General features: G+C 47.2%; 1 protein-coding gene across 2 annotated transcripts; it reads right to left on the reverse strand.

The window, feature by feature from the left end:
- Positions 1 to 12,624: 12,624 nt before the first annotated feature.
- Positions 12,625 to 31,957, reverse strand: BCKDK (branched chain keto acid dehydrogenase kinase). 2 transcript variants are annotated; one of them, XM_088463813.1, is made up of 15 exons: positions 31,859 to 31,957; positions 27,130 to 27,183; positions 26,244 to 26,293; positions 25,400 to 25,441; positions 25,111 to 25,327; positions 24,486 to 24,554; positions 22,964 to 23,074; positions 22,786 to 22,833; positions 22,554 to 22,673; positions 21,469 to 21,567; positions 20,959 to 21,032; positions 16,077 to 16,205; positions 15,880 to 15,969; positions 15,059 to 15,220; positions 12,625 to 14,710 (listed from the first exon to the last, which is right to left on the reverse strand). In XM_088463813.1, the coding sequence occupies exons 5-15, from the start codon at positions 25,300 to 25,302 to the stop codon at positions 14,566 to 14,568; spliced, it is 1,239 nt and encodes a 412-aa protein (XP_088319939.1). In that variant the 5' UTR covers positions 25,303 to 25,327; positions 25,400 to 25,441; positions 26,244 to 26,293; positions 27,130 to 27,183; positions 31,859 to 31,957; the 3' UTR covers positions 12,625 to 14,565. The 2 variants fall into 2 exon arrangements, with proteins under 2 accessions (XP_088319939.1, XP_088319940.1); XM_088463814.1 differs by lacking the exon at positions 27,130 to 27,183 and having other exon boundaries at positions 31,859 to 31,953.
- Between the last annotated feature and the right edge of the window lie 24,260 nt (positions 31,958 to 56,217).

The following is a 56,217-nucleotide window of genomic DNA, read 5'->3' on the forward strand; positions in this document are numbered from 1 at the left end:
GGAGTGAACGATGAATGATAATCAGTCATGCGAGTTCCCGTTTGTAGTTCATCGTCTATTCTGACTGTCCAACAGAATGATTTTCATTCAGAAAATTGTTCATGTTGTACCGAATGAACGATGAACGATGTCCATTCACTGTATGCATGTTTAAAAATCGTTCATCATTCATGAAAATCGTTTAAAAAATCGTTAATTAATTTAGTAACCAATGATTTTTCTAAACGATTTTCGTTCACTTTTTCAAGGGAAAATCTGAACGAAAATCGTTGGTTACAAAAATCGTTACGTGTGTATGCAGCTTTTTTATAATATGCAGGAAAAGTTTGTGACCTCTGGGAACAGTTTCCAATTTATTTCACCTCTTGCTATTAGTTTAGGGAGAATCTATGAGCGGGTCAACTCCAAATTAACAGACTTCTAGTGTGTTCTGTCGTGTATATACTCACCATAGTCAGAAGTCATTCTCCTTGGGAACTTCTCTGCCCATAAGCACCATGGAATTTAGGGGTCTATTTACTAAGCCTTGGATGGATAAAGTGCCAACCAATCTGCTCCTAACTGCCATTTTTCAACACAACCTATGACATGGCAGTTAAGAGCTGATTGGCTGGAACTTTATCTCCTTCCAAGGCTTAGTAAATAGACCCCATATTTACATACATACCATAGCCAACAATTATCCCTCTTGGGTACAATCAAGTGTTTTATGCTGCCTGACCAGCGACCACATCACCTAGCGGAGAGCCCGGGTCATCACCTAGCGGAGAGCCCGGGTCAGGCCCAGTGTCTCATCTAAAAGAACACTATACAATCATGCACTAAATTTCTAGAAAGAGAATTAGGTTTGTACCGAAATCTACGTTTAGAGGCTTCAATTGTTCAGAGGCAGCGACCAATTCAAAAACATTTGTCAAACACCTTGAAAAAGAAAGGAAAAAAAATAATATTTAAGTTGAATGGTGCTACAAAATGTCACCAAATGTATATAATTCCAGGTATATGTATATACACATCACACAAGGTGTTGGTTCATACGGTATGTAATAAATTTAATACAAAGCTAATATTTACTTAACAACAAATTTAAATCCTAAAAAAATATAAAAGAAAACACGCATATTATATGTATATATATATATATATATATATATATACATATATAAAATATAAACACAGCTTGTAACATGAGCTGGAGCTGATTGGTTGGTACTTTATCTACAAGCTTTGATAAGCCCCATACGCAAAAATCGTATCAAAAATAGCAATCCAGAAAAAAATATAACTCATTTATACCCCTTTTCTGCGAAACACCCGGCTCCAACCTGGGACACTGAGCACGGGTCGGAGCTGGGTTTTACCCCTTTCACACCATTGACTGTACCCGGGTTATTTCCCACCAGACCCAGGTCTTCCGGCGTCACAATGGACACTTGGAGATGATGTCATCTCTAAGTGCTACTGAAGCCAGCCAATCCACTGGTTTGAGGCGTGACCCGTGACAAGACACTTCCACTGTACTATTACCTGGGTCCTTCCTGGTTAGCGACGAGGGTTGGATTCCCGGGTCACTTAACCCAGGTTATTTTTCCCAAGGACCCTTTGACACCAAGCTCGACCTGGGTACACCTGCCAAAAACCTGGGTTATTGCGGCAGTGGAAATGGGGGGTATACCGTAAGTAACACATATAGGTCCCAAAGTAATAGGCTCCGATTCCATCAAAAATTAATTGCAGCTTTAAATCTAGCGGCTTCTATTGCAGGAATGGCGATGGCACAAGGAAATCGTAGCCCATCACATTGGGCCCATACACTCCTCTCGTGCTTACAGCTTGTAAAGGAAGCTGGAAGTGACCCATACTGTAGCCAAGAGAAAGGCCGGAGCATTCCTGTGATTGGTCACTAGGTGGCGCCCTAATTCTTACCCCTTCTATTCAAGACGTTTGATAGAAATCAGGTGGAGCTTCATATAGGATGTAATCAACATGGTTTATTTATTTGCAGCGTCAGAAATTAGTGATCCCAATGGTCTCCAAATGATTGCTTACTGACACATTTACTGTTTTATTACTTACTGATGCTTTGAGAAAGTCTCACTGATTTATTCATTATGCGGCATTAACCGGCCGCTGCACCCACTCTGTACATATACCTGCAAGTCTGTGCAATTATACTGGAATTTGTGTCTTGTTTCAATATTAAACACATTTTGTTATAGTTGAAATTATATATACTTTTATTTGTATGGATTATTTACATAGGAACCTGTGTGTTATATATATATTCTACCTTGTAGGTTCTCAAACTCGGTCCTCTGGGCCCCAAACAGTGCATGTTTTCCAGGGCTCCTCACAGAATCACAAGGGAAATAATTAGCTCCACCTGTGGATCTTTAAAAATGCGTCAGTGAGTAATGACTACACCTGTGCACCCACTGGGTGACTCGGGAAACACGTCGGTGAGTAATGACTACACCTGTGCACAGGGCAGCCAAGAGCCAAGGCGGGCCCGGGTGACAGGGGGTGTGGCCTAATCAGGGGAGGCGTGGCCACGTCCCCTTAGAAAAAAAAAACACAATAAAAAAAACAATATTTTAGCAGCGCCGCTTCACTGGGAGGGGGGCACTGTGAGCCCCTCAGCCTGGCACACAGCCAATGGGGGTCACGATCAGCATGATCGCTCCCCCCATAGGCATAGGAGACTGCTCCAGCTGCTGTGAGCAGTCTCCCACTGCAGCCCAGCACACAGCAGTGTGTGCTGGGCTGCTGTGATGTAGGAGGGGGGGCGGTGCCAGACCAGGGCCCCCACCGGGCCCCTCCAGCAAGCCTGGGCCCGGGTAATTTGTACCTGCTCCCCCCCCCTCTCGGCACCCCTGCCTGTGCACCCGCTGGGTGACCCGGGAAACGCATCGGTGAGTAATGACTACACCTGTGCACCTGCTGGGTGACCCGGGAAACGCATCGGTGAGTAATGACTAGACCTGTGCACCCACTGGGTGACCCGGGAAACGCATTGGTGAGTAATGACTACACCTGTGCACCTGCTGGGTGACCCAGGAAACGTATCGGTGAGTAATGACTACACCTGTGCACCCGCTGGGTGACCCGGGAAACGCCTCAGTGAGAAATGAATACACCTGTGCATCTGCTGGGTGAACAGGGAAACGTGACCTGTGTGGGGTCCTGAGGATCATCATTATATCATATACAGTCAGGTGCATAAATATTGGGACATTGACAGAATTTTCATATTTTGGCCTCTGTTCACCACCACAATGGCTTTGAAATTAAACAAACAAGATGTGATTTACCTGCAGACTTTCAGATTTAATTTGAGGGTAATTACATCCAAATCAGGTGAACGGTGTAGGAATTACAATGGTTTCTATATGTGCCTCCCACTTTTTAAGGGGCCAAAAGTAATGGGACAAACTAAACAATCCTAAATCTAACTTTCACTTTTTAATACTTTGTTGCAAATCCTTTGCAGGCAATTACAGCCTGAAGTCTGGAACGCATAGACATCACCAGACGCTGGGTTTCATCCCTGGTGATGCTCTGCCAGGCCTCTACTGCAAATGTCTTCAGTTCCTGCTTGTTCTTGGGGCATTTTCCCTTCAGTTTTGTCTTCATCAAGTGAAATGCATGCTCAATCAGATTCAGGTCAGGGGATTGACTTGGCCATTGCATAACATTCCACTTTTTAGCCTTAAAAAACTCTTTGGTTGCTTTTGCAGTATGCTTCGGGTCATTGTCCATCTGCACTGTGAAGCGCTGTCCAATGAGTTCTGAAGCATTTGACTGAATATGAGCATATAATATTGCCCGAAACACTTCAGAATTCATTCTGCTGCTTTGTCAGCAGTCACATCATCAATAAATACAAGGGAACCAGTTCCATTGGCAGCCATACATGCCCACGCCATGACACTACCACCACCATGCTTCACTGATGAGGTGGTATGTTTTGGATCATAAGCAGTTCCTTTCCTTCTCCATACTCTTCTCTTCCCATCACTCTGGTACAAGTTGATCTTTGTCTCATCTGTCCATAGGATGTTGTTCCAGAACTGTAAATGGCTTTTTTAGATGTTGTTTGGCAAACTCTAATCTGGTCTTCCTGTTTTTGTGGCTCACTTATGGTTTACATCTTGTGGTGAACCCTCTATATTCACTCTTGTGAAGTCTTCTCTTGATTGTTGACTTTGACACATATACACCTACCTCCTGGAGAGTGTTCTTGATTTGGCCAACTGTTGTGAAGGGGTTTTTCTTCACCAGGGAAATAATTCTTCTGTCATCCACCACAGTTGTTTTCCGTGGTCTTCCGGGTCTTTTGGTGTTGCTGAGCTCTCCGGTGAGTTCTTTCTTGTTAAGAATGTTCCAAACAGTTGATTTGGCCACACCTAATGTTTTTGTTATCTCTCTGATGGGTTTGTTTTTGATTTTTCAGCCTAATGATGGCTTGCTTCACTGATAGTGACAGCTCTTTGGATCTCATATTGAGAGTCGACAGCAACTGATTCCAAATGCAAATGTCACACCTAGAATCAACTCCAGACCTATTACCTGCTTAATTGATAATGAAATAACAAGGGAATAGCCCACACCTGTCCATGAAATAGCTTTTTAGTTGATAGTCCCATTACTTTTGGACCCTTAAAAAGTGGGAGGCACATATAGAAACCATTGTAATTCCTACACCGCTCACCTGATTTGGATGTAATTAGCCTCAAATTAAATCTGAAAGTCTGCAGGTAAATCACATCTTGTTTGTTTCATTTCAAAGCCATTGTGGTGGTGAATAGAGGCCAAAATATGAAAATTCTGTCAATGTCCCAATATTTATGCACCTGACTGTACATGTGCTTACACCCTGATGCGCCTTCGCAATTGAGTACAGTGTCTAATATGGGTTATATCGGGCCCCCAGCTATCCTAAATCCCAAACCTGCTCTTTCCACAGTGATCTAGGTCAGAGCAGAGGTTCCCAAACTCCGCCATTACAGTCCACGTTTTAAGGATATCCATGCTTGAGCACAGGTGACTTAATTAGTACCTCAGCCAATTTTATATAACCATCTGGATATCCCTAAACCTTGGACTGTAATGACAGAGGGTTACTCAGATGTCCAATGGTAACGCAATTGATCCGATGGCTGCGTCACCAGCCGCAGAATCAGAACAGAGAAGCCGACGGGAGGTGTCTATTTTCACAAGACACCTCCCGCGCCACTTGCTTATCGCACAGCCTCTGTGCACATAGACGTTCATCCATGAATTGAACAATAGTAATTACCAACTCTCTCACACATCCGGTCTCCCAAGATAACAGGGAGGCGAGCAGCGAGATCATTACCCCACACCCGATGTGACCCCTCTACAAGTGACTTTATACAACATGCACAGATGCTATTTATCACCATTGTACAGAGGGATTTATTAAACCTTCTAACAAGGAAACATGGAGGCGTTGCTCAGTACAACCAATCACGATCTTGCTGTCATTTCCTTAAATGTACTCTATGAATAACTAGTCAGTGATTGGTTGCAATAGACACCACCTCCCCATCTCCTATGTAGAGTCACTTATACATTAAGGGTTCTTTTTTATCATAATCCACCCCGCACAATCATCACCACTGGTACCACCACCACGAGATCGTGACATAAAGCAGCTGACCTGGGTCACAGCAGGATGCCGGAGACCCACTAACTGGAGTCCCAGAGGACCTCACTGGAGCACCAGTCACCGCTCTGGGGGCAAGTTTTTTTTTTTTTTTTTCGCACTGTGATCAGCGCTGTGGTCTATCAGACACACAGGCTGATCACAGGCACCTACTCTGGGCTGTCCTGGGAAGGCCGAATAAAGGTGCCCATACACGGTACGTTTTTTGTGTACGATTTTGATCGCAACGATCAATCGTGCACATTGGGGGGTTGTTTATGTAAGTTTACGATGTGCGTCTCTGCCGCCGTAGAGCTGGATCGTAGATCTTACGGCAAAACCGTAAGATTGCGATCTATCATGTACAATGTGATACATATGCAAATGGGGATCGTATGATTGCAACGATCAATCGTACACCATTTTTGACCACATCGTACATAGAATTTCAAGGGAAGAATCTCAAGGGAAATCGTACTACACATCGTGACGTTTCTTAATCGTACCGTGTATGGCCGACTTTAGAGTAGGTGAGACAGAGGGAACCGGTTTAACGCCATCTCCAGGTAGTGTCATCACAGGGCTCCCTACCTAAAACAGTGCAATATGATTGGCTCGATTTCTTCCGTCAGGAATCCATTGAGGCGACTTGCAATCTACTCTGCTTTATATAGCCTAGCCCGGCCCCCCACAACTGCAGGATATATAGCCCGATTACAATGGGGGGCAGAACCCGATACTAATGTAAAACCATCTTATCCTGATTTTATAAAACATTAGTCACTCTAGAATGCGGGGAGGTAAGAAGCCGAACTGTGAAGCTTAATGATAATTCCAAGCCAGGATCCAGCGTTTCAGCTCTCTTCTGTGCTGGCTCACTCACCAGTCTCCTCACTACCAGCTAATTCCATAGATCAACAGTCACCTGCGTACAGTCCAAACAAAACCTGCTCCTGCAGACATGGAAGTAGGTGCGGAAGGTAGAGGTGACACTTTCCCATCTCCGGTCATTACTCACTGAGCAGGATCCCTCAGGCATAAAAGCATAGTTGAAGCTATAAGCCAGACATCTCGTAACTGCAGACAGAAGTTTTGCAGGCTACGGATAGACTCGCGGACGTGGAAGAAAAGAGTAAGCCCAGAGGCGCTACAATGACACCGTGACCCTGCCTGTGCGCTTAAAGTAACGATGTCACCTTGATGACCTGGATAACAGAGGGTATAGTAACCTGCAGGGACACAGCGTCTCTGAGGACGGTCACGGTTAATGTTGGAGCTTTAACAAAAAATTTCAACGAGATCATGAAAAACAGGACCTGACGCTGTTGTGATCTGTGATGGAGCACACAGGGGACTGCGACAAAGAGGCCTATACACAGTGACGCCACACCAGACCGGATCTGCCGCTTACATTATTGTAGGGTTGGGGAAGACGTTCTAAAGAAGGTATAAAAACTAAAAGGCAGTAATATCCAAATTATTTAAAGCTGGGTACACACTATACAATGTGTGTGCCTAGCGATGGCGCGGTCACGATATATTGTGCGTTGTACACACTACACGATCCGGTGTATCACCACGCGATATCTTGTTATATGCTACGCTTAGCTGCATGGCGTCATTCATTGCATCGTCCCACCTGCTGTGCAGCACAGCGCATGGGATGATGTGATTTTTTCTTTTGAGTAGTCAGGCCCCCTGCGATGAGTAAGTCAGGCCCCCCTGCGATGAGTAAGTCAGGCCCCCTTGCGATGAGTAAGTCAGGCCCCCCTGCGATGAGTAAGTCAGGCCCCCCTGCGATGAGTAAGTCAGGCCCCCCTGCGATGAGTAAGTCAGGCCCCCCTGCGATGAGTAAGTCAGGCCCCCCTGCGATGAGTAAGTCAGGCCCCCCTGCGATGAGTAAGTCAGGCCCCCCTGCGATGAGTAAGTCAGGCCCCCTTGCGATGAGTAAGTCAGGCCCCCTTGCGATGAGTAAGTCAGGCCCCCCTGCGATGAGTAAGTCAGGCCCCCCTTGCGATGAGTAAGTCAGGCCCCCCTGCGATGAGTAAATCAGGCCCCCCTTGCGATGAGTAAGTCAGGCCCCCCTTGCGATGAGTAAGTCAGGCCCCCCTGCGATGAGTAAATCAGGCCCCCCTGCGATGAGTAAGTCAGGCCCCCTTGCGATGAGTAAGTCAGGCCCCCTTGCGATGAGTAAGTCAGGCCCCCTGCGATGAGCAGGGGGGCCTGACTTAGGCCCCCCTGCGATGAGTAAGTCAGGCCCCCTTGCGATGAGTAAGTCAGGCCCCCTTGCGATGAGTAAGTCAGGCCCCCTTGCGATGAGTAAGTCAGGCCCCCTTGCGATGAGTAAGTCAGGCCCCCTTGCGATGAGTAAGTCAGGCCCCCTTGCGATGAGTAAGTCAGGCCCCCTTGCGATGAGTAAGTCAGGCCCCCCTGCGATGAGTAAGTCAGGCCCCCCTGCGATGAGTAAGTCAGGCCCCCCCGGCGATGAGTAAGTCAGGCCCCCCCGGCGATGAGTAAGTCAGGCCCCCCTGCGATGAGTAAGTCAGGCCCCCCTGCGATGAGTAAGTCAGGCCCCCCTGCGATGAGTAAGTCAGGCCCCCCTGCGATGAGTAAGTCAGGCCACCTTGCGATGAGTAAGTCAGGCCACCTTGCGATGAGTAAGTCAGGCCCCCTGCGATGAGTAAGTCAGGCCCCCCTGCGATGAGTAAGTCAGGCCCCCCTGCGATGAGTAAGTCAGGCCCCCCTGCGATGAGTAAGTCAGGCCCCCCTGCGATGAGTAAGTCAGGCCCCCCTGCGATGAGTAAGTCAGGCCCCCTGCGATGAGTAAGTCAGGCCCCCGCGATTAGCAGGGGGGCCTGACTTAGGTCCCCCTGCGATGAGTAAGTCAGGCCCCCTTGCGATGAGTAAGTCAGGCCCCCTTGCGATGAGTAAGTCAGGCCCCCTTGCGATGAGTAAGTCAGGCCCCCTTGCGATGAGTAAGTCAGGCCCCCCTGCGATGAGTAAGTCAGGCCCCCCTGCGATGAGTAAGTCAGGCCCCCCTGCGATGAGTAAGTCAGGCCCCCCTGCGATGAGTAAGTCAGGCCCCCCTGCGATGAGTAAGTCAGGCCCCCCTGCGATGAGTAAGTCAGGCCCCCCTGCGATGAGTAAGTCAGGCCCCCCTGCGATGAGTAAGTCAGGCCCCCCTGCGATGAGTAAGTCAGGCCCCCCTGCGATGAGTAAGTCAGGCCCCCCTGCGATGAGTAAGTCAGGCCCCCTGCGATGAGTAAGTCAGGCCTCTTGCGATGAGCAGGGGGGCCTGACTTAGGTCCCCCTGCGATGAGTAAGTCAGGCCCCCCTGCGATGAGTAAGTCAGGCCCCCCTGCGATGAGTAAGTCAGGCCCCCCTGCGATGAGTAAGTCAGGCCCCCCTGCGATGAGTAAGTCAGGCCCCCCTGCGATGAGTAAGTCAGGCCCCCCTGCGATGAGTAAGTCAGGCCTCTTGCGATGAGCAGGGGGGCCTGACTTAGGTCCCCCTGCGATGAGTAAGTCAGGCCCCCTGCGATGCGTTGAGTAAGTCAGGCCCCCTGCGATGAGTAAGTCAGGCCCCCCTGCGATGAGTAAGTCAGGCCCCCCTGCGATGAGTAAGTCAGGCCCCCCTGCGATGAGTAAGTCAGGCCCCCCTGCGATGAGTAAGTCAGGCCCCCCTGCGATGAGTAAGTCAGGCCCCCCTGCGATGAGTAAGTCAGGCCCCCCTGCGATGAGTAAGTCAGGCCCCCCTGCGATGAGTAAGTCAGGCCCCCCTGCGATGAGTAAGTCAGGCCCCCCTGCGATGAGTAAGTCAGGCCCCCCTGCGATGAGTAAGTCAGGCCCCCCTGCGATGAGTAAGTCAGGCCCCCCTGCGATGAGTAAGTCAGGCCCCCCTGCGATGAGTAAGTCAGGCCCCCCTGCGATGAGTAAGTCAGGCCCCCCTGCGATGAGTAAGTCAGGCCCCCCTGCGATGAGCAGGGGGGCCTGACTTAGGTCCCCCTGCGATGAGTAAGTCAGGCCCCCTGCGATGCGTTGAGTAAGTCAGGCCCCCTTGCGATGAGTAAGTCAGGCCCCCTTGCGATGAGTAAGTCAGGCCCCCTGCGATGAGTAAGTCAGGCCCCCTTGCTATGAGTAAGTCAGGCCCCCCCTGCGATGAGTAAGTCAGGCCCCCTTGCGATGAGTAAGTCAGGCCCCCTTGCGATGAGTAAGTCAGGCCCCCTTGCGATGAGTAAGTCAGGCCCCCTTGCGATGAGTAAGTCAGGCCCCCTGCGATGAGTAAGTCAGGCCCCCTTGCGATGAGTAAGTCAGGCCCCTTACAGTGGGGATAAAAGGCTATCTGCAAGTAGCAGAAGATTTTGGCCAGTTCTGCAAAACCCTCGGAATCCAGAAAATACAATTACTCGGCTGACATCAGTTAAAGGTGCAAATGTCTCCCTACCCTTCCCTAAACCCCCCATCACTTCCTACCCTTCCCTATACACCCATCAATATATACCCCCTTAGGGACATTGGGCCTGATTCAGAGCCGGACGCAATTAGCGCTCGCTCGTCCAGAAAATAGGGGTGGCTATTCAAATCAACCGTTCGCTCTTTGCGGTCTGTTCACGCCTCTAGGTCTGGACGAGCGAACAAAACTTGCGGTCGTTTTTTGAAAAAATACGCCCCCTGCCGGTCGCATCATACGTCATGTCCGCTATTTATTAGATTAATCGAGTACATCGACCAGGGTATGAGCTGCTCGCTATTCTTGGGGTTGGTTTTTGCTACCACAATTTTGCGAGCAGTTCTGGCTATAAAATAACCCAGTGACGTGGTCAATGACGCTGCTGTTTTAATTATGCACACCCATAAAACGCCCGTTTTGACCTTTAAGCACGCCCGCGTACGGATCTCCACTCCCCGTTTTCAAGCACCTTCCCCTGTTACCACCCACATACGCTTACTCCTGTCACTCAAATTATCAGGCATTCGCTATTTTGCGAGCACATGAATTTCGACCGCACTGACTGGTTCGCGCATGCGTATAACGATCCGTACGCATGCGCAGTTGGGCAAACATCGCTCGGAGCGAACGAGCGGCCGCTTACGAGCGGCTCTGAATCAGGCACATAGCCAATTGCGGGCGGGGTTTTGCTATTCAATAAGGTGACTGAAAATGGGACGCGGTGATCTTTATAGAAAATTGGAAGTTTCCAGTTAGGTTAATTAGACCTTAATTCCAAAGTGGTGTCTTCTGCATCAGGGAGAGTATGTGAGTGTTTGTAAGTGTGCATTAGTGACATGCCCCCCCCATAACAGGAGCTTGGAGAACTACATCTCCCAGCAGCCCCCTCCCCAGTTAAAAGATGGAGGAGAGACCACCGGTAGCCGCGGAGACCCCCCCGTCATGTCAGTACATTTCTTTTCAATTTTTTTTTTCCATGTTCCGCAGGGTTTTCAGCTATGAAAGCCCAGTGACCACTTTTTTCGATTGGATACCGTGGTTATCGGTAGTGCGCATACCCGCAGTAATACAAAGTTGGGAGCAAGGTTTTTTGTGCTATACATACACAATTCCCAGTTCCCACTGAGGAAAAAAAAAAGAAAACATTTTTTGCCAAGATTAAATTTTTCTGTTATAATTTATAAAATGTTATGGATGTTAGGAATATCTTATACTTACTTCTATTTTTCTATTTTTATTAATTTCTGAAACTGTTTCACCAATTTCTTCTAAAATTCAAAACTAAACAAAGAAAAATTTTCAAAAACATTTGCCGGTACAGCGCACCCTTGGGTGCTACCTGGAAAGAAAGGCACCTGGTTATACTGCAGCATCGGATCATCTGCGTGGACACCGCTCATCTGAGTAACCTCCCGGGCCAGTGAAGCTATGTCCAAGGATGCAGCCACTGGCCTCGGCACGCCCATAAAATGGGTCCGACATGCCTCAGTTTTCTGCAACGTGTTGGTAATAATGAAGCTAGTGGGAGGTGATAAGAGACCATTCACAATACAGGAAGTTACATCAATGCTACTTCCTGTCTAAGAGCAGGCCTTGGGTGGTGGAGGTTGGATGATCTACTTTCAAATATAACCTTTGTCCCAGACTAGGTCCGAAGCATCTCCAGAGGCCTGTGTATGGGCTCTATCCCCCTGGCAGTTGTTTACAATTAGCAATAGTAAATAATCTATATAATAATTCTGTAAGGACTGTCCCATCTCCAGCGTGCATGCGCAGTGCCGGGCACCGTCCAGCCTACAGCTCCCACTGCCAGAGAGATGGACCTGTGCTAGACAGAGAGGAGGAACGGGCATGGGGTAAGTTTGGGAGTGGGATGAAGTGTTTGGGGGCAGGGGGTGCAGGATGGGATTTATTGGAGGTGGAGGGGACAGGGCTGCAGGAGAATCTCATCTGAGCCTCCTACATGACCCATCCCACAGGGAAAATCAGTTCTAGAGCATTTTGGATAGTTTCCTACAGATGTGTCCTCGCACTTCTTTGCTGCAGTCGCGCCAAACAGCCGCCCTCTCGGCGGGCCAAGTCCCGTGACACTCCGCTAGTGCCGGGCTACTTTTCCGCATTTTTTTTTTTTTGCTGAAAATGTGTCATAGTCGCACTAGGAGACTGATTTATTTGATATGTGACACTTGTATATCTGAGAGCGGAGTGCTACGATGCAGCAGCAATTTTTTCCATGCCAAGTTCCATCTGCGGTTGCACACAGATATACAAGTGTCACATATCAAATTAACCAGCAGAGTCTCCTGGTGCATCCTGGATGCATTTTCGGCAAAACAAATAGGCGCTAGATGCTAGCAGAGTTGCACAGGACCTGGCGACTCACTCACGTCAGGCATGTCGCGCTGCGAGGCGTATTGAGGATAGATGTAGGAGGACACATTTACACGGTATGATGGTTATACAACCTCTCATTAATTCAGAACAGGCTACAGAAATGGGAATGTAAGTTGGACAATTAGAAATAGAGCACTTTATTTCAGTATAAATAGGGCACGTTAGAGGCTTAAGGGGACCATACGTTCCTATTCTCCTGCAGAACAGCCACTTATGGTGCAATTAGGACAACTTGAAAAGCTTTAATAGTAGCTGCTAGATTTCTCTAGGAACATTTCATGATTATCACATGAAAATGTGCCACAGTCTACAGTGAGAAAACAATCCCAGCAAGAGATCCCCCATAACACACACAGAACAAAGGAAAGACAACTCAACGTGGCCGAACAGGCTGGTCTTTCTTCTTCTCTCTCCAATATCGCCAAATATAGGGTTGTTTTTGCAGGTCACTGAAAATACACGTCAAGCAGGGATTTCCCAGACACAGGCAATAAGGCCTCCAAACGGAAATTAAGGAACTGGGCATAGAGGCAAAAACTATACTAACACTGAAATTTTGGCCTTGATTCCTGCTCCTCGGAAGTAACTTAAACATAAACATCCCAGCTTATTGTGTAGTCACAATTACTAGTGCTTCAGCTATAGTGTGGATGCCCCCAGGGAAGAGTATGAGTTCCCGAGATGCCCAGCAGATGACTGTTGGTGTTAGAAGTGGGATTCACATGTGAGGCCATTGCACAACTAGTATTAAATCTCACATCAACAGAAACAAAGTTTGGAACACCACCAGTCAGCAATAATATTTCTGACTTACTCGCCTGCTGTGTTTGTAATGAGCGCACCACAGGGTGAGAAGAAGTGTATGCTACACAATGAGGATATGTTGATTATTATTTAAACAGAATCAAGGGCCACTTTATACTGTGAATCACAAAACCAGTAACATTGAACTATGAACACTTACACCTTCTCTCCATGATTTGTACATTACAAGGAGGCTATGCTCAACCACACTAGAGGTCACGTTACAGGTGAGGCTGTAGTCTCCAGTGCATACAAGGTGCTAGTCAGCAGTGACGTCCAGTGTAGAAAGTCCTTCAAGAACTGAAAAATCTGGACAACTGGCTTAATAAAGGAACTAAGTGCTATGTCAATCTACCACCATTTAGGACAGGTAACATCAACTGTCAATACCCCCAAATAGTTCTGGGAGGTGTGCTATCTCCAGGTGGCAAGGAGGAATTGGTCTTCTTTCCTTTTTTGGCTTCACAGGCAGTAAAAAGAGCAAAGTAATCTTAAATTCTTGTGAACAGAATCCAGAGGACAACCTGACACATGATGAGGTCTCCTCAGATAAATCTCTCTAGGCTTATGAACGGTGACGCTTGTTGTCCAAATATTAGGACACATCAAGACATCTGGTAGCAGTTTCCATGGAACCAAATATTGGCCATCAATCCAATGCAATAAATCTGTGTGTGAAAAGCCTCTGGTCCCCTTAGTTTTTCTTTTCAAATCTCATTATCAAGACTCAACCAGAGCCTTTAATCTCATTAATCAGAAGCCCATAAAACTATTCTCACAATTTAGCATTAATGATCATCACCTGCACTGGTAAAAAGTACATGTTTGAATCAACATGAGTTTAGCTTTGGCTTTTCTAGATCTGTGACTCTCAAATCTGGAACTCCAGGAGCACCAACGCCATTTTTCTACACCTCAAAGCAAGAGCAAGCAGACGGACCGACACCCTAAGACACCCGTAGTTGATGCCAATCATTTCTCTTGATATTCAGCAGGGAGACCTGGAACAGATGTGGTTAGCAGTCCTTGAGGACCAGATTTGGGAAACACTATTCCAGAGCACATGCAGTTTGAGTTGAGCAGACTGCAGGATAGGGTCTCATTGAAGACCATCTCCATTTATAACCGTCCCGAAGATGATCAATCAAGGAAGAGTCCCATTAGCTTGTCGGCAGACATTATAACATAATCAACCCAATCTTCTGTGGTAAGAAGCTGTGGAAAGTCTGATCTGTTCCATAATCCTATCCTTATATACGGAAGCTCTCCTCTTTCCCATCGATGTGTTTAACGCGCAGGTAGACATCTGTCCCGATACCCTGAAGGGACTGGATGGACAGCGAGCCGCCCAGGTACTCTGCGTAAGCACGGGAGGTGGGCAGACCAAAGCCAAAGCTGAAAGAAAAGAATTTTATGAATCTTAATTTATAAATGAAGAGTTTACCAATGGTCTGTGCTACTAAGACTAACATAATAGATCAGGCATTATGTTACGAAGGACAGGTCACACATACACTAGGAGGACTGGATCATACTTGCTGCAACAGTCCCTCACCCATGTTTCTAGGAACAGATTACACACGGGAACATCCCTTCTCGCTCAGGTAACTAGAACCGGTTCACATGTTCTAGAGGAGTCCCTCTCCTCCGTGTTTCTAGGACTGCGTTACATACATTCGGCTTGCCCTTCTCCCCCATGCTACTAGCACCGGATCACACGCACAACTCGGACAACCCCCTCACCCATGCATGGTTTCAGATGGGCTGCTGTTGACCATGTCCATCATGTTTCCAAAAACTGGGTTGATGTTCGAATCCTGAGTGTTGCGCTCCACGGTGGTAAAGTGGTAATCCATCACGCTCTCCAGGCAGTCGTGGGGAATGCCACCACCTCGGTCGGAGATCCTGTGATGAACACAATGAGTGACATGTGGAGGCTATGTGACCGAGTGATTACTCGTACACTCTAGTGCAATGGGGGAACAAAGCGACTTTAAAAAGTGACCAAATTAATACATAGGACTACTGTAGATTCAAGGTCAACACAAAGATTTTCCAAACAACTTTTTCATACCAAGACCATACAGAAGACCAGAGGTCATCAGCCAGACAGAAGAAAAAGGTGGCTTCACCATGAGCCCAGGGGTAAAGCGGTTCTTTGCTCTAAAGCAGTAGAATGCCTTACTGCGTGTTGTGGTCTTGGCAAATTCACCAACTAAATGCAAAGATGGACTGGATGCTCTGATAAAACAAATTATCATTAGCTATAATTAGTGGAGGTCATTATGGGGGGTGATTCATTTTGGGAATTTCAGATTGGCATTACCAGGGTCAGGAAGGATTCTTTCACCTCCTGCCGGTTGGGCAACTGGTGCACAGTTTAGTTTCATCGTCCGCTTTGATCCACACAATACAAATTTATGAAGGCTTGAAAAGCAATTATTTTATGCCCAGTTTTCCTTATAGAATAATCATAAGATACCGCTATGCTATAAGTGAGATCGTATACAACCACCAGTAACAATGAACGCTACGTCTGTGTAATATGGACTCTACCGTCTTACCGAATTATCAAGTCAATATCGTTATTCGCAATGGTGACGGAAATGTCTGGGACATTGTAAGGACTTTCGATGTGGCTCTCCATGGTGGCCCTAACAGAAAGGGAGAAAAAAATAAATAAAAAATTCTAAATATAATAAAAGCGGACATTTTCCCGCAATAATGAGCAAACTCTGCCTACAGCGCAAGACAGACTTACCGCATGGAGTTTTTCAGCAGCTCTGGGAGGATATAATCCAGAGGCATCGGGATGAAGGGGAAGCGCGCTGCCACGTGGCCGTTAATCCTCACGCGAGGGGCGTTCCCGTACTTAATTTCACAGAGACGCCTGGAATGAGAGAAGCAGCCTCTGCAGTGACTCCGGCAGCATTCAGAGGCCGCACAGAACCCAAACCGCTAAGAGACGTTTATATCCCAAACTACAAGGAAACGGGGATCATGTGATCTGTGGCATGCAGACAGACGTGCAGCGACCTAGCTCCACTTACAGCCTATCGCCCCATACATATATGTACTGTACATCTACTTCACTAGGAACAGTCCTATCTCGTTAATCCTCCCAGCACCTATTACAAGTCTCTATAAATATAAACGCTGGAAAGATTTCTCTGTGACAGCACATGCCTGCGCAGAGGCCATAGTGGCGAGCACTACAGCGGGATGGGGCGCTCCCAACTGCTAAAGCCAGTGGTGGAAAATACATATTTCTACTACTGCCCAAACATAACCCTACATCCGATCGTCTTTCTCGTCCTGTTATTGGGATGCTCTTATCTGGCTCCCTGCAAACTAAACTTAACCTCCCCCAAGTGCCTAACCCTCCCCCTCCCTGCTACCTAAACCTAACCTCCCCTTAGTGCCTAAACCTAACCCTCCCCGCTACCTAAACTTAGCCTCCCCTTAGTGCCTAAACCTAACCCTCCCTGCTACCTAAACTTAGCCTCCCCTTAGTGCCTAAACCTAACCCTCCCCGCTACCTAAACTTAACCTTCTCCCTAGTGCCTAAACCTAACCCTCCCTGCAATCTAAACTTAACCTCCCGTTAGTGCCTAAACCTAACCCTCCCCGCTACCTAAACTTAACCTCCCCTTAGTGCCTAAACCTAACCGTCCCTGCTACCTAAACTTAGCCTCCCCTTAGTGCCTAAACCTAACCCTCCCCGCTACCTAAACTTAACCTCCCCTTAGTGCCTAAACCTAACCCTCCCCTTAGTGCCTAAACCTAACCCTCCCCGCTACCTAAACTTAACCTCCCCTTAGTGCCTAAACCTAACCGTCCCTGCTACCTAAACTTAGCCTCCCCTTAGTGCCTAAACCTAACCCTCCCCGCTACCTAAACTTAACCTCGCCCCTAGTGCCTAAACCTAACCCTCCCCGCTACCTAAACTTAACCTTCCCCCTAGTGCCTAAACCTAACCCTCCCTGCTACCTAAACTTAACCTCCCCTTAGTGCCTAAACCTAACCGTCCCTGCTACCTAAACTTAGCCTCCCCTTAGTGCCTAAACCTAACCCTCCCCCTCCCTGCAAACTAAACCTACCCCCCCCTACCTTAGTTCCTAATGCTAACCCTCACCCTAAACCTGCCACCTTCAGGATGCTGGTGTTCGGGATGCCAATGCCGGGATTCTGACAGGTGTTGGGATCCCGGTGCCGGTACTCTAAGTGCCAGCATCCCGCATGCTTATTACACTGTGAATCACGATGGATACACCGGCTGGGTACGCCCACTCCCAAGGGTCTCAATGTCCATTTTAGTCTAAATTGCTTTATTATTTAAATTAATCTATGGGTCGTATTCAATTCGTTTCGCCTCGGCAACAAAGTTCCGCCTGCCTGACTTTTCGCCTACATCACGTGTTTTGGTCGCGTAAACTTATCCTGCGCATCTCCGCTTTTCGCCCTATTCAATTACTAACCAGGCGAAAACGGCAAGCGGCGAATGTAAAACAGGCGAAAAGTACTTTCAGAATAGGGGAAATCAGTCTGAACCTCCCCAAAAAGACGCACTAACATTGGGGATCAATGTAGAAGTGTACCAATAGCCCTAATAAAACTAATTGGGGTACTGAAGTTGTTTAAAATCCTTGTTATTAGTGTCCTTGTAAGTGTGAAGAATGGCATTAAGCAGTATTTTTTGCTCTAAATAAGTAGTCATGCCAAATTGGGGATACTTGAAAATGGGTGCTAGCATATTTTAAATTTCTCTAAAGTGAAGTTTAAAAAACCGTGAAAAAACGCACCTGCAATCCTAAAAACACCTGACCCCCTCCTTGCAGACCCATTATGTTGCCCATCCACTAGAAGACAGGCAAAAGACTGCACGATTATAGACATTGTAATCGTGTAGTCGTTTGTCTGTTTATTATGTGATCTGCCTACACTGAGCGAGCAGTCGTTCAGTGTAGGAACATCAATCATCTGCTAACATGCTGTCGTCAGGTTGACCATCATGTTTGCACGATGATAGATGGTCTAAAACGACCAGTGGGCGCGCGCATCGCTGGTCGTTTTAGAAAGTTTAGTGAACGATCTTCAAATGATTCATGAACAATTGAACGAGAACGACGTAGTTATCGTTCAATCGCTCAATCTAATCGCCTAGTGGATGGGCACCTTAAGAAGGCTATTTCGCTAGTTTTTAAGCTTGTCCCCCCACTTGGTACTTTTTCACCCCCAAAATGAAAGTACTTTTTTGGGGTGTTATGTTTACCCCCCAGATTTTTGGACACAATTGTCCTTTGGGGGCTGTCCCAAGGGTTCTGAGTGGTTTCCCCACATTTGTACCCCAAAATAAAAAACTGTTGCACTTCTTTTCTCCTGCTATTTTTAGGCAAATCTTTTGTGCCTATTACATTGCATTGACTTTCCGCGTAGGCGAAAACCGTCTGGAATTGAATTTGGAGATAAGTTTCAGACTTGCGAAAAGCCACGATCGGCGATACTTTTCTGCGGAAAACGGCTTTACGCTTCTAATTGAATACGGCCCTATGTATTTAATAGTGCCCATATATTAATGTGACATCACTTTTTATTGCTACAGTCTTATATTTATATTGATATAGTGACCAACTTATCCTTCTTTATGCAGTAGTAGGTACACTTATATTTTCCTGGATATGGATGACCCTCTAGCCTCATCTGGTAATTGATATATTTCACAATATTTTTTGTTTACTACCGTTTTTGCCATTTTAAATTGGGTTCATAGTATTGGAATGTAACACAATATGCTTGCCGATATACATTGTCCTGTTATTGCGATATTGTAGCCATTGATTGTTTATTTACTATATTGCCATCCTTGTGCTATTTACATATATATTATATACATATTAAGCATTCATATATCATGTAATTGATCGAATGACGAGCATCACAGACCAGGTAATGAGGTCATTCAGCTGCGTCGCTGGCCGGATGATAGCGTCCACGTTGTGATAGTGAAGATGTAAAGTGAGTCGTGTTCATTTGTATGTTTTGTATCCCCAGATGACAGTGTCAGCACATTAACGACACTGAAAAATATACGCTGCATCTGCGATTCATTATTTATGTTGCAAGAGCCGCACCTAAGCTGCTGTGTAAGGCAACAATAGGGATTTTTAATTTTTTTTTCGCCTGGTCTGGAGAAAAATTTTCTCCAGTTTTTTTTTTTTGCCGGTTGCCATTTTCGCCTGTTTTTTGGCTAAACTCAGCGTGCATATTCCAGACTCACGTGCTATATGCAGAGCCTGCAGATTACTGACATATGGTCGTCAGCCGTCTGAAAAATATCTTATACGGCTACGTCTGAGGCTGTCTGCAGCACAAACCTGACAATTACTTCCATTGGCCTAACGCCATATATAGTCTCCTGACTTTCTGCCAAAATGTATTTCTGCTCCTACCCTCCCCCTCTCAGGGCTGCATTAACCCCTTCAAGGTAGTGAACGCCTTGCAGAACACTGCAGACGAATGAAAATACTCTCACCCACACAAGCATAAAATAGCGGGAGGGGTCGGGGTGGGGGGCAATAAACACTTAAGGGAAATAAATGGATGCAGATAACAGATTATTACAAGACCTAGTTCTAGATAACATATTTATACTATTTACGCAGCTAGAAAATAACCAAAACATCTGCAGACGTGTCCATCACTGCACCTTCCACCAAGAGACCCCAAGAAACTAGCAAGTGGTCATGAGCTGGGTCTGCACCTCCCCTGATGCCAGCGTATAAAAGCTGTCTGGCCAAAACTAACCGATTAGACTCAACCCTCCCCTCTATTCATTTACATAGGACTGTCACCAATTATACATACGGGCCATATGGAACTCTCTAAACTAAGACAAATTCCTGCTCCTTCCCCCTAATATAGACATTATGAGGCTGTGGACAAAATGTCCTGGAGGTCTAATGGCGACTAGTTATCCAGGAAGCTTTGGATCAGTTTCTCCGACAGGGAGGGTGGCCCTGGTGAAGAAGTACCGTTAACCTATAACCCTCTCCTAGTGCTTAGTCCTAAGGCTCCGCTGCCGCCGCCTGACCCTCCCGCACCCTAACCCTCCGCTGCCTCAGCCTAACGCTATCCCTCCGCTGACTCAGCCTAATGCTAGCCCTCCAGTACCGCTGCCTAACCCTCCTTCACCCTAACCCTCCACTGCCGCCACCTAACCATCCGCTGCCGCCGCCTTACCCTCCCACACCCTAACCCTCCGCTGACTCAGCCTAATGCTAGCCCTCCGCTACCACAGCCTAACCCTGCGGTCCGTGTACAGTGTAGATATTGTGTGCATCTTGACATTCTGCAGATGCCGACATGATCAACAATGTCGACATAACGACTGCACCCCCCCCCCCCATTATTATACCCATGGGTGCATGAAACGGGGGCACAGTGTTTCCTCTAGTAATGCACACGACTAGATAAAACGGGAAGTAGAAAAGCTTTTTTTTTTTTTTTATATAAACACAACAAAAAAAATACAGAACATACGAAAAATAAAAACCCAAAACGATTTATATTAAAAAAAGGAAGGAAAACAAAAAACAACAAAAAAAAAAAAAAAAAAAACATAAAACAAAAAACATGTGCATTACCTGGCAAAATCCACCCACACCTCAATTATCTTCTTGGGTGAAAGACGGGTACAGATAATACCGACAAAATCAGGCTGCAGAAAAAACACACAAGACTTAGTATAGGTGCTCAGCAGGATATAGATGGAGACACAACGATGCCAGGCTACATCTGACATGACGGAACACACTCAGGAGTAAGGATGGCCATCGGTATGGGTGGCCATCAGTGGTTACCATCGATGACACACAAACCATCTATGGCAAATCATCGATGGCTTGCACCCCTCAATGGCCACCACTATGGGGGAGAAAGGCGGGCAGTGGGCCAATCTAAAAGCACGGGTGGGGCTTAGCACCGTCCCATCTGGGGAAAAGAAAACACATCGGCTCCCACCCGTTCATCACTGGCTCGTAGCCATGGATGGTAAAAAATATTCAACATCGGCCATAAACCATCGATGATTTAGAATAATCGATGGTTGATGGCCATCCCTACTCAGGAGGTGGCAGGGGGCAGCAGGAACTCGCCTTCTCCTCGTGCAGGAACAGGTGGTGCGTTGCCAGCATGCGTATCCCCAGGCGCGATGTCAGGGTTTTATCCAGGAAGCTGCGGATCAGTTTCTCATCCTGGCAGGGAAGGAGGAGGGGTGAGGGTTACGCTGATATGTAAGAAACCATCACTGCACTGATACACACTGTACATGTCCTGCTGCTGTGTGATGCTCTGATCACCATTACTGTGTACCACTCTGTGCCGCTCATCTCCTCTGTGCCGCCCTGTGTGCTCCAATCCCTGGCTACGCTACCCTGCCACATTCACCTGCAGTGCTCAGACCCCTCAGCACCCTGCCCCCTTCCTTCTCTGCACTGTTCTGCCCTCCACTTACCTGCACTGCCCACCCCTCTCCATTTCAATTTACCACCCTGCCCCCTCCCTCCACTCCTATACATCAGCGTGCCTCTGTCCCTAAATCCACTATTAGGACCCTCCTCCCATCTGTCCTTCCCAAAATTATACGCACAGCAAAGCCCACCTGCAGCTGGCCTACCCGGTGTAATATGCAGATCAGGAAAATCCCCCAACTGTGCTCCCCTGTGTAATGTGCAGATAAAGGACATCCCCCAGCTGTCCTTCCCTGCGTTATATGCAGGTCAGGGACCTTGCCTATGTAATACACAGATCAGTGCCCGCCCCCAGCTGTCCTTCCCTGTTTTATATGCAGGTCAGGGACCTCCACTGTGTAATACACAGATCAGTGCCCGCCCCCAGCTGTCCTTCCCTGTTTTATATGCAGGTCAGGGACCTCCACTGTGTAATACACAGATCAGTGCCCGCCCTGAGCTGTCCTTCCCTGTGTTATATGCAGATCAGGAAAATCCCCCAACTGTGCTCCCCTGTGTAATGTGCAGATAAAGGACCTCCCCCAGCTGTCCTTCCCTGTTTTATATGCAGGTCAGGGACCTCGCCTATGTAATACACAGATCAGTGCCCGGCCCCAGCTGTCCTTCCCTGTGTAATCACAGCATAGGGCCCCATTGGCTGCCATTCCCTGTGTAATAAGAGTACGGGGCCCCTCAGCGATGGTGCAGCTATACGTAGGTCTCAGTGGCACCTGGATGTGTTTCCGGCATTCCTTCAGACCCTCTGCCAGCTGAGTCACCACATCCTTGTGGTCATCCAGCAGCTGGCGCAGAAGCTTGCAGTACTGGCTCTCTATCTCATGGTCTGTGATCTGGGGAGGGGGGAGAAAGGGGGAGATCAGGAACAGGGGCAGCCAATACATAGCTACAAGGTCCTCATAGCGATAGGCAGTGATCATTACAGCCAGGGGCCACACAACTCACCGGGGGGAACTCACTTAGTTTCTGGAAGGCGCGTATGTAGAGCTCATGCTGTAAGAGACAGAGAGAGTAATCAGATCAGGAATCCTAGCAGCCGCCCGCACGCCTGCTCCACGCTGGGACGCAGCTGGGAGGCCTAAGGCTGATAATACACAGTAACGCCAGCAGGACGGGTACTTACTACATGTAATATTGTCGGGTTACAGCCAATGATGAACGGAAGACTGCGGAAACCTTTAACCCGATGAGCGATACGGACTGGGAGCTCCTTGTGCAGGTATCTAGCGCTTTTCTGCAAAGAGTACACAAAGTAAGACAGCGTGCAGGATAACGGTGCTTTATCTAACGCCGTGCGCGCTGCTATTACACCGGACAACAGCTTGTCTTCATGAATAGTGCATACAGTGCTCAGATCATTTCCTCTGATAAAACATAGGCGGCTGTACCCATCGCTCCAGTCTTAGCAGAGGCCATAACTGGCGTCATTCCGAGGAAGGAGTTATAGATTAATGAGAGCAGCGGGCAAAGTTACACATCAGCTGCAATCAACAGGGGTGTAAAGGACCAAGTTCATATTTTGTAACAACTCCCCCTTCATAACACACCGGTCTCTGCTTCCACCGAATGTGCAAAACTTACCTGAGAACACAGGGCCGGCTTCAGATTTGGGAATAGAGTAAGAGCAGGTAACTGTGCCCCTTGGTAACACCATGCTGCACTGCAGGTGGGGGCAGATGTAACATGTGCAGAGAGTTAGATTTGGGAGGGACGTGTCCAAACTGAAATCTAAGTTGCAGTGTAAGAATAAAGCTGCATAATTTGTGGCTACATGCAAAAGCAGCCGGTATTTACCGCACATGCAAAATAAGGAACCAGTATGATTTACCGCCGGCCAGCAGGGGTGAAAATCCTGATTGTCAAAAGGTACGTATTCACTAACCTAATTCTACCCCCTAACCCTCCCTTACGGGTGCCTAACCCTAACCTCCCCCCAAGTGCCTAACCCTAATCCCCCCCCTAAGTGCCTAAACCTGACATCCCCTTCCCCGCAGCCTAAACCTAAGTCCCTCAGGGGGGTGCCTAACCCTAACCTCCCGGTGGGGTGCCTAAACCCTAAATCCCCCTTGGGAGCCCTTAACCTAACCCTCATCTCCGCGGCTGTCCGCCCCCGGCACCCGGCTTACCTTCGATCAGTAAGCTTGGTGTCGGGCTCCCGGCGTAGGTCTAATGACGGGGATCTCGACGCCGGTCATTAGTGCCTTGCCAGTATTAGACAGTCGGGATTGCGTCCATCGGCTTCCCACAAAATAATGTATGTATTTGCCCCCCTTACATTGCAGCATGGTTTGTCCAGGTGCCCAGTTACTGGCTCTATCTTACTCTATTCCCAAGTCTGAATCAGGCCCATTTATTAGGAGGCTAAGGTCCCGGAGGTTACTGGTTGTACCTTTGCCGACCCTCTGTGGTACTCCGAGACAATAGAGGATGATCTACAAATGGCATAAGGAGCATTGTGCGCCATGGTACTTAAGATAGGCCGTCTCTTTAGTGGTTCGGGGAAATAACGGGGTACGGGGGTGGGGGGCTTGCCATTTTTTTTTTAAATAAGGAAATAGAGGCTAGGAACACAACAGAAATGTCTGCAAACAACCAGTCAGTACCCGCACAACCTGCACAAAAACACCCGGCCGCCAGTCCCTTACCAGAATGTGGCTGCCATCTTGAGACCGTCCGGAATACAGCATAGTGGTGGGAGTGAGACGTACAGAAGCCTAAACACAAAAGTGCAGATAAGTGATATTACGTAGCAGACATTAAATTATACACACGGCAGCCTGGTTCTAGGAATACTGACATTCGCTTCAGTAGGAGAAGCCATCTTACTTGCTCTGCAGCGATTTACAATTCATGTTCCAACAGGACAGCGCCCCCTAGCAGCCAAGTGGTAGAATACGTCACCATGCAGCTATGGGTCACTACAGAAACTAATATACTAATTTATGATTTAGTGTTTAAGGCCATAAACCGTGCATCAAAATGTCTGCAATAGTTCCTGTCTCTGTTCCCATCTAAACGCAAAGGGCCCCTAGGGAACAGTCCTACGGGGACATCGCCCTTTATACATTAATTGGGGATGATTCCCCGCAAGCTGCACGCTTCTCCTTTGCGCGGTGCGTAAATGCTGATTGAAGATAAATGTACAGATTCATTGGCCACGTCCATTCCCATACTGCACCCCCCCATTTCTGTTAAACAGGTGCAATAGAAGAGCATGAATACACGTTAAGTGAAACCTATAACAGCGCACGGGAATGGTAGTCTCCATACCTTCTCTGCCGCCTTGTCGATGTTGGCCTGGTTGTAGAACGAGGTGACGGTATTGGACTTGTCCCTGGACAGTACCACATGGTGGCGGTTTGTGGTGGAGGCGACGCGAGACTTCAGCAACATAGAAAACAGGCGCAGAGGGGGATACAGGGCCCCATGAGCCCCCAGCTCCAACATGGTTTTCCGCAGCATCTCCCGCACGCGGGGGGCTAGGTTCCTGTGGAAGAGGCTGGGGTCAGCGGCGCGGGAATAGTCTGGGACACAGGACTGACACAGGGATAAAACTCACCTGGACCCCGGGGCTCCCTGCAGACGGAGATCAGCCCAGTAACTTCACAACCAGCGGGAACAGGAGAGAGGCCAGAGGTCGGCCGGAGGGGGGGTTACAAGCGAGAGAGGAAATTAAAATGCATTCATCACAAATATAAGCGCAGTTATCAACTCTCCAAGGTGGAGAATAATTCAGTGCTCAATAAGCTCAACTGGAGGTGGACATTGCTCCATATCACTTGTGCCCTCCCAGGGGTATGTAGTCATAATCCCGGCCGTCAGCATCCCGATGGTAAGTAGTGGGGTTAGGGATAGGCACTAGGGGAGGGTTAGGCTGCTTTAGGTTTAAGCACGGGGGGGGGGGAGAATTAGGGGCAGCGGAAAGGGAAGGGTGTCTGTATCCTAACCCTGTCAGGACGGCACTGTCGGGATTCTGACTGTTCGGATCTCGATCGCTGACATCCCGTTCCCAAGCCCTGCCAGGGATGAGACCCCTGTGAAGGGCTCTTAAAAATGAATAAACGCATAATAAAATTAGGCTCCCTAATTGTAAATTATCAGCAACGAAATCACAGCTGAAATTTGTTTTGAAAAAAATATATAAATTTATTTAAGTTTAACATGTCTGTCTTTCTTAATATCATTTATTGAAATCACTGTGTCACAGATACGAATGCTGTGTCCTGTGTGACTGGCTATTTCATTTAGCTGTCTAGTCACATTCTGTATTCTCCATTAGTGTATATAGGAAGCGTTATGGCTCTCTCCGTACTCTATGGTCACAGAGTCACAATCTGAGCTACAAGGTTACCCAGGAAAGGAGAGGAAACTTTTCACCCTGCCGCCCCCCTCACCCACATTACCCAGTGCCAGTTTAGGTCGCAGGAAGAGAGGACAGCGGACCATTAACCATCTGTAAAGGAAGAGGAGAGACACAAGGTCATTTACATCAGGCATTTGGGCAGGGAAGGGGAGAACACTGTGATAGGAACAGCTGGAGGACAGTGGGGGGACCTGTGAGCTTCTAGAAAATGGAGGCTGCAGTTAAAAAGGTAGAGGGGCAGTGTTATTAGGTACAAGAAAGGCTTTCATGCCGGGATGGAGTGAAAGAGTTAAACAACTTCCCTACCTTACATATATCATCACCCTCACTCACAGAGTACCTTCGTTTAGTCATGAGCACTGGTCACTCTGTAATGCTCACGAACATTTTAATAATTGATTAAAGAGTTCCTGTGACAATCTGACACGATCATTATATGAACATAATAATAGCACTTTATAATGACCAACCGGGGAGCCTGGAAACTCCAACAAACGCTGCAGAATAAGCCTAAAAGACTAACACAAGGGCGAATAAGATCTGTGCTAAATATTAAACAAAGTGCTCTATAAAGTATGGGTGTTGTAGAACTACACATCCCAGCATGCCCTGACACAGTTTTGCCATTTGGCCATGCTAAAACTGCAGTAAGGAATGCTGGGATATGCAGTTCAACAAACAGCTGGAGCAACGCTTACTGCCCTCCAGCTGTTCCCGAGTGAGCGGCCATGATGTTGGTGACTGAACCTTGCACCCTGGCTGGGGCCCTCGCTGCCACATTTCTGCTTCCAGCTCAAGGTTATGGAAAACCGTCAGTAAATGTAAACTGCTCTAACTGGTTTCCGCCCTGGCAGGGAATGCCTGCACCAGCTCAGAGAGAGAGAGAGACTGGGGAACGCAAAGCACAAGCCTCCAGGAACACTCACCGCTCCGCTGCGATAATCCCATAAGAGTGAGGGCTGCGGGTATCTCCGGGTCACCTGTGAGAGAGCGCCAGCGTCAGAGACAGAGCTACCCATGTGTAACACACGACACGCTGACAGGAGACCGAAACACACTGACCGAGTCACCTGCCTGATAACACTGCGCTTTACCTGCACACTAACACAAGGGCACGGCGGGGACAACCTGTACACACGTAGGAAGGGGCTGGGTGTACACAGCTGTTACCTTCGCCCACTTCTAGCACCTGGAACAAACCGTCCCTGTCTGAACCCTGAGGTAACAGAGGGGAGGGAAGCTTGGCTGGGAACACGGCACCAGACCCGGCTGCATTGCAGCACACAAGGCAGAAGCAGTGACAACAACGGTCGGCTGCCTGTCACACGTGTAAGCACGAATCTCATTTACTGATTTATGCTTTTAGGCCCTGACATGATGAGCCGGCTGGAGGCTATGGTAGAACTGCAAGTACAAGCTTGCCCCGGCAGCTTTTCATGCAGGGAACTGTAGTCTCACAAACTTCACACATTGCTGCTTTCAGCATCATGCTTGTACGTCTACATATTCGGGGCTGGGGGAACATTGATTCGCCTCCCCAGAGTAAAGACTAGGGCCTATGCATCAAAGCTTGATGAGAGACAAAATTGTGAGATATAAATCACCAACCAATCAGCTTCTAACTTACATTTTACAGGCTGTGTTTGAAAAATGAGTTAGGAGCTGATTGGTTAACACTTTTTCTCTCACAATTTGATCTCTCACCAAGCTTTGATACATAGGCCCCAAGTGTACAGCTGGGGTAATCAGCATGCGGCACTCCACATCCCAGCATGCCCTGCCACACTTGTGCTATTAGGGCATGTTCAAACTGTGGCAGGGCATGCTGGGACGTGTAGTTCCACTGCAGCTGATGCACTGTATGTTGAATACCTTTGGTGTACAGTGTAATCTCGTCCTGCTCCACAATAACATCCCTATAAAACGTACTGGCCAATCAGACAGCAGCTCCCTCGCATGTACGCAACTAAACAGATTTACAAGATTTTTTTGCTATAAATGAAAAGCCGCACCCAACACGTATTCTCCATGAGGGACGTGCGGAATGGGTGATGGAGACAGGGGCCGGACCCTCCCCCACACAGAAGCGCAGGTGATTTTTCCCATAAACTGGAAAAGTCATGGAAAAGAACCTCTGGAATCTTCTTCTAGTATAAAATCCCTCAGTCACCCGCCATTAAGCCGTTACCTGAATTACTGTGACAAGAGACAGTCTCCTGGCACTGAGGGAAATTGCCCTCAGATTTGCATCAGCTTTCTCTCTGGTTTTATGCCATCGGAAAATGCGCCCAAATATCAGAGTGAGCAAGCCCCACGCGTGTGACATGCAGTCTGTGATCAGGGCCCAGCGAGGTCTGAACACGAGCCACGCGTGTGACAGGCAGTCTGTGATCAGGGCCCAGCGAGGTCTGAACACGAGCCACGCGTGTGACACGCAGTCTGTGATCAGGGCCCAGCGAGGTCTGAACACGAGCCACGGGTGTGACATGCAGTCTGTGATCGGGGCACAGCGAGGTCTGAACACGAGCCACGCGTGTGACACGCAGTCTGTGATCAGGGCCCAGCGAGGTCTGAACACGAGCCACGCGTGTGACATGCAGTCTGTGATCAGGGCACAGCGAGGTCTGAACACGAGCCGCGGGTGTGACATGCAGTCTGTGATCAGCGCCCAGGGACGCAAGGTCAGAACAGGAGCCATGCGGATTCAGTAAGATTGACTGCCGGCCGGCGGTTCAAATCCCACAGCGGCATCCCGGCAGCAGTGAAACACCCTATAGACACATATACAGTGATCTCTGCACACATCAGGCACCCTATAGACACAAATACAGTGATCTATGCACACAGTAGGCACCCTATAGGCATATACAGTGATCTGTGCACACATCAGGCTCCCTATAGACACATATACAGTGATCTCTGCACACAGCAGGCACCCTATAGCCACATATAGGGATCTCTGCACACATCAGGCACCCTATAGACACATATACAGTGATCTCTGCACACATCAGGCACCCTATAGCCACATATACAGTGATCTCTGCACACATCAGGCTCCCTATAGACACATATACAGTGATCTCTGCACACAGCAGGCACCCTATAGCCACATATAGTGATCTCTGCACACAGCAGGCACCCTATAGCCACATATAGTGATCTGTGCACACAGCAGGCACCCTATAGCCACATATAGTGATCTGTGCACACAGCAGGCACCCTATAGCCACATATAGTGATCTGTGCACACAGCAGGCACCCTATAGACACATATACAGTGATCTCTGCACACATCAGGCACCCTATAGACACATATACAGTGATCTCTGCACACATCAGGCTCCCTATAGACACATATACAGTGATCTCTGCACACAGCAGGCACCCTATAGCAACATATAGTGATCTCTGCACACAGCAGGCACCCTATAGACACATATACAGTGATCTCTGCACACAGCAGGCACCCTATAGACACATATACAGTGATCTGTGCACACATCAGGCACCCTATAGCCACATATAGTGATCTGTGCAGACAGCAGGCACCCTATAGACACATATACAGTGATCTCTGCACACAGCAGGCACCCTATAGCCACATATACAGTGATCTCTGCACACAGCAGGAACCCTATAGCCACATATAGTGATCTCTGCACACATCAGGCACCCTATAGCCACATATAGTGATCTGTGCACACAGCAGGCACCCTATAGACACATATAGTGATCTGTGCACACAGCAGGCACCCTATAGCCACATATAGTGATCTGTGCACAGAGCAGGCACCCTATAGACACATATACAGTGATCTCTGCACACAGCAGGCACCCTATAGCCACATATAGTGATCTGTGCACACAGCAGGCACCCTATAGACACATATACAGTGATCTCTGCACACATCAGGCACCCTATAGCCACATATACAGTGATCTGTGCACACATCAGGCACCCTATAGAAACATATAGCGATCTGTGCACACATCAGGCACCCTATAGCCACATATAGTGATCTCTGCACACATCAGGCACCCTATAGCCACATATAGTGATCTCTGCACACATCAGGCACCCTATAGCCACATATAGTGATCTGTGCACACATCAGGCACCCTATAGCCACATATAGTGATCTGTGCACACATCAGGCACCCTATAGCCACATATAGTGATCTGTGCACACATCAGGCACCCTATAGCCACATATAGTGATCTGTGCACACATCAGGCACCCTATAGCCACATATAGTGATCTGTGCACACATCAGGCACCCTATAGCCACATATAGTGATCTGTGCACACATCAGGCACCCTATAGCCACATATAGTGATCTGTGCACACATCAGGCACCCTATAGACACATATAGTGATCTGTGCACACAGCAGGCACCCTATAGACACATATAGTGATCTGTGCACACAGCAGGCACCCTATAGACACATATAGTGATCTGTGCACACATCAGGCACCCTATAGCCACATATAGTGATCTGTGCACACATCAGGCACCCTATAGCCACATATAGTGATCTGTGCACACATCAGGCACCCTATAGCCACATATAGTGATCTGTGCACACATCAGGCACCCTATAGCCACATATAGTGATCTGTGCACACATCAGGCACCCTATAGCCACATATAGTGATCTGTGCACACATCAGGCACCCTATAGCCACATATAGTGATCTCTGCACACAGCAGGCACCCTATAGCCACATATAGTGATCTCTGCACACAGCAGGCACCCTATAGCCACATATACAGTGATCTGTGCACACAGCAGGCACCCTATAGACACATATACAGTGATCTCTGCACACATCAGGCACCCTATAGACACATATACAGTGATCTGTGCACACATCAGGCACCCTATAGAAACATATAGCGATCTGTGCACACATCAGGCACCCTATAGAAACATATAGCGATCTGTGCACACATCAGGCACCCTATAGAAACATATAGCGATCTGTGCACACATCAGGCACCCTATAGAAACATATAGCGATCTGTGCACACATCAGGCACCCTATAGCCACATATAGCGATCTGTGCACACATCAGGCACCCTATAGCCACATATAGCGATCTGTGCACACATCAGGCACCCTATAGCCACATATAGTGATCTGTGCACACATCAGGCACCCTATAGCCACATATAGTGATCTGTGCACACATCAGGCACCCTATAGCCACATATACAGTGATCTCTGCACACATCAGGCACCCTATAGCCACATATAGTGATCTGTGCACACATCAGGCACCCTATAGCCACATATAGTGATCTGTGCACACATCAGGCACCCTATAGCCACATATAGTGATCTGTGCACACATCAGGCACCCTATAGCCACATATAGTGATCTGTGCACACATCAGGCACCCTATAGCCACATATAGTGATCTGTGCACACATCAGGCACCCTATAGCCACATATAGTGATCTGTGCACACATCAGGCACCCTATAGCCACATATAGTGAACTGTGCACACATCAGGCACCCTATAGACACATATGCACAGATCTCTGCCTATAGATACATCATACACAGAAGCAGTATAGTATATAAACCTTTGCAGGCAGATATTGCCGGGCCATAGAGACCACACAGACAGGACATACACACCAGCAGCATCGGTCCTGCCTTCCAGCACCAGCAACCCCCGGCATCAGGCCTCCAGCAGTATTCACTAATATCCCTGGGAGCGCGGACGCGGTCACAACAACAGCACCGCACACACAAAGACTACAAGTCCCGACATGCCCTGCGCCCAGAATCCTGCCTGCGGAGGGGGGCGGCGGCTCTGCAAGGCATCTTGGGAATTGGAGTCAATCAGATTCACACACTGAAGCTGGCTGAGAGCGTACGCGGCGGCCATTTTGTCGGAGACCTATATCTGGAAATGACCTCTAGAGTAGAGGATTGTCTCGAGTTTGATAGGTGCAGTGAGACCATGGATGTGTTATCCTCAATACCTTAATAACATTAATACCACCTCTACCCTTATAAGAATGCTATTAGCATCACAGAAACTGTGCATCATTGATCTATAGCATACTTGCTGACCTTTGTGCTGCCCCTCCGGGAGGGGTCAGCCAGGTTGGCACTGCAATCGCGCTATCTGGGCCTCGCCCCCCCCGCTAGACAGTGCTGAGATTACCAGCATTGTAAAGCGATGGACGAGGCATCAAAATCCCAATTGCCGAGACAACACCGGCACCGAAATCCCGACATGACTCGGGATTTCGGCAGACGGCATCCCGATTGTAAGGACACCGGGGAAAGGTAATTATCATCCGCTAGGGGGAGGGGGACTTAGGTTTGGGGTAATTAGTGTTAGGCTCCAGGCAGGGGGAGTTAGGTTCATACACTTCCAGGGAGGGTAAGTGTTAGAGTGCGGGGTAGGGAGGGTTAGTTTAAGGGTGCAGGAAAGGAGGGTTAGGGGGTAAATAGGACAGGGGAACATTACTTACCGTTCCCTTGTCAGGATTTGAACCATAGGGATGCAGCTGTGTACTGACAGCCGGCACCCCGTCCATCGGTATTTCATACCGATTTCAATAGATAGATCGACAGATATCGCCAACTCTCCCTGATTGTCAGGGAGACTCCCTGAAATAGTAGCAATCTTCCTGAAGAGTCTAGCAATCTCCCTGATTACACCTTACCCACATTATGTAGCTGTTATATCTACTTCAGGGTCCATAGGCTCCACAGGGAGACCTTGGGGAATAGGTATGGCAGACTCATCCGGGCGCCACGCAGTTAAATTTTTTCTCCCAGGATGCACTGGGTCCTCCCCTATACCCCGCCCCCGGGCCAGAGGCACATCAGTTTGTTAGGTGCCCGGCCGGAGTCTGGTCACTGGGAATGCAGCAGGGCTATTCAGCCCCAGAAGAGAGAATTCTTCATTTATTCTTCAGAGCAGACAGTCCAGTGGACGTCCGCGCTGCCGCTCTGTCACCCTGCCGGCGCCGAGATGCCGGTTCTTACCCGGGGATCTTGGCAGGGACTGCGGGGTCTTGGCTAACAGGGACCCTGCGGGATCCCTGGACTGCGGCCGAACTTCACGGGGACTAGGTAAGCGGCGGGCCACTGTGTGCGGTGACCAGCTGGGGAGCAGTCCTTTCCCCCGGGGGTTGGGGATTCCCCGGGGATGACGGCATGTGGAGCCAGGCCCTAATACCCTGCGCTTTCCACTAGACAACCAGGGACACACGCGGAAATAATTCCAGCGTCCCGGGGGTTATTTGCCACCCATGGGAGGCAGCCTTCCCTGTTTAAGAGTCGGCTCCTCCCCGCTGCTCAACACACCTTCTCACTGCGGTCTGGCTGGGCTGAGGCAGCTTTCCTTCTCTGGGAACGCCCCTTTTGAGGTCTCTGGCGGCCATTTTCTTCAGGCTAAGTCGCAGATCTTCCAGGGAGTGCGGAGCCTGGATCCCCCTACAAACCTCTCCTCTGTTGGTCAGCGTGTGTAGCACTATATCCTACCAGACACTCAGTCTGTGTAGTGGACTAGTAGTGCCATTGTGCAGGTGTTTTCTGCATTGTATGTGACTTTATGCTAGCGCTGTCTAAAACTTTTCTTTCTAAGACTGTCAGCCATTTTACTTTCCCGTTTCTATCTCTGAGCCCTTACAGTACAAGTATTGTCAGGGTGTATTTTTATTCCTCACATTTTGTATATTTGTGGGGTTTTGTCACATACTAAGTGCACCATTATATTCATCATGTCAGGCAGTGACATTGATAATGGGCAAAAGGAGGTTGCTACCCTACTGTCATGCGGAGCTTGTGCAACAGTGTTAGGGGAGGGAGACGTGCTACAGGGGAGATTGTGTGGAAAATGCTGTACCCCACCTGGTGCATCTACTGTCTCAGTTACCTCACAAGAGCCTCCGTGGGCGTGCTTTGCTCAGGCATTGACGACCATTGCGGGACGTTTGGCAGCACCTCCTGTGCTTCCCCAGATGGGGTTCCCACAACAGGTGATTGTGCACTCCGAGAACCTGCCTCAGCATGTTGCACCTGTGCAGGTTCAATCGGACCCTCCATGGGTTAGTACTCTGTCTACCACGGTGCAGAGCCTACAGACTATGCTGCAGGGGGAAACACCCCTTAGACCAGCTAAAAGTCATTTGCTGTCGTCTCAGTCAACTCAATATGATGAGGATGATATGACGGGGAGATTCCAGAATTATCAGACTCCGATCCCTCTACACGAGAGGTGGAGCCTAAGTCTAAGATATACATCCCGGATCTGATTCAGGCAGTCCGTTCGGCCTTAGTCATGCCTATTTTAAGGAAATAAAGGTTACAGCTGCTATATTTCCTTTGTCTGATCAGTTGATTGACCATTTGGAGGTGGCCTGGAAGACACCTGGAAAGCGTTACAACCTCAAATACGCCTGACTTACTCCTATCCTTTTGCTGAGGATTACTTTTCAAAATGGGAATCATCCCCCGTGGTTGATTCTCATGTGACGCGCTTGGTAAAAAGTGCGACTCTACCTATGCCATCGATGTCTTCTTTAAAGGATGCTATGGATAGGAAGGTGGAGATTTGTTTAAAATCCATGTATTCAGTTTCAGGGGCAGCTTCCAGAATGGCCACGGCTATATGCTGGGTTGCTAGAGCTATGGAATGCTGGGCGGATTCTTTAGAGGGGTCCTTGTCTGCTGATGCTACTGCGGAGCAAGTGATTCTGGTGGGCAACCTTCGGGATTCAGCTATTAATGAGGCGGCTTTGGATACTGGCCTCTTAACTTCCAGGATCTCGGCGGCTGCGGTATCAACTTGCTGTTCCCTGTGGCTATGTTCTTGGAGAGCCGATGCGGACTCTAAGAAAGGTTTAGAGTGTTTACCTTATAATGGTCAGGTCCTGTTTGGTCCTGACTTGGACAAGATTGTGGATACGTTGGCAGCAGCTAAGTCTGCATGTCTGCCTTCTGCACCTGCTCCCTCTGGGTCCAGGACCTCGTCCTTATGGCCCTATCGGCCCCAAGGTAAGCCTAAGGGTCAGTCCTTTCCTAGGCCGTCAGCTGTTAAAAAGACTGCCAAGCTCAAGAAGCAAGCCTGGAGTACGAGAAGTCCAGCTGCCAAGTCTGACGACAAGTCTTCAGCCTGAAGGGACAGGCCTCCCCTTGGGGGAACCCAGGGTGGTAGGCTGACTTCTTCAATTCACCCAGTGCTGGTGCCAGACCACCACAGACACTTGGGTAAGAGAAGTGGTCTCTCATGGGTACGCCCTCTCCTGCCGTAGGAGATCTCCCCATCAGTTTTTCTGCACAGGCCCTCTGTCAGACAAGGACAAGGCCTTACAAATCCAGAAAGCTGTGCAATCCGTGCTTCAAGCAGTAGTTGTAATACCTGTCCCGTTGCCCCAGAGGGGAACAGGTTATTATTCCAATCTCTTTCTGGTTCAAAATCTCAAGGCCCTGAACAAATTTCTCAGGGTACCTCAGTTCGGGATGAAAACCCTATGCTCATATTGGCTATGGAACCTGGGGATTTTATGGTGTCACTGGATATTCAGGATGCATACCTGTATATTCTGATTGCTCCCTCTCACCAACGGTTTCTCAGGTTTGCTGTAGAGCAACAACATTTCCAGCTTCGAGCTCTGCCGTTTGGCCTCTCTACTGCACCTCGAGTGTTTACCAAAATTATGGCAGTAATGGCAGCCCATCTGCGCCTGCAGGGTGTCCGTCTGTTACCGCACCTGGACGACCTTTTACTGTTGGCAGGATCTCCAGAGGTACTTCACCGCCATCTACAACTCACGGTGTCTGTGCTTCAGTCTCATGAGTGGTTGATCAATTCGAATAAGTCCTCCTTGACTCCATCCCAAAAGATGCTCCATCTGGGAACACTGTTGGATTCACAGCAGCAAAGGATCTTTCTGATGTCAGAAAAGATCTTCACTTTGCAGACGCGAGTACGCAGATGTCTCCACAGTCACCGAGTGTCCATTCACTCAGCAATGCAGCTACTGGGATCCATGGCGTCGACCTTCGACATAGTGGAATATGCACAGTTTAATTCCCGGCCTCTGCAGAAAATGATCTTCTCCAGGTGGGACGGATTACCCCATAGGATAAAGGCACAAACAATGGTGTTCTCTCCAGAGGTACGTCTGTCTCTGACTTGGTGGCTGCAGACAGGTCACCTCTCCAAAGGGCGCCCCTTTTGGATTCTGGTCTGTATCCTCCTGACAACAGACACCTGTCCCAGGGATTGGGGCGGAGTGACAGGTCCACACATGTTTCAAGGATGGTGGACAGCACAGGAGTCTGCTCTACCAATCAACATATTGGAGCTTCGGGTGGTCTTCAGTTCCCTTTAACAAGCAAGACTCATACTTCACGGAAAGCCTGTGCAAGTTCAGTCAGGCAACGCCACGACTGTGGCTTACATCAATCATCAAGGAGAAACTCGAAGTCAGGCGGCAATGACAGAGGTGTCATGCATTCTGACATGGGCGGAAGGCAATCTCCCAGCCATATCAGCAGTGTTCATACCAGGAGTGCTCAACTGGGAAGCAGACTTCCTCAGCCATCATGACGTGCATCCCAGGGAATGGTCTCTTCACCAGGAGGTGTTTCAGCTCCTAGTGGACAATTGGGGCCTTCCAGAAGTGGACCTTATGGCCTCCCGACACAATCACAAGCTGTCGGTGTACGGGTCCAGGACAAGAGACGGCAGGGCTCTCCTAGTAGACGGTCTGTCCGTAAAGTGGACCTTCCGGTTTGTGTACCTGTTTCTTCCAGTCTCCCTTTTTCCTCGAGTACTTTGAAAATTCAAACAAGAAGGGGGCACAGCCCCAGCTGGTGGCTCCAGCTTGGCCCTGACGTCATTGGTTCTCAGATCTACAGAGTCAATCGACACTCCCGTGGCTGTTGCCTCAATGTCCGGACCGGTTGTCTCAGGGTCCTTGTCTTTATCCGGACCTGGGTCATCTGTCTTTGATGACGTGGCTCTTGAGACTTCCCTCCTAAGGTCCAAGGGTTTCTCTAGCTCGGTGGTGAACACTATGCTTAGAGCACATAAACCAGCCTCGGCCAGGATTTTATCACAGGATGTTGCACACCTACTTTTATTGGTGTAGTCCCAAAGGTTATGTTCCCCAGGTGTTTCGGATATCCAGAGTTTTGGCTATCCTGCAGGCGGGCTTGGATCTTGGTCTTCGCCTTGCCTCACTGAAGGTGCATGTCTCTGCTCTGTCAGTTTGGTTCCAGCGACAGATTGCTCCTCTTCCGGATATTTGCACCTTTCTACAGGGGGTCCTTCGCATTCAGCCTCTCTTTGTCCCTCCTGTGGCACCTTGGGATTTGGCTGTTGTTCATAGGACCCTCCATTTGAGCCCCTGGACTCAATGGATCTCAAATGACTTACAGCTGAGACTGTTTTTCTTCTGGCTATAGCATTCAGCCAGAAGAGTGTCAGATTTGGGGGCTCTCTCTTGTCGCTTCCCCTTTCTGTTTTTTCATCAGGACAGGGCTGTGCTTCGTACTCGCACTGGGTTCCTTCCTAAGGTGGTCACTAGTTGCAACCACATTAATGAGAAAATTGTTGTACTGGCCTTTAACTCCCCAGACCTTTCGGCAGGTGAGGCCTCATTGGATGTGGTACGCGCCCTCAGGATTTATGTGGACCGTACCAGTTTACTTCGGAAGTCAGACTCCTTGTTTGTCCCATATGGATTCCACAAGAAGGGATAGCCAGCCAATAAACAGACTTTGGCTAGCTGGCTTCACATGACGATCTCTGAGGCTTACACTTCGGAGGGCCTTCCAGTTCCGCCCACTGTTACTGCTCATTCAATCAGGATGCTTCCTTCGGGCAGCAGATTCTCCTCTCTGCACAGGAGCGTCCCCACCCTTGAAGGTACTGCTTTGGGACATCCCCAAGGTCTCCTTGTGGAGCTTATGGACCCTGAAGTAGAAAATGAGCGATATGGTAAGAATTCACATTTGTTATCTCTCTTTCTACGAAGTCCATAAAGTCCACAGGGCACCCACCCTGACGCACCTGTGCTTCAGTTGGGATACGCTCTGGTCACCGGTTTTCTGTCTCCTTCTATGTGAGAATGTGATTCTTGAGTGTTTCAGGCTTTCTTCTCTCTCTTTTAGACAAAAACAAAAATCTGCGCTGTCACTATATATGTCAATGAGATCAATAAGGAGTAGAGTGGTAAAATAAAAATTATTTCATTAAACAAGCTAAAATAAATAGCACACATTAATACATACAATAAAACACAGTTGTACAAACAAAATAATTTTCCTTGCATATAAAAGTGACAATGTCACTAAAAATCAATATTGATACACAAGTTGCATAAAATAGGAATAGGAAGTGATTATTTTAGTCATATTACAGGAGTGTGACTCCAGTATAACAAGGAGCACTATCAGAATAAACATTCCATTTATTGTGCTTACAGTTGCTCTTCCATCTCTATTTGTGGAAACATTCTATCACCTGGTCTACAACAACGGTGAATTACTCTCACTACCACAAAGATACACCTTTATTATCCAACTTGTGTATCAATATTGCTTTTTAGTGACATAGGCCCTCATTCAGAGCCGTACGCTCTGAGCAGAGCGCACGCTTTGAATGAGGGCCGGCCTCCATGAAAATGGAGCGTCCTCCTGGACGCTCGTATAGCTGTGGGTCACCACCCACAGGCTATACGAGCGTGCATTTTGATGGCCGTGACCATCGCGACCATCGAAACTGCGAGCCGGAGCCTGCGGTTGAGGTTTTCAACCGCAAGCTCCGGAGTGATTTTGGCTCTATCAGAGCCAAAATCACTCCCACTGACATCACTAGTGATGTCAGTGGGCCGGCTTCTGACGGGAGGCGTTCCCTTGGGAACGCCCCCGTCAGGGAGGCACGCCCCCGGCACGCCTACCAAAGGGGGCGTGCTGTCAATCAACATCGACAGCACGCCCCCTTTGATCAGACACAACGAGCGAAGGACTTTCCTTCGCTCGTCGCGTCTGGCGCATGCGCACGACGGAGCTCCCTCCATCGTGCGCATGCTCAGTCCAGAACATCGACCCACTTGCGAGCGGACAGCCGCTCGCGAGTGTGTCTGAATCAGGCCCCTTGTCACTTTTATATGCAAGGAAAATTATTTTGTTTGTACAACTGTTTTATTGTATGTATTAATGTGTGCTATTTATTTTAGCTTGTTTAATGAAATTATTTTTATTTTACCACTCTACTCCTTATTGATCTCATTGACATATATAGTGACAGCGCAGATTTTTGTATTTTGTCTGTTCTTCCTAAATTCAAATGTACACAGAGTTTGATATCCGCTGCAGTCCTATATCTTGTCTTATATGTATATGTTATTTGTGTATTAGTGTTTAGCGCCAGAATTTATCTTGTTGTCTGTCTATATTGCTTTTCTCTCTCTCTTATCCTCCTCTGGCCTTTGGCTTGTTACGAACTGACATGCCTCTGGCCCGGCTGGCGGGGTATAGGGGAGGACCCAGTGCATCCTGGGAGGAAAAATGTATCTGCATGGTGCCCGGATGACTCTGCCATACCTATACCCCAAGGTCTCCCTGTGGACCCTATGGATTTCGTAGAAAGAGAGATAACAAAGGTAAGTTCTTGCCATTATTAAAAAAAGAACAGAGATGTATTTATTCAATTTGGATCATTAGTATCATTTCCCTGCATTTTGGTATAAGGCACAATGATCCCTATGGCTACATGCATTCTCTGAAAAGTATCAGTGTGTTTTCAACTAGTAGAACCTACTAACTGCTCTGGGGCTTATTGAAATTTGGATGTAAATCAATTTTATGTCACGCCTCTCAGATGTAGACATTCACTTTAACGCTGCACTCATAGGTGGTGCTTCACAATCTCCCTAAAATGTTTTTTTCAAAAGTAGACAAAGTCTGATATCAGATAGATAGATGGATAGATATGAGATAGATAGGTAGATAGCTATGAGAGCTAGATATGGGATAAATAGATCTGAGATAGATAAATAGGAAAAAGACATAATGCTCCGTTGCCATTCTCAATAGTAATGTAGCAGCAAGATCCCCCAAAAGGAAGTGGGCGGCACTCAGTTTTCTTAAAACGTTGACCTCTATTAACCTTGCAGTTAACTTAATAGGCTACAATATAGCTGTTCTCACCATAGACATCAATGGATGTTTCCCACCATTGAAGTCTATGGGGGAAAGTCTGAGTACAGCCTGACCGCTTAGAGCCAATCAGCGGACAGCTCCTACAATGACAGGAGTCATGCGGAGCCCTGTCAATCGAACTGGATTCCGGTGGCGGTTTTTTATTTTTTTTACCCCCATGGATGCCTACATGGACCAAAGAGGATGTGATCTTTGCTAGGAATAGGCGAGTATGGTATTTTTTTTACAGGTGTCATGGATTCTACTGGAGAAGGGGACGTGAATGGCTACAAGGATTATAGGTGAGTATGCGTGAATATGAGTGTGCATATATGCTTTAATTAAACCTTACTGTCACAGTGTGCGAGTCTTGTCGTTATTTTAATAATTCTTTTGCAGGTAAACTACAGGTACCAGCGTGTCCTTAATGCCCTGCATGCTGGTACTTGTGGTTCTCTAAGTACCAGCATGTGGGGGAGGATTGCTGGGACCTGTAGTTTTCCAGCAAAAGAAAATATTACTTCATCTATTTTTTACACCACACTATTCACAATCAACCGCGGACTAACAGCCCAGGCCTGGAGTGCCCTGGACAGGGGGACCCCCTCCCCAGGGCCCCCCCGGCTTGGGCTGACTAGAGGTCAGGTGTAATGCTTCGGCTGGGAGACTCGGTGAAAGGTTTCCCCTGGCTGTGGCATTACACCCCCGCTAGAAAGAGTCCGATGCTGGTTATGGAAAATACAGGGGATCCCTACTCGTTTTGTCCCCTGTATTTCCACAACCAGGACCGGCTCAGCTGAGCTCTGTGATGGTTCTTAAAATAAAGAGGACTCCTATGCATTTTGTCCCCTGTATTTTAAGAACCAGGACAGGCTCTACAGAGCCCGGGGCTGGTTATGCTTGTGGGGGGACGATGTCATTTTTTTCTTTAATAAAGTTTTTTTTTCTAACACAAAGAAACATGCACGTATCTCATGGATATGTGCATGTTCCTGAGTCACTCGCACCTGCTTAGGCTAGACTCGCTAGCCTGAAGCGTGTTTATTGTTTTTCAAAACTTTCAGGCAGTATAGTGTGCGAGTGAAACACTCGCACTCTATTACATTGCCTGAGTTCTGTCTTCTGAATTGGATAACATCTGGATGCGAGATTGTTTTCCGTAACAGTAAAGCAAGAAATATGAGAGTTTATCTGTAGTCGCTCCCTATTAAATTTGCGAGTGTGTAAAAAATGCTAGTTTAGCGATAAACTCAGATTTTCTACAAAATCGCATCCCATTACATCTGGCCCCATAAGTTCAAAACAAACAAAGGTCCCACTCAACAACAATAGAACGTCATCGATATAGCGGGAATAAAAAAGAATCTTTACTCTTCGCTCATGGGTGAAAAAAAAATCTTGATTAATGTTAAATTTGGAACAGATATGTATTAGTGTATTAGTGTATGAGGGTGTGACGTGCGAACCCACCTCATACCCCATATGCTGTAATTAGAAATCTCCGTTAAAATAAAATAAATTGCTTTTTTTAATTTTTCCAATAAATTTTATTAGGGAAAGCACCAAAAGTGTCAATGATAAATACGATTCAATATACAATATAAATGTTACAATTGCATGGCATTGAATAAACAATCAAAGAATAATAATAAACAAGAGAAAAATAGCAAAACTTACATATACTGTATATGGATAGTGACCATCTATCAATGGCCATAATGATTACAAAAGTAAATGGTGAATTAATACAGTAAGTTAGCACAGAGTAACATTTGATATGGTTACCCATAGTGCCCATCCCTAAACCTAACCCTCCCCATAATACGTACCGTCGGGATTCTGGTGCCGGGATTCCAACTGCTGTTGGTATTCTGAACGCCGGCATGATAACTACATTTTGTTCTAATAAGTGGAGAAAATGTCCGGCAGTTCAAATCCTGACACCGCAAGCCCGGCACCAGTGAAGATCCCGATTGGTCTAAAGGTAAGTATTTACTAATCTAACCCCTCCCAACCCTCCTTTAAGGGTGCCTAAACCTAACCCCCCTCTAAGTGCCTAACCCTAACCCCCCTCTAAGTGCCTAAACCTAACCCCCCTTCCCCACTGCCTAAACCTAACCCTCACAGGGGGGTGCCTAACCCTAACCTCCCCCTGGGTGTGCCTAACCCTAAGTCCCCCTCAGGAGCCCCTAATCTAACCCTCTCCCCCCCGCGCAGCTGTCTGCGCCTGCCGCCCGGCTTGCCTTCGATCGATATGCCGGACATCGGGCTCCCGGCGTAGGTAAAATGACAGGTGTCGGGTTCTCAATGCCTGTCATTAGACCCCTGCCGGGATTAGACAGTTGGGAAGCCGGTCGTCGACATTATGACCGTCGGCTTCCTGACTGCATGCCGTATAAAGACTGGTCGTGTCCAGTGTGCAGTGACAAGTGTTTTCAGGTATGTCCCCAAGTTGTTCCAGCTTTTTCAAAAAGGATGTCGTATCTTTCAATTAGGCAGATTCTAAGTATTTGGAGACATTGTTATAAAGAGACTCGCAGGCAGATATAATCGGCCATCCTGGCGGGGCTTCCAGGTTTTTATGAATCTTTGGCAAACTATATAGAAGAACTCTGGGGAAGCCTGGTAAGTATGTGTCTCTTCATTAATAATCTTGGTGTAGAGGGTCTGATTCATTACAGATCGCAACTGCAACAGCGCACGCAGATCGGCCGATGGTGCGTACTGCTAGCATTGCAATCACTCTGTGATCACTCACGCAGAATGAAAGCCATCGCAGAGTGAGTGACGGGGAGGTCAGCGTTTGGGGGTGGTGATGGGGGAGTGGTTAGAGAAACGCAGGGGTGCCAGTCTGTCTGAACGCCGTTGCATGGGCGTGCATAAATCAGCCACCGCGATAGCATGCGCAGCCTGAGTGCTCGCTGCGTGTGACAATGTTATGAATTTCTGAGTATCTGTAATTGTGCGTGGGGGGGGCCGATGTTACTCGATGTATACGCAGGTTGCAGGGTATTACGGATGCGAGATAGCGGTAGTGAGAGGTTGTGGGCTTCTCTATGCTGGCTGTGCGACGGCTTTGAGATTGCACTCATTGGCATGCGTGCGTGCGAAATCGCAGCTGCGATCGCAATAGAGATCCGTAGTGAATCCGTCCCACAGACAGGACAAGTAGTGTCTCCTACTCACACTTACATTCACTTGTCAGATTATAGTTCAACTCAGCATAAACTTCCCCTATCAACAATTGTGACATAGGCTTCTTAGGGGTATATTTACTAAAGTGAGAGTTTTTAGAAGAGGAGATGTTGCCCATAGCAACCAATCAGATTCTAGCTATTATCTTCTAGAAGGTGCTAGTTAGATGTTAAGTAGAATCTGAGTGGTTGCTATGGGCAACATCTCCATTTCTAAAAACTCCCACTTTAGTACATAATGGGGGACAAGGACTTCCGGTGGGCGGAGCATCGTGATGGCCGCATTTTATCTTCACCTCAGTCTCCCCTTCATCACATCTCTATCCATCCCCAGCTAAAACTGTTTTTCGGCGCCAGCAGTTATAGATCTATGAGGAGGAAGACCAGTGCTTCTTAATAATCTGGTCATAGGGCTGATCGGAAAAATATTTCCACCGGAACCCGCCCTGCAAAATCTGAGGCCTACCAACACACTGGCAGCCAACGCCGCTTACACGTTGACTGTCCGTATAGGAGACCCAGCTCTCCCTGCCTACATCAGGCGATCGTCTGTGCTCCCTAGAGAAGCCTGTGGAAGCAGATCCCGGCCGGCGTTTGTGCTGCTATATTCCGGGCTGTGCGCGTGCTGGGAACCTTGTGGTGCCTTCAGACAACCAGCGGAGCATAGATCTCTCCCCCCTCACTGACCTCTTCAGCCGGTTTCCTGGCCTGGAGCGCTGCACTGCGGGACTGTCACCTCTGGTCTCCGGTATGCGACTGGCCGCCTGAAGTGGAGAAGACTCGGCTGCTGGGCGTCATCAAGGTGGGTCTCTGGGACTGCTGTCCGTGACCGGATCCACTGCACATTGCCTGAACCGGCTTCTGTCCCTGTGACTCCTCCGGTGACCGCGGAGCCTGCTGGATCGGAGCTACTCTCAGTGGAGCTGCATAATCATCACCCTGCCGCTGGCTTGATCACTTGGATCTCAGCGGTAGAAGACATGCGCAGCTAGCTGGACAGCCCTGCGGTGAAGTCATCTGGACTAACACGGCTCCCCTCTCTCTATAAGGAACTCCTGCAGCACTGCACGATCTGGGTGACAGTGAGCTCTCCTCCGGGCAGGGCCGCAACTAGGGGGGCGCGCTAGAGGTGCACGCGCACCAGGTGCCGGATTGCAGGGGGTGAAAAAAGCTGACTCGAGGTGGCTTGGGGGCTGCAGACTCAGAAAACGGCCATCCAAAAATGGCCGCCGCCAAAGAGGAGACAAATGCTAGAGGTCCTTACTGGCCCTCTAGTGTCTGTCTCCTCCTTGGCGGCGGCCATTTTTGGATGGCCCTTTCAGCAAATTCCATGCGGACTAGCCGTCCGCATGGACTCTGCTGAAAACAGCCATCCAAAAATGGCCGCCGCCTAGGAGGAGACAGATGCTAGAGGTCCTACTGGACCTCTAGTGTCTGTTAGGCCAGCACAATGCACACAGCGTTCCCGGCTGCTTGGGAGAAGATGCTGAAAGCTGCATCTTCTCCCGTGAAACCCCCTGGCAACGAGCATAAACCTCCTGGCAACGAGCATAAACCCCCCTGGCAATGAGCATGAGACCCAATGGCAAGAAGCATAAACCTCATGGCAACGAGCATGTAACCCCTGGCAACGAGCATAAACCCCCTGGCAACGTGCATAAACCCCATGGCAACAAGCATGAAAACCCCTGGCAACAAGCATAACCCCATGGCAACGAGCATGTAACCCCCGACGAGCAGGTAATTTTAAAGTAATTAGAAGCCTTACTGTGGGGTATAAAATGGTGTTGGGCAAATATGTAAGTGGCACTTTGGTAATAGGCATTACAGTGTGTGGCATAATGTGTAATAGGCATTATGGTGTGTGGAATAATGTAAGTCACTATACCAGGGATGTCTGAGTAGTGCACTGCCTTACGGAGGAGCAAGGACAAACTTCAGGTACAGGAAAGGAGGGGGGCGCAAAATTGCTGCCTTGCACCGGGTGACAGATATCCTAGTTTCGTCCCTGCTCCGGGTGACAGCGGGTCTCATACCCTCCTAATCTGGTACCCACCATACATGCGCTGCCAATCTTCCCTTTTCAATCCACTATATTGATATCTGCAATTTAACCCCACCCATCCCATTTCTATCTCTTAAAATTCATTACCTTTTTATATGCTAATATAAAACCCATGCAAGTGTCTTGCTTCTAATATATGTGTGCCTTTAGGTAGATTTATTCTAACCTATAACATAGGAGTCTATTTACTAAGCAGTGTTAGGAGACAGAGTGAAAAGTGATAAGCTGCCAGCCAATCAGCTCCCAACTGTCATCTCACAGGCTGTGTTTGAAAAATGACAGTTAGGAGCTGATTGGCTGGTACCTTATCACTTTGCACTCTGTCTCCTAACACTGCTTAGTAAATAGACCCCATACTCTCTTATCACTGTATATAATTGTTCTCAATAACACCGTTTGTCATTCACAGTATATAACCTGTACAACAGCACCACCTAGTGGTGTTGGTGAAACAACTCTCTACTGTATATATTTTTCTGAGTTAATTGTCTGTACCTTGGTCATAGTAAGCAATATAAGACTTGTCTGCCAGACCGGGGTGTGAACACATCTTGCCTCGTATTACTGATAATAGATTAGATCTAAAGGTGAAACATACTTTCCCTTTGCCTTGGATCTCGGATCAAAGTATAGGCGACACTGCCATATGTTACCTTACTCAAAGATACTATGTGATATCTTTACATACACACAATGTAACAGTTATGTAAATAACTCATTCAAACGTCTTGACTTAATGTAACCGCATTGCCTAGGAGGGGCTCTTGATTACAGGCTTGACCAGGTACAACTGTTTTCATACTAATTTTTTTCCTGCATGGTATGGAAAAATTTCTAAAACAGGCTACACCGTTACCCCAGAGAATGGCGAAACATACCAAAGGTGGAAATAAATCTCACCAATTTATAACCTCCCTGGTACACAACATGGAATCATCAAATGACTCCCAATCTCCTTTAATACAGGGTAACCCCTCTTCCCCCAAATCAGATGCTTCTCAAGAAGTCACGCCGATTTTCCACCAGATGGACAAAAAACTGGATAATATCCAGACGTCCATGGATAAAAAACTTGACACCATTCAGCTATCTATCAATACAATTCTCAATAGATTAGAATCTAACACTAAAAGGATAACTGACCTCGAACAACGCACTAGTGATAACGAGGACGCCTTACCTTAACAGATAAACTAGACGATCAGGAAAACCACAATAGGCGCAACAACTTAAGATTTTTAGGTATTCCTGAATCCATTAAAGGCTCTGACCTCAATAATCTCCTCAGCAGTTGATCTCATTAATGTACTCCAGGTTCCTACAAATGCAGGGTACTGTTGCAATTGAGCGTTTCCATCGTATTGGTCCAGAACATAACTCAAAAAACGGTGCCCCCAGACAGGTGATAGCCAGATTTTTAGATTTTCGTGACAAGGAAAATATTTTGAGGGCATATCGCAAAACCAATACCCTTCGAATTCGCGACTTTACTGTTCTAATCTTCCAAGATTTCTCAGTTGTGATCACTCACAAAAGAAGGGAATTCAGGGTCTGATTCAGAGCCGCTCGCTCTGACAGAGTGCTCGCTCTGAATCAGGGCCGGGCTTTTTTTTTTTTTTAGAACGGCCTCCTGGCCGCTCGCATAGCTGTGGGTGACCACCCACAGCTATAGCGAGCAGCCATGATGAGGGTCACAACCATCGGGCTTGCGACGAGACCCTTGTGGTAGGGTCTCATGGCCGCAAGCTCCAGAGAGATTTCGGCTCTAACAGAGCCGGAATCTCTCCACTGACATCACTTGTGATGTCAGTGGGGCTGGCCCCAAACGGTAGGCGTTCTCATGGGAACGCCTCCGTTTGGGCAGCCAACCCCCGGCCCACCCACCAAAGGGGGTGTGCTGTCACTCAACATGGACAGCACGCTCCCTTTGGTGTGAGACCCGGAGCGACAGATTGCCTGTCGCTATCCAGGATGTCGCTATCCGGGACGGAGCCGGCTATCCGGGACGGGGCGGGCTATCCAGCTCTGTCGAGCGCATGCACTCTGGGCCACCATTGACCCGGTTGCGAGCGTTCAGCGCTTGCGACCGGGTCTGAATCAGGCCCTCAGTCCTGTATGCAAATTTCTCTTTGAAAACAAAATCAAGTTTGCCTTACTATACCCAGCAAAACTAAGGGTTATACTAGATGGTAAACCAACCATCTTTGACTCTCCACAGGCAGCTAGATCTCATTTTGATATAAACCCACACGCTACTGGTAGGGTAAATCAGTCCCCTCCTAACGGTTGAATACATTACCTCCTCCTGAGGTGATATGCTTTATACTTCTACAATACATTGAGTCTAAGGGGTAAATTTACTAAAGTGAGAGTTTTTAGAAGAGAGTTTTAAAAGTGATGTTGCCCATAGCAACCAATCAGATTCTACTTAACATTTTTAAATAGCACCTTCTTGAAGATAATAGCCTGAATCTGATTGGTTGCTATGGGCAACATCACTTTTAAAACTCACTTCTAAAAACTCTCACTTTAGTAAATTTACCCCTAAGACTCCGGTTGAGATACGTCTAACATATTAGAAAAAGAAAAAAAAAGCGCCAGACTTTGATCTCTGTTGGTTTATCGTTGGTAAAAAAGTGTATGCTATGTTATTGTTTTTCTCTTTTCTGTTCTATACTTGCCCCTTCTTTCTCCTTCCCCCCCTCCTCTTCCCATGCGGTGGACACGGGACATCGGGGTTCCTAACCACACCCATATCAACACTCGCTTCTATTTGTAGTATTTATATATCCAAGAGCTTAATCGTCCAGCTAACTGGGACAGGACGATAGTTCCAACATTTTTTTTAAAGTTCTTACTAAATGTGGAATTGGCTGATAGCCATTTCTCACCATTACTACTGTATTCACAATGAGTACGAAGACACATATGCGCTTCCTCTCCTGGAATGTGGCTGGTGTAAACTCGGCCATAAAAAGAAAAAAAGTAATTACACACATCAAATCCTTCCATCCTGATATAGTGTTGCTGCAGGAGACTCACTGGGTTGAGGGACCTTATGCCAAATTATCAGCTCCCTGGATTGGTGACTGTATTGCAGCTCCCTCCACTCGTAGACAAAGAGGAGTAGCCATCCTTCTTAATAAACAACTTCAATATAACATTTTAAATTCAACTCTTGACCCAGAAGGTCGTTTTATCATATTAAAAATAAAAATTTCCGGAGAACTCTTTACTATACTAAACATTTACGCTCCCAATGTCTCTAACTTTGACTTTTATACCAAAATCTGGAACCTATTAATGAAAATGGCCACTCCAAACCTCATCGTTGGTGGAGATTTAAACTTGACCATTGATGCATCTCTCGACAAAGCTCCCACTCTCATGACACGCACATCAAGCCAACGGGACGGAATACGTTTACTACTCTCACATCATAATCTAATAGACCCCTGGAAATTATTAAACCACAATAGCAGAGAGTTCACTTTTTTCTCTCACGTACATACACCACACCTTTACTAGGATTGACCACATTCTCACTGCAGATTTACTAATCCCTAGGCTACATAAAGCATATATTAGCAATATCCTCATTTCTGATCATGCCCCCATATACCTAGATATAGAACTTCATACTCCTCACAATGAAAATGTTACGTGGTGTTTCCCGTCATACGTATATTCCAAAGACGACTTCAAAAGCTACCTAAGATGTAAATGGGAAGATTATGCCGTCACTAATCAAACACATCAAAATAATCCTGTTTTGCTTTGGGCCGCCTCAAAGGCTGTTATGCGTGGCCATATCATCGCGTACATATCTCGGAAACAAATAGAGATCGAAGAGAAAAAATGCAAATACTAAGTAAGGCCTATCACACCTACTTACAGGACCCGAACAAAACCCTATATATCCAACATAAACAACTATTGGAGACCTTTGTCTCTAATGAGGCCCAAATGAAAGTGTCTTATACCAACAACAGATACTTCAGATGGGGAGGTAAAGCGAGCAAATTATTGTCATACATGGTTCGCCAACAAGCCAAAAGACGGTTTATCCCAAGAATAAAACACTCAGCAACTTATATCACTTCTCAGTCAGATATAATCTCTCAATTCCACTCATATTTCTCTACACTCTATAAAGCCACCCCAGTTTCTCCTCAATTAATTAATTAATCTTCCTAAATTATAAACTTCACAGAGAGACCTAATGGAAGCTGATATAACAGCGGTAGAAATTCGCCAAGCCGTTGGGGCCCTAAAGCTTAACAAATCTCCAGGTCCAGATGGCTTCAGTGGCGAATATTATAAACTCCTTCGTGAAGAATTAACTCCAACCCTTGCCTCTCTTTTTCAACTTATTCTAAATGGACAGGCACAGTACCCAAATTTTAATGAAGCCCACATCATATTATTACCCAAACCTAATAAAGACGAGGAACTAGTGGAATCATACCGCCCTGTCACACTCTTAAATCAAGACTTTAAACTTCTAGCAATAATCACTGCCTCCCGCTTACAAACATTGATGCCCAATCTCCTGACTCATCACCAGTTAGGTGTCACCAGCACACGTCACTCAGTATCAGGCATTAGGTCGGCCATCTCCGCTATCATTGCTTCTAAAAACTCTAAAGCTACACAAAACGTACCACTGAGCCTTCACGCGGAGAAGGCATTTGACAAAATAGCTTGGTCACATCATTACCGTGTACTAGAAGAAAGAGAATTTGGTCCCTACTTTATTAACCTCATCCGTTTACACCAACCCCAAAACCAAACTAACTATTGATGACTCGATAAGTACACCGGTTGGGTTGGCTAGGGGTACACGGCAGGGATGTCCCACTTCTATTCAACCTAGCCTTAGATCCTTTAATACGCATACTACAATCTTTAAATAGTTTCACGGGTATCTCTATAACTCTATAGGCCCCAGTTCTCTTTAGATCTTAGCCTTTGCGGATGACCTATTGCTTTTCTTTTCCAATCCCCAAGAAAGCATGCAGGAAGTACTTTCTAACATTTCTCAGTTTGGGTTAATTTCAGGTTTCACAATCAATGTTCAAAAATCGCTAGCTATGACACTTTCTCAAGAACTATGTCCCCGTTGGGCTAATAATCTCAACCTTACATGGACCCCCTTTTGTATCCCTTATCTAGGGATTCAACTACCAAAAAACATATCCCTTTTATATTCACTTAACATTACTAAGATAATATCTAAAATCACTCTAGAACTAAAAAACTGGCAAAACCTACAACTCTCTTTTCTGGTCGAGCCCAGCTCATAAAAATGATAACTTTTTTTAATGATAACTTTTCCAAAACTTCTCTATCCCCTACAAGTCCTGCCCCTAGTAATATCCAATTAAGATGAACAAATTTTAAATGCAGCTTTTCGTAGATTCATATGGAATGGTAATAAACCAAGAATTAGTCTTAAAAGTCTCCAAAAAAAATAAAAAAGGAGGTATAAATTTTCCACATATTGTCTTCTGTAACCAGGCAGCCATATGCCGTTACATTAAAGATTGGATCAACTCTACCAATCATTATGCTAACTCAGAGCTAGAACAACAGCTCATACCTGATACACATCTAGTGACATTTCTACATTTGGCAAAAAAAAACATTCCTCCTGCAGCACGGGACAACCCATCCAGAAGATCAATATGGTTTAAATTGAGAAAATCCTGGAATCTAAGGACCTCATTCAGAGTCTCTCGCTAGATGTGATCGCTCGCCCCCAGCGTATGCAAATTTGTCAAAGTGATGCCACGGGAAGCGATCGCTCGCCAAGGCATAAGCACGCCCACCATGTCTTATCGAGCGGCCAGCGTACGCCCAATCGCACAGGCAGAGCCGCCCACCAGTACACTTCTCCAGGAAGTGTATGAAAACATTGGTACATCGAGGACAATCGGAAGCAATCGCAGCGCTTGTGGTTGCCTTACCCTACCGGAAGCACTGCGAGGACTTCAGTGTAAAAAACAGGCATGTGACGTATACTATGACGCTGCGTGTTATTTATGCATGCCTATAAAAACACTCAGGCACGCCTGCGTTCGTACCGCCACTTCCCCATTATTAGTGTCCTGCCCCTGGTACCACCCACAAACTGCCTCTCCTGTCACTCATTTCACTGGGCTGTCTCTGCTGGGCGAGCGAGCGGCCTGCGATCGCACAGAGTAGTTTGCGCACACGCAGAATGAAGCGTGTGCATGCACGTACGCAAACCATCGGCCCGCTTGCAAGTGCACAGCGCTAGCGAGAGACTCTGAATGAGGTCCTAAATCCGTATTTGTCTCTCTTTCTCCCACTATGGGGCAACCCAGCCTTTCAAAAAGGTCAAGCCAATTACCCCTTCCGCTCTTGGTCAAAAGCAGGACTCTCCTCAATTAGAGACATAGTAAATGCCTCTCTGCACACATCATTAAATTTTTCACAAGCTGTAGATAAATGTGACTTCCTAAAACTCCAAACCTTCGCCTTTTTTCAGTCTAAACATTATGTTGGCAAAGTTCTCCACAATCTCTCACCAAATGACTGGAACAACTTACTAGATTCGGCCTTTACCCGACCTAACCACGTCCCCAGATCGATTTCTTCTTTTTATTCTCTTGTACGTGCACCCTCTCTCTCTCGTGAACATCGCACAGGTATAACGTTATGGCAGGAACAGTTCCCCCATCTCCAAATATCCCACATATTAACACTCTCTCATACTCACTAAATACCTTATCAGCGACCAGATACTGAGAAATGATATATAAAATATTTTATAGAGGCTACTTATCCCCATCTCGTGCACATACAATTGGTCTGTCTAACTCTTCTTCCTGTCCCAAATGCAACACCTCTCCTGCCACTTTATTTCACTCTGTCTGGGGCTGTGATCAGATGAAACAATTCTGGGTACAAATTGAGCACTTGGTATCTTCAAATATCATTCAAACATTTACATTGACCCCAGAATGGGCTGTACTGGGGTTTCTTGATCCTTGTGCTCGCTTAACACTGGGTAGACGAAAGGTCATTGCCATAATATCCAACGTAGCCCGAAAGAGTATCCTGCAGCAGTGGCTCTCTCCTCATCCTCCTTCTCTTAATATGTTTAAAGACAAACTGTTCTTTATATTTAAAATGGACTGGGTGGAAGCCTCCCTCCAAAAGGAACTTCGCGTGAAGTTCTTTGAAACCTGGGAACAATATATCTATTCACAACCTAATGACATCAAGAACCTCATACTCACCTGCTTCCAACCCACCAAATGACTACAATCTCAATTAGCTTCCGATAACCACACACCCCAATCGTGAAGTACGACATGTGATTCATGACTTCATATTATCATACACCATAGATGGTCCCTTGTCCTGGGCCCACCGCATCACTTTGACCTGCTCCCCGTCCTTCCCCTTATACCCTCCTGGATATTTCTCCTACCCTCCCTTAATCTCTCCTTTTTCCTATCTTCCCTATCTTCAAATAAGACACAAATAGTTGACTCTTTAAGCTTATTCCTCTCTTTAATGGTGAATCTTTGTGTTTTTGTTATGGTTATCAACGAAAATGACAAAATTGAAGACACAGATTAAAAATCTTTCATCTTAAATATATTCATGAGGAATCTGTATAACGTCATGGACTTTTTCTTCCCGTTTGTCTCATGCTATGACGACATAAAGCAAAACAAGAGACAATCAAACTCAATTCTATTATTGTATACTGGTATCTTAAATACGCTGCGATTATAACTCCTGTAACTGTAATGCTATGTTTAACCTACCTCCATACCCTATGGAATGTTCTGTATCTTATAATCCCTCATGATTGTACATTTTTCTTTGTCTCAATAAAAAAAATAATGATATAAAAAAAAATCAAAAAAATAATGGGGTCAATCCTATTAGGTGCGAGATGCGATTTTCACTTCGAATTCGCATAGCGAATTCATTTTGCAATCCAATTAGCAACTTGCACTGATCAGTCAGACTGAATTCACAACTTTCCACTCGCACCTCCCTGAGGGTGAGAGATGGAAAGGAAAATCATTATTTTAAGGTTAAAATGTGGGGACACTGTGCTGAACCCCTTGGACGCCCCCCCTAATGACCAATTAGGCAATTGGAAGTTTCTAATTAGCTTATTTAGTCCAATAATTACATGTCATTTTTTGAGGTAATAAAAAACAATGGGCCTGATTCAGAGCCGCTCGTAAGCGGCCGCTCGTTCGTTCCTACCGAGGTTCGCTGAACTGCGCATGCGTACGGATTGTAATACGCAAGCGCGAACCAGTCAGTGCGGCCGAAAATCGTGTGCTCACTAAATAGCGAATGCCTGCTATTTTGAGTGACAGAATGAGGCATTTGTGGGTGGTAACAGGGGAAGGTTCTTGAAAACGGGGAGTGGAGATCAGAACGCAGGCGTGCCAAGCAGTCAAAATGGGCGTTTAAAGGGTGTGCATAATTACTACAGCAGCGTCATCAACCATCAGCCGGATGCTATTTGCGGCCGCTCGTTCAGAAAAAGGGGCTGGCTATTTAAATTAAGCGCTCGCTCTTTGCGGTCTGTTGATGCCTCTATGTCTGAACGAGCGAACGAAACATGCGCTCACTATTTTGGAAAAAACGCCCCCTGGCCGCTCGCATCCTACGTCATCTCCGCTATTTATTTGATTAATCGAGTACATCGAAAGGCGTATGAACTGCTCGCAGTGCTTGTGGTTGGATTTTCCTACCGCAATCATGCGAGCAGTTCAGGCTAAAAGACAACCAAGTGACGTGGCCGATGACGCTGCTTTGTTAATTATGCACAGCCTTAAAACGCCTGTTTTGACAGTTTGGCACGCCTGCGTTCTGAATTCCACTCCCCGCTTTCAAGCACCTTCCCCTGTTACCACCCAAAAACGCCTCATTCTGTCACTCAAATTACCAGGCATTCGCTATTTTGCGAGCACACGATTTCCGACCGCAATGACTGGTTCGCGCATGCGTACAAAAACCCATACGCATGCGCAGATGTGCGAACATCGCTCAGAGCGAACGAGCGGCTGCTTACGAGCGGCTCTGAATCAGGCCCACAGTCTACTTTAATTAATTTTCCATTCAAAATCATTTATTGTGGGAGTAAAGGAAAGACTGTTGTTTAATACAGAGCTCTCATGTCATATCAAAAGTCTCATTGCGATAGTATGCCAATCCATTGCCATCGCTATGCTGTCGCAGCACTACACAGGGACGCCCATCTTACCTTACATACATCCATAATCCGTACCAAGATTGCGACGCCATCGGTAACACCGAGTACCATCGCAGCCTCACGCACAAGTTCTGACCTCGCTCAGGAATCGCTAACCTCGTCGCACGCTATAAGTACACAAGCTGCGTAAGGCATCACAGTGGATAATTTATGCCCGCCTCTGCATTGGCGTTCAAATGCACTGGCACGCCTGCGTTTTGACGACCAGCCCCCATCACCACCCACAGACAGTACTTCCTGACCATTACTCTGCGATGGGTCTGCGCATTGGCTAGATCGCGCACACACACTGCGATGCATGCGCAGATTGCGACTATCGGCCGATTGCGTGCGTAATCGCAGTTGGAATCCTTGCTGAATCAGGCCCTAGGTCCGCCTCGGTCTTCCTCTCCTTCCAGCCCTGAGGCACTGTTTAACCCTCCTCGTAGATCTCCTTGGTGCCCACGACCTGCACAGCTATTCATCCCTAAAGGGAATTTCTGTGGATTTACTGTTAAACTGGAGGTTGGGTTCTCACTGGATGATGAATGAGCCTCACTAGTAGATTGGAAGCGCCTCCATTGATAAGAGTTTCTTTGTCTTAGTTGTCTATACTCTGACTCAACTGAACCCATGAACCATTTATAAACACGCTGTTCTGTATAATCCTTGCTCACTTTGTCCAAATTTTTTTTTTAATTAAGTCTTTTTCATAGAACGCGACTTGATTTAATTTTATGCAGTGGCAGAATACGCAACAATGGCCGATTTATGTAAATCTTCAAACAGTTGCAATTACACTCTGACTGCTGACTATTCCCTGGCGGATTCCTCAATCACCAATGGTATAAGGTCGAATGAACATTGATTCAAAAGCGCTATCCAGAGGCGACAAAAGTCATTATTGTAACGGCCAATAGTCGGTGTTGTGTTCCTCACACGAAAGCCTCTGGGGATCTTTTTTTTTTTCTTAGATATTCCGATAAAGTGATTCCGTGCAATAAAAAAAAAATCTACCTCTTTTTTTCTTTCATTTCATCCAATTTTTGTACAATTCATCCACAGACACTTCTGCAACACCTGCTAATCTCGCTTTAAGGAGAATTGCCCAAGTTTCACTCTCAGATAAACTGAGTACTTCAACTAGAGGTAGATTAATGCGATTGAAACCACTACAGTCTTCTGCTGATGGTACCTGGATCATTTCATAAAACTATGGGGGGGGAGGGGTGGGGGGTTCCTCCTCTCCTGTAAAAGTATCAATAAATCCACCACTATATAACTGTGAATAAATCACAGACAAGTT

The sequence above is a fragment of the Taudactylus pleione genome, unplaced genomic scaffold (genome assembly GCF_031769625.1).
Source record: "Taudactylus pleione unplaced genomic scaffold, aTauple2 ptg001463l, whole genome shotgun sequence".
In the NCBI taxonomy this organism is placed as follows: domain Eukaryota; kingdom Metazoa; phylum Chordata; class Amphibia; order Anura; family Myobatrachidae; genus Taudactylus; species Taudactylus pleione.

What these genes read in the sequence shown, in the direction of transcription:
- BCKDK (XM_088463813.1), bottom strand. Translation starts at nt 25,302, where the DNA reads ATGCTGCGGAAAACCATGTTGGAGCTGGGGGCTCATGGGGCCCTGTAT. An exon ending in AAGATGGCAGCCACATTCTG is followed by an intron (nt 23,075 to 24,485) that starts GTAAGGGACTGG and finishes TACTCTTTGCAG; the next exon opens with AAAAGCGCTAGATACCTGCA. An exon ending in AATGCCGGAAACACATCCAG is followed by an intron (nt 21,568 to 22,553) that starts GTGCCACTGAGA and finishes CTTCCCTGCCAG; the next exon opens with GATGAGAAACTGATCCGCAG.